General features: G+C 43.4%; 1 protein-coding gene across 1 annotated transcript; it reads right to left on the reverse strand.

Annotated features, from left to right (window-relative positions):
* Positions 1-2,850: 2,850 nt before the first annotated feature.
* Positions 2,851-19,710, reverse strand: LOC139833860 (uncharacterized). The gene is made up of 4 exons (XM_071824220.1): positions 19,303-19,710; positions 19,006-19,182; positions 18,805-18,942; positions 2,851-2,895 (listed from the first exon to the last, which is right to left on the reverse strand). The coding sequence occupies exons 1-4, from the start codon at positions 19,708-19,710 to the stop codon at positions 2,851-2,853; spliced, it is 768 nt and encodes a 255-aa protein (XP_071680321.1).
* Positions 19,711-53,086: the final 33,376 nt, after the last annotated feature.

Raw genomic sequence — 53,086 nt, forward strand, 5'->3', positions numbered from 1 at the left:
CTGAGCCTCTCTTGAGCAAAGAATCATGCAAATAAAGAAGCTCATGCCAAATCACTATGTATTCCTCGTATTCTTTATGCAACCTATTTGAAATATCAATGATCAACTCATCAAAGTTTGGTTGCACCAACTCAGAACTAATGAACTAATTAGTCTAGCTAGCAGTACCACATGACATTTGAACAAAAGCAAAAATGAACGAAAAGATAACCGTCATGAGAACTGCACGGATCACACCTGCATAAAAAATAAAGCCGTCCTAAATAAAATATATGTGAGGAGAGGAACATCACTTTCCTCAGCTTCACATAGGTACTAATTTTTTTTCGCGAAAAAGTTTTCGTTTCGATGCATTGATAGAAACGAAAGTTATATGTACAAGCCCCCGAAATGGCACACCCCGCCATACAACTCAACCCAAGAAAAGGAACTAATCTAGGGGAGGAGCTGGCGGACACCCCGTGTAACATCCCAAATTTTAAAACAAAGAGAAAATGAATTTTCCTATTTCCAAAATTAGGAACCAACAAAAACTTTTAATTAAGTTAGAGGTTGTGCATAGTACCCATGCTTCTATGTTGTGATATTGCCATGATGCTTATATGAAGTACTTTGAAATGTTCCTAAACCCTAAACCTTACTCTTCTTTTCCCCATCCAAGATAAAAAGAAATTAAATTAAAAAGAAAAGCCTATGTGAGCAAATAGCCATTTTTACCAATAATGAACTATGTCATGTTCTTCCCTGTTTAGATGGTATGAAAAACCTCAACAAACCCAACCTATCACCTACCAACTAATTCAAAGGTGAAACAAAAATAAAATAAAAATATACATAGAGGCATATGTGGCACATAGCCATAATGGCAAATCTTGACCTAAGCCCTCATACTTTACCCAAATGGTTTGAAACCATTACTAAATCCAATCTAACCCTAAATGGATACGAAGCCATGCCTAAGTACATCAAGTGAAACAAAATAGAAGAAAAAAAAGAAGAAATATCACCTCATATGAGGCTATGGCCATTTTTGCAAATCTTCAACCAATGCCATATTGAATTTTGCCAATGGTTGGGAAACATAAATAAACCAATAACAAACACTTTTGAATCAAATAAACTCAAATCAAATCAAAGGAAAATTCAAATTCAAGTGACATGTGATAATGGTCACTTGTGCCATTTTTAACATCTTACCCTCTTTGAGCCCTTGTATTAAGCAATTCTTAAACTAAACCCTCTCAACTCTTTGCACCTCATCCAAGACCTCATCAAGGTGAACAACTTTGGTGTTGACCACCTTGACTAATTAATTCTCAATTCTTTAATCTAAGGGTGCAAAGTGGTGACATTGAATCAGATTCTAGATTATATCACATTTGGTTTTTTTTCCAAATCAACTCAATTTTGCACACCACCACCACCCACTTGTGCCAAAAAATATTTGAATCAACTCCACCAAAAGGTTTGACAAAATTCAAAAACTTTTCTCTTTCGGCCATTACAACAAACACCTTATGTGCACAATCCTACCTACTCCACACACACTAAAACATGGTGGGTTTTAGCCTCAACCCTCATGCATAAGTCATCAACCGCTCCGCCTTGCACCCAGTAGATGTTCCCAAGTGCCAGAGACAAACCTTGTGCATGATATGAGCAAGGACATGACCATGCCGTGCATGTCATGCCCCTCTCCATGCCATCCTCTCCTCCTCTCACCTCAGCCATGCACCATAGTGTCCTGGAGACTCTCCTTGCTCCCCTGAACCCGTTGGACCAAGCCCTGAGCAGAGAGGAGCGCGACAACGCCCAGAACGCCACGCGCCCATACGCGCCCATGACACCCAGGTCATGCCAGAGCGCGCACGGGCACGGTACTGGACGCGTCAGTCCACGCACGCGCCCCGCTGACTCTGACCACCTCGCAACCTCTCCTCTCGCCCACAGCTCCGCCACGATGCTACCAACCTCCCAGACATCCTCATTGGCTCGCTCGAGCCCTATCACCTACGCCATCGTCACGCTCCTCCGCCACGGTACAGCACGGCCGCACGACAATGACGACCGCCTCCGTCCTCCATTTGCTGCGCCCTGACACGCGCTAGGACCGCCTCGACGTCGCATACAGGACGCAACCACTACCTTGCCCCTTCGCCCCCAGTATCGCCACCGCCACCATGACCTGCTTACGCTCGCCACGGCCACCCCCTCGCCCTATAAATAGAGGCATCCTTCGCTCGATCTAAGCACACCGTCCCACTCTCCTCACTGAGTAGAAGCTCCAGTAGCAAAGCCCGGTGCCAATTTAGCCCTTAGCTAGTCCAATTCAACGCAGGAGCCCCGCCGGAGCAGTAGCAAGGGGAGAAGGAGTTGCAGCGCACCTCCGTCCCTGCCGCCGGTACCAGTCGAGCCGCCGGAGCTTCCTCAACCTCTCAGCATCCTCGCCGACGACCAGCAGCCCCTAAGTGAGCCTCCGACCCCCTACCGTCGCCAGAGTTAGGGTTAGCTCTCGCCGGACCTCCGTCGATGATAGAGATAGATATGGACCGAACGATCCTCGTCTAATCCAACGGCTGCTGGCGCGTACCGTTTCGGTAGCGTTGAGTAGACGCTGACAGGTGGGGTAGCCCCTGTCAGGCGGCCCGCGTGTATCGTGAGCACAGCTGGGATGGCCTGTTGAACCCCTCCCTGGCCCAATTTCGTTTCCGCCTAAGCCCAATTGTTTGAATTCGAATAAAGTCATTTCAGTCAAATTGCATACTGGTACTTTACTAGAAATTGAATAAAACAAAATCCACCAATCCTAATTGTGTGAAACTAATTTTAGGTGAAAGATAATGAACAGGTCTATCCAACCCCACTGGTCTCAAACCCAAATTCATCATAGATCATCTGCAACAAAAATGGCAATGCAGTAACTTTTCAAAATTCTAACAATTTTTTAAAATCAACCATAAGTGATTTTGAGTTGATTCCAACACTCATAAATCACATTTCTTATTGCCGAATTTTTTATGCAAAAATATGACATGGTTGCTTCTTATGATCATGAGCTAGATTCAACAAAATGGCTATGTAGTCATTTCTAGCTCATTTAAATCATTTCAAATTTTTGAATTTCAAATCTATGAGATGTAGCATCTCATTTAAATCATCTTCCCAAGTAATGTGAAGTAAAGTGATGACCTTAGTTCCATGGTCTCATCATTGCTTACTTAAGGATATTAAATCAAAATAGGATTTAAATTGCATGAGGTATAGTACCTCACTTAAATCATTTTTCTCAAATGATAAGTGTGAAGTGTTGACCTTGGTCAACATGTGTTCATACCTTATTATATGAGGAAATTAGATCTTAACAAGATTCAATGAGAGTAAATTATTTCTCAAAGAACATAAACAACAACCCTAATAATTATTTCAATAAGAGGAAATTACTTTTCTTAAAAAGAAAACAAAACATGTGAATAATGTTGTGATGCTAGAATAGCTTGTGTGAACCATTTGTGTGCTTAGTTTAGCCCTTAAGATTTGTTTGTTAATTGTATACTTCGTATCCGTTTATAGACGCTAGTACCGAGGAATACCAGGAGGAGGAGGTCTACTACCAGGAAGAAGAAGAGACCTTTGATCACTGTACCAACCAAGGCAAACTAGACTAATGCAAGTTATATTATTGCAAGCTATTACCAAGCTACCCTAATGACAAGCTCTACTAGAGCAAGGCACCATTACACTTTTATTTTGTGTTTAAGGATCCAATCCCAAGTTTTATTCTTACAAGCTTTACTTTGGTTTATCAAAGTTTATTTTGTTCATGTTCACTTTGGTCTAGATATGAAGTATTACAAGAGTATCAAAGTTAGCTTAGAGAACTACAAGTTAGTTAGTACCCCTCATGGCTAGTTGCTAGTGTTAAACTAAAATTGACTACTCTAGATTGGAAACATGTGAATCAAATGACTTTGAAAACCTTGGAATGATGAGTCATTCTATTGAAAGATTTTGAAGGTGAATATGACTTGTGAATGACATGGTGAATTTTACAAAAACTGATGGTTGGGTTCGGATGCGATACCATTCCAATTTCAAAGTACCCCCACAATACCTGAATCTGGGTAGGGCTTAACTGGAAACTTATGTATTTTAGTATGGGTTCCCTCTAAACAAGTGTCATAGGGGTTATGCCGAGGCTGCCTCCGTTGTAAGTGAAATGACGTGAAATGAGGTGAATGTCCTACCCAAGCCCTGTGCAGTTCCCAGGTCGACGGTTTGTCTTCACTGGGGGGCCAAGCTCATGGGGAGAGGTACTTATACTAGGGTATGTAATTGAAAGGTTATGTTTGGTAATCCGCACACAGAGTGTGATAAATCAGGGCCAGTTACCCCTGGCGAATTATTGCAAATGTTCTGGGAAAAGTGTGCGTCCTCTGCAGAGTGTTAAACTATTCGAATAGCCGTGTCCACGGTTATGGACGATTGGAAAGGCCATACTGTTCCGTCATCAGAACATTTCCAAAATGTGACATATGACTGGTGACTTAAACTTGAAAGATGATTTTGACTTGATCACAACAGAGTTATGGGAATGACACTAATGTTCCCACTTGAGTTAATTAGGCAAAATAAGTCTTTTAATACTAAGTGTTTCTGAAATAAAATTGGCTTTATGCAAATGAACCTAGAGCTAGAACCCCATTACTATAGTTGATAGTGCTTACACTAGTATTGGTTTGCGAGTAGTTTAAAGTACGCATGGCTGTGTCCCTGGCTATTCAAATGGCCAGACTATGAAGAGGAGCCCCCGTACCAGGAAGATGGACAACAAGACGTCTACGATAACTAGGACTACTCCTGACGTCAATAGTTGCATGTGGAACAGATGGACCACTACTACGTTTCTTCTTCTGTTGTGTGTGTTTTGTAATTGACCAATAGATCAACCCTTGTTGTAAGACTGGATCATGTGATCCTTTGATGTAAGACTATTATGGGTTGTAATGAATGATGTTCTGTGATATCAATCTATTATGTCTCGCAAAAACAATATTCCTGGGATTGCGATGTATGACATAATAGGCATCTGGACTTAAAAATCCGGGTGTTGACAAGTTCGTATCAGAACTATTGTTTGACCTCAGGAGACCCTAGTTAGAATGGACGTCTGAAAAATTTAGTTTCAAAACAAATAAAGTGAATATTTATAAAAACTTATTCTCACTCTTATCCTTGAGATCTTTTCAAAAAGAGAAATACATGTTCTACTTTTCCTGGTAATCCTACTTAAAATTTTGACACGTCTAACTTACTCATCCGAATTACTCACAGATGGAGTACAACTATGAGTCCTATCAGCTTGGCCACGGAGGAAATCTAATGTTCGAGAAGGATTTGAAGCAACTGGTTGAACATCTAGGACGCCCGTACCCCGAGTTCTTGGGAGTACCACTCAATAATCAGTCGGGAGGACAACCTCAATGGGAAGTTACTGCAGATCTGAGAGGAAATCTAGAAGCCCCAATTTGGGAAACCATATGTTTTTCTATAAGGGGAAACACTTGGAAGGAAGGAATAGACCAAGCCATGCAAGAAGCAATTACCCGTGTGTGCGGACAGAATGTGAACAAGCTCAAGAACACTCGCTTCAGTTACTACCCAAGACATGACCCCAGGGGAAGACCAATAACCATGCCCCCGCACCCGTAGATGAACCACTATGTTGCCTACCTGGACTTCTCGCTATACAAGACCCACAAGGAGTTGGACAACGCTCGCGCCTTTCGCCAAGCACATTACCCCTAAAGACGAAGAACCCACCATGAAGAGTAGTATCACTAGAGCACTCTCGTAGGTGTGAGTTTGTATCAGGATCACTGGTATCGTAGAACGAATGAATGGTTCTTAAAACCAACGGTGTGTTAGCTTGCACTGTGTGATGCTTGGTATGAATGAAAAAGTGTTATTGGTTTTACCCCCTCGGCACTACTCAAGTTTTGAAACTTTTTTGAACTTTAAACCAAACAAACCATAGAAATTTCCCTCTTATCTTATCATCTACCTCAATGTTCAGATGGCCCCTCCAACCCGCAGCACCAACCAGGATGCAATGATGCAAATACTGCAGATAATGATGGCAGATAGAGAAGCTGAAAGAACTGAAAGACAAGCCAATATTGCAGCCCTGCAGCAAATAGCTCAGAACAATCAAGGCCGCGGAAACCACGACCACCCTGGATCCAAGTTGAAGAACTTTCAGAACACCAACCCTCCTATGTTCAGCAAGACTGAAGAGTCCCTAGATGCTGATGATTGGCTCCAAACGATGGAGAATAACTTAGAAGTTGCGGGAGTAGAAGCCGCAGAGAAAGTACTGTTCGCCACCCACTACCTGTCAGGACCTGCTAGAGTCTGGTGGACAAGTGCCCGTACAATGAATGCGGGACAGATGATGACTTGGGAAGACTTCAAACTCAAGTTCAGCAAGTACCATGTACACCAAGGACTGATCAAGAAGATGAGAGACGAGTTCCGGTAACTCAAACAAGGAAGGATGTCCGTGGTGTAATACCGCGACAGATTCCTCACTCTGTCAAGGTACGCCCCGGATGAGACCGACACCAACGAGAAGAGGAAGGAGAGATTTCTAAACGGACTGCACGATGAGATGCAGACTGTGTTAGTGAACATCCCGTTTGCTGACCTCGAAGCCCTCGTGGACTCCGCCATCCAGATGGAAGGGAAGCTTCACCAAGCCAACGAGAACCGCAAGCGCCGTATGATGAACCAAAATGGGCCCAGCAATGCCAGAAGTACCGCAACAATTCACCTAGAGGATTTACCCCAAGACACCACAAGCCAACTGCTCAGACGTACCGCCCAAACTACTCCAAAAATAACGGAGGAAACCCGAAACCCGGAGGCAGCAACAACAACAACAACAACAACCACAACAACAACAACAACAATGGTAACAACAACAACCTCAATACTACCCCAAGGACGGGAAGCAACGCTATCCCCGTCACCCCAAAGGATAAGTCAACGGTAACCTGCTATGAATGTGGAACTGTTGGGCATTATTCCAATGAGTGTCCCAAGAAACTGGCGAAGACATCCCTCAATACCACTGCACCTGCCCAACAACAACGCCGCTTCGCAGCTAGAAGGAACCCGAACAACTGCAACGGCCGTCTCTACTACATGAGTGCCACCGAAGCTCAGGAGGCACCTCAGACCATGCAGAGTATGTCTTCATGTTAACCCATTCGCCCAATATCTCTTAGGAACCTAACTTTTATTAAATCTCGGGACGAGATTTTGTTTAAGAGGGGAGGGTTTGTAACATCCCAAATTTTAAAACAAAGAGAAAATGAATTTCCCTATTTCCAAAATTAAGAACCAACAAAAACTTTAATTAAGTTAGAGGTTGTGCATAGTACACATGCTTATATGTTGTGATATTGCCATGTTGCTTATATGAAGTACTTTGAAATGTTCCTAAACCCTAAACCTTACTCTTCTTTTCCCCATCCAAGATAAAAAGAAATTAAATTAAAAACAAAAGCCTATGTGAGCAAATAGCCATTTTTACCAATAATGAACTATGCCATGTTCTACCCTGTTTAGATGGTATGAAAAACCTCAACAAACCCAACCTATCACCTACCAACTAATTCAAAGGTGAAACAAAAATAAAATAAAAATATACATAGAGGCATATGTGGCACATAGCCATAATGGCAAATCTTGACCTAAGCCCTCATACTTTACCCAAATGGTTTGAAACCATTACTAAACCCAATCTAAACCTAAATGGATCCAAAGGCATGCCTAAGTGCATCAAGTGAAACAAAAATAGAAGAAAAAGAAAAGAAGAAATATCACCTCATATGAGGCTATGGCCATTTTTGCAAATGTTCAACCAAGGCCATATTGAATTGTGCCAATGGTTGGGAAACATAAATAAACCAATAACAAACACTTTTGAACCAAAGAAACTCAAATCAAATCAAAGGAAAATTCAAATTCAAGTGACATGTGATAATGGTCACTTGTGCCATTTTTAACATCTTACCCTCTTTGAGCCCTTGTATTAAGCAATTCTTAAACTAAACCCTCTCAACTCTTTGCACCTCATCCAAGACCTCATCAAGGTGAACAACTTTGGTGTTTACCACCTTGACTAATTCATTCTCAATTCTTTATTCTAAGGGTGCAAAGTGGTGACATTGAATCAGATTCTAGATTATGTCACATTTGGTTTTTTCCAAATCAACTCAATTTTGCACACCACCACCACCCACTTGTGCCAAGTAATATTTGAATCACTCCACCAAAAGGTTTGAAAAAATTCAAAAACTTTTCTCTTTCAGCCATTACAACAAACACCTCATCTGCACAATCCTACCTACTCCACACACACTAAAACCTGGTGGGTTTTAGCCTCAACCATCATGCATAAGTCATCAACCGCTCCTCCTTGCACCCAGTAGATGTTGCCAAGTGCGAGAGACAAACCTTGTGCATGATATGCGCAAGCATATGACCATGTCGTGCATGTCATGCCCCTCTCCATGCCATCCTCTCCTCCTCTCACCTCAGCCATGCACCATAGTGTCCTGGAGACTCTCCTTGCTCCCCTGAACCCTTTGGACCAAGCCCTGAGCAGAAAGGAGCACGACAACGCCCAGAACGCCACGCGCCCGTACGCGCACACGACGCCCGGGTCATGCTAGAGCGCGCACGGGCACGATACTGGACGCGTCAGTCCACGCACGCGCCCCGCTGACTCTGACCACCTCGCGACCTCTCCTCTCGCCCACATCTCCGCCATGATGCTACCAACCTCCCAGACATCCTCATTGGCTCGCTCGAGCCCTATCACCTACGCCATCGTCACGCTCCTCCGCCACGGTACAGCACGGCCGCACGACAATGACGACCGTCTCCGTCCTCCATTTGTTGCACCCTGACACGCGCTAGGACCGCCTCGACGTCGCCTACAGGACGCAGCCACTCCCTTGCCCCTTTGCCGCCAGTAGCTCCATCGCCACCATGACCTGCTTACGCTCGCCACGGCCACCCCCTCGCCCTATAAATAGAGGCATTCTTCGCTCGATCTAAGCACACCGTCCCACTCTCCTCACTCAGTATAAGCTCTAGTAGCAAAGCCCGGTGCCAATTTAGCCCTTAGCTAGTCCAATTCGACGCCGGAGCCCCGCCGGAGCAGTAGCAAGGGGAGAAGGAGTTGCAGCGCACCTCCGTCCCTGCCGCCGGTACCAGTCGAGCCGCCGGAGCTTCCTCAACCTCTCAGCATCCTCGCCGATGACCAGCAGCCCCTATGTGAGCCTCTGACCCCCTACCGTCGCCAGAGTTAGGGTTAGCTCTCGCCGGACCTCCGCCGATGATATAGATGGATATGGACCGCACGATCCTCGTCTAATCCAACGGCTGCTGGCGCGTACCGTTTCGGTAGCGTTGAGTAGACGCTGACAGGTGAGGTAGCCCCTGTCAGGTGGCCCGCGTGCATCGTGAGCACGGCAGGGCTGGCCTGTTTAACCCCTCCCTGGCCCAATTTCGTTTCCTGCCTAAGCCCAATTGTTTGAATTCGAATAAAGTCATTTCAGTCAAATTGCATACTGGTACTTTACTAGAATTTGAATAAAACAAAATCCACAAATAAAAATTGAGTGAAACTAATATTAGGTGAATGCTAATGAATAGGTCTATCCAACCCCATTGGTCTCAAACACAAATTCATCATAGATCATCTGTAACAAAAATGGCAAGGAAGTAACGTTTCAAATTTCAAACAATTTTTAAAAATCAACCATAAGTGATTTTGAGTTGATTCCAACTCTCATAAATCAAATTTCTAATTGCCTAATTGTTTATGCAAAAATATGACATGGTTTCTTCTTATGATCATGAGCTAGATTCAAAAAAATGGCTATGTAGTCATTTCTAGCTCATTTAAATCATTTCAAATTTTTGAATTTCAAATCTATGAGATGTAGCATCTCATTTAAATCATCTTCCCAAGTAATGTGAAGTAAAGTGATGACCTTAGTTGCATGGTCTCATCATTGCTTACTTAAGGATATTAAATCAAAATAGGATTTAAATTGCATGAGGTATAGTACCTCACTTAAATCATTTTTCTCAAATGATAAGTGTGAAGTGTTGACCTTGGTCAACATGTGTTCATACCCTATTATATGAGTAAATTAAATCTTAACAAGATTCAATGAGAGGAAATTATTTCTCAAAGAACATAAACAACAACCCTAATAATTATTTCAATAAGAGGAAATTACTTTTCTTAAAAAGAAAACAAAACATGTGAATAATGTTGTGATGCTAGAATAGCTTGTGTGAACCATTTGTGTGCTTAGTCTAGCCCTTAAGATTTGTTTGTTAATTGTATACTTCGTATCCGTTTATAGACGCTAGTACCGAGGAATACCAGGAGGAGGAGGTCTACTACCAGGAAGAAGAAGAGACCTTTCATCATTGTACCAACCAAGGCAAGCTAGACTAATGCAAGTTATATTATTGCAAGCTATTACCAAGCTACCCTAATGCCAAGCTCTACTAGAGCAAGGCACCATTACACTTTTATTTTGTGTTTAAGGATCCAATCCCAAGTTTTATTCTTACAAGCTTTACTTTGGTTTATCAAAGTTTATTTTGTTCATAGTTCACTTTGGTCTAGATATGAAGTATTACAAGAGTATCAAAGTTAGCTTAGAGAACTACAAGTTAGTTAGCACCCATCATGGCTAGTTGCTAGTGCTAAACTAAAATTGACTACTCTAGATGGGAAACATGTGAATCAAATGACTTTGAAACCTTGGAATGATGAGTCATTCTATTGAAAGATTTTGAAGGTGAATATGACTTGTGAATGACATGGTAAATTTTACAAAAACTGATGGTTGGGTTCGGATGCGATACCATTCCAATTTCGAAGTACCCCCACAATACCTGAATCTGGGTAGGGCTTAACTAGAAACTTATGTATTTTAGTATGGGTTCCCTCTAAACAAGCGTCATAGGGGTTATGCCGAGGCTGCCTCCGTTGTAAGTGAAATGACGTGAAATGAGGTGAATGTCCTACCCAAGCCCTGTGCAGTTCCCAGGTTGACGGTTTGTCTTCACTGGGGGTCCAAGCTCATGGGGAGAGGTACCTATACTAGGGTATGTAATTGAAAGGTTATGTTTGGTAGTCCGCACACAGAGTGTGATAAATTAGGGCCAGTTACCTCTGACGGATTATTGCAAATGTTGTGGCAAAAGTGTGCGACCTCTGCAGAGTGTAAAACTATTCGAATAGACGTGTCCACGATTATGGACGATTGGAAAGGCCATACTGTGTCGTCATCAGACCATTTCCAAAATGTGACATATGACTGGTGACTTGTGACTTGAACTTGAAAGGTGAATTTGACTTGATCACAACAGAGTTGTGGGAATGACACTAAAGTTCCCACTTGAGTTAATTAGGCAAAATAAGAGTCTTTTAGTACTAAGTGTTTCTGAAATAAAATTTGCTTTATGCAAATGAACCTAGAGCTAGAACCCCATTACTATAGTTGATAGTGCTTACACTAGTATTAGTTTGCGAGTACTTTAAAGTACTCATGGCTGTGTCCCTGGCTATTCAAATGGCCAGACTATGAAGAGGAGCCCTAGTACCAGGAAGATGGACAACAAGACGTCTACGATAACTAGGACTACTCCTGACGTCAACAGTTGCCTGTGGAACAGATGGACCGCTACTACGTTTCTTCTGTTGTGTGTGTTTTGTAATTGATCAATAGATCAACCCTTGTTGTAAGACTGGATCATGTGATCATTTGATGTAAGACTATTATGAGTTGTAATGAATGATGTTCTGTGATATCAATCTATTATGTCTCGCAAAAACAATATTCCTGGGATTCGATGTATGGCATAATAGGCATTTGGACTTAAAAATCCGGGTGTTGACACCCCGGCCCCCCGCATCCGCCCAAAGCGCGCGTGGGACCTAATATCGTTGAATAGGGACGTCACCGAAGGCCGTGTGTTGTCGAAGACCACTGCATTCCGGTGTTTCCATATCCACCATGCTGTAAGCATGATAATCGACGAAGTTCCTTTGCGCAGCTAGCGAGGGGCGGTCCGCACAGCAAGCCACCACCACTCCGCGAAGACACTCTCCACCGTGGGAGGATGTGAGGTGGATCGGATCCACGAGAGTACCTCAAACCACACCGTCCTGGAGTAAGAGCACCCAGTGAGCACGTGCGCCATGGTCTCCACAGCCTGGTCACACAGCGGGCATCTAGGCGCATGCGGTAGGCCCCACAGCGCCAACCTCTCACCCGTCCAGCATCTATCCATGCAGGCCAGCCAGATGAAGAACTTCACCCTTGGCGGCGCCCAGGATTTCCAGGTCAGCCTCTACGATCCTGAAGTGATGGCCTGATACGTCTCCGACGTATCAATAATTTCTTATGTTCCATGCCACATTATTGATGATATCTACATGTTTTATGCACACTTTATATCGTTTTTATGCGTTTTCCGGAACTAACCTATTGACGAGATGCCGAAGGGCCAGTTGTTGTTTTCTGCTATTTTTGGTTTCAGAAATCCTAGTAAGGAAATATTCTCGGAATCAGACGAAATCAACACCGAAGATCTTAGAATTCCCGGAAGCTTCCAGAGCACCGAAGAAGGGCCAGAGGGGAGCCAGGGGGCCCCACCCCACAGGGCGGCGCGGCCAAGGGGGGGCACGCCCCCCTAGTGTGTGGGCCCCCTGTGGCCCCTCCGACTCCGCCTCTTCGCCTATTTAGTCGTCCCTGACCTAAATCCTCGACCCCGTTCGACGGAAAAGCCACGGTACGAGAAACCTTCCAGAGCCGCCGCCATCGCGAAGCCAAGATCTGGGGGACAGGAGTCTCTGTTCCGGCACGCCGCCGGGACGGGGAAGTGCCCTCGGAAGGCTTCTCCATCGACACCGCTGCCATCTCCACCGCCATCTTCATCACCGTTGCTGTCTCCCATGAGGAGGGAGTAGTTCTCCATCGAGGCTAAGGGGCTGTACCGGTAGCTATGTGGTTAATCTCTCTCCTATGTACTTCAATACAATAATCTCATGAGCTGCCTTACATGATTGAGATTCATATGATGATGCTTGTAATCTAGATGTCATTATGCTAGTCAAGTGAATTTTACTTATGTGATCTCCGGAGACTCCTTGTCCCACGTGTGTAAAGGTGACAGTGTGTGCACCGTGTGGGTCTCTTAGGCTATATTTCACAGAATACTTATTCACTGTTATGAATGGCATAGTGAAGTGCTTATTTATATCTCTTTATGATTGCAATGTGTTTTGTATCACAATTTATCTGTGTGCTACTCTAGTGATGTTATTAAAGTAGTCTATTCCTCCTGCACGGTGTAATGGTGACAGTGTGTGCATCGTGTAGTACTTGGCGTAGGTTATGATTGTAATCTCTTGTAGATTATGAAGTTAACTATTGCTATTGTAGTATTGATGTGATCTATTCCTCCTTTCGTAGCGTGAAGGTGACAGTGTGCATCCTATGTTAGTACTTGGTTTAGTTGCGTTGATCTGTCATGCACTCTAAGGTTATTTAAATATGAACATCGAATATTGTGGAGCTTGTTAACTCCGGCATTGAGGGTTCGTGTAATCCTACACAGTTAGTGGTGTTCACCATCCAACAACAGAGTGTAGAGTCTAGCATCTATTTATTTATTCTGTTATGTGATCGATGTTGAGAGTGTCCACTAGTGAAAGTATGATCCCTAGGCCTTGTTTCCAATACTGCTATCGCTGCTTGTTTACTGTTCTACTGCATCTGTACTGTCTGCAATATTACCACCATCAACCACACGCCAGTCCTGGGCAGCAAAGCACTTTTCTGGCACCGTTACTACTGCTCATACTTATTCATACCACCTGTATTTCACTATCTCTTCGCCGAACTAGTGCACCTATTAGGTGTGTTGGGGACACAAGAGACTTCTTGCTTTGTGGTTGCAGGGTTGCATGAGAGGGATATCTTTGACCTCTTCCTCCCTGAGTTCGATAAACCTTGGGTGATCCACTTAAGGGAAACTTGCTGCTGTTCTACAAACCTCTGCTCTTGGAGGCCCAACATTGTCTACAAGAATAGAAGCACCCGTAGACATCAAGCACTTTTCTGGCGCCGTTGCCGGGGAGGAAAGGTAAAAGGTACTCACACTCCGGATCTCGGCTACTAAGCTATTTTCCGGCGCCGTTGTAAGTACTCGAAGCTATTTCCTTTAGATCCTGCAATTGCATCTTTTTGTTTCTTGTTTACACTAGTTAGGCATAATGGAAAACAACAAAAATATGAGAGATCTTTATGAACTTTATCTTGAATTAGGACATGATGTGTTTGAAGAGAGAATTAAAAAACCCATGGAACTTTATATGCATGCTAATGGGAATGTTATTAATATGAATGCTTTGAACACTATTGTTGCTAATGCTATGGAAAATTCTAAGCTTGGGGAAGCTGATTTTGATGAGCATGATCTTTTTAGTCCCCCAAGCATTGAGGAGAAAATTTACTTTGATGATACTTTGCCTCCTATTTATGATGATTATAATGATAGTAGTCTTTTGGTGCCGCCTGTTATGGAGGATAAATTTGATTATGATTACAATATGCCTCCTATATTTGATGATGAGAATAATAATGATAGCTACTTTGTTGAATTTGCTCCCACTATTACTAATAAAATTGATTATGCTTATGTTGGGAGTAGTAATAGTTTTATGCATGAGACTCATGATAAGAATGCTTTATGTGATAGTTATATTGTTGAGTTTGCTCATGATGCTACTGAAAATCTTTATGAGGGAGGAAAAAATGGTTGTAGAAATTTTCATGTTACTAAAACACCTATCCATATGCTTAAAATCTTGAAGTTGAGCTTGTCTAGTTTTCCTATGCTTGTTGCATTATGCTTCTTGAACTTGTTTATTTACAAGATTCCTATGCATAGGAAACATGTTAGGCTTAAATGTGTTTTGAATTTGCTTCTTGATGCTCTCTTTTGCTTCAACTACTATTTCTTGCGAGTGCATCATTAAAACTGCTGAGCCCATCTTAATGGCTATAAAGAAAGAACTTCATGGGAGATAACCCATGTGTTTATTTTACTACAGCAATTTTGTTTTATGTTTGTGTCTTGGAAGTTTTTACTACTGTAGCAACCTCTACTTATCTTAGTTTTGTTGCATTGTTGTGCCAAGTAAAGTCTTGGATAGTAAGGTTCATACTAGATTTGGATTACTGCGCAGAAACAGATTTCTTGCTGTCACGAATCTGAGCCTAATTATCTGTACTTAACTCAGAAAATTATGCCAATTTACGTGAGTGATCCTCAGATATGTACGCAACTTTAATTCAATTTGAGCATTTTCATTTGAGCAAGTCTGGTGCCTCTTTAAAATTCGTCTTTACGGACTGTTCTGTTTTGACAGATTCTGCCTTTTATTTCGCATTGCCTCTTTTGCTATGTTGGATGGATTTCTTTGTTCCATTAACTTTCAGAAGCTTTGAGCAATGTCCAGAAGTGTTAAGAATGAATGTGTCACCTCTGAACATGTAAATTTTGATTGTGCACTAACCCTCTAATGAGTTGTTTTGAGTTTGGTGTGGAGGAAGTTTTTAAGGATCAAGAGAGGGAGATGATACAATATGATCAAGGAGAGTGAAAGCTCTAAGATTGGGGATGCCCCGGTGGTTCACCCCTGCATATTTCAAGAAGACTCAAGCGTCTAAGCTTGGGGATGCCCAAGGCATCCCCTTCTTCATCGACAAATTATCAGGTTCCTCCCTTGAAACTATATTTTTATTCAGTCACATCTTATGTACTTTACTTGGAGCGTCTGTTTGCTTTCGTTCTTGTTTTTTTTTTGAATAAATGCTTGTCTGGGAGAGAGACACGCTCCGCTGGTTCATATGAACACATGTGTTCTTAGCTTTTAATGTTCATGGCGAAGGTTGAAATTGCTTCGTTAATTGTTATATGGTTGGAAACGGGAAATGCTACATGTAGTAATTGGTATGATGTCTTGAATAACTTGATACTTGGCAACTGTTGTGCTCATGTTTAAGCTCTTGCATCATATACTTTGCACCTATTAGTGTAGAAATACATAGAGCTTGCTAAAATTTGGTTTGCATGATTGGTCTCTCTAAGGTCTAGATATTTTCTAGTAAGGTGTTTGAGCAACAAGGAAGACAGTGTAGAGTCTTATAATGCTTACAATATGTTCTTATGTAAGTTTTGTTGTACTAGTTCATACTTGTGTTTGCTTCAAATAACCTTGCTTGCCTAAGCCTTGTATTGAGAGGGAATACTTCTCATGCATCCAAAATCCTTGAGCCAATAACTATGCCATTTGCGTCCACCATACCTACCTACTACATGGTATTTCTCCGCCATTTCAAAGTAAATTGCTTGAGTGCTACCTTTAAAATTTCTATTCTCTATCTTTGCAATATATAGCTCATGGGACAAATAGCCTAAAAACTATTGTGGTATTGAATATGTACTTATGCATTTTATCTCTTATAAGTTGCTTGTTGAGCGATAGCCATGTTCCTGGGGACGCCATCAACTACTCTTTGTTGAATATCATGTGAGTTTCTATGCTTTTCCGTCTTGTTTGAAGTAAGGGCGATTTACCATGAGTTGAATGGTTTGAGCATGCATACTGTTAGAGAAGAACATTGGGCCGCTAACTAAAGCCATGATCCATGGTGGAAGTTTCAGTTTTGGACAAATATCCTCAATCTCATATGAGAAAATTAATTGTTGTTGAATGCTTAAGCATTAAAGAGGTGTCCATTATCTGTTGTCTATGTTGTCCCGGTATGGATGTCTAAGTTGAGAATAATCAAAAGCGAGAAATCCAATGCGAGCTTTCTCCTTAGACCTTTGTACAGGCGGCATAGAGGTACCCCTTTGTGACACTTGGTTAAAACATATGTATTGCGGTGATAATCCAGGTAATCCGAGCTAATTAGGACAAGGTGTGGGCACTATTAGTATACTATGCATGAGGCTTGCAACTTGTAGGATATAATTTACATGACACATAAGCTTTATTACTACCGTTGACAAAATTGTTTCTTGTTTTCAAAACCAAAGCTCTAGCACAAATATAGCAATCAATGCTTCCCTCTGCGAAGGGCCTTTCTTCTACTTTTATGTTGAGTCAGTTCACCTATTTCTCTCCATCCCAAGAAGCAAACACTTGTGTGAACTGTGCATTGATTCCTACATACTTGCATATTGCACTTGTTATATTACTTTGCATTGACAACTATCCATGAGATATACATGTTACAAGTTAAAAGCAACCGCTGAAACTTAATCTTCCTTTGTGTACCGGTAGCTATGTGGTTAATATCTCTCCTATGTACTTCAATACAATAATCTCATGAGCTGCCTTACATGATTGAGATTCATATGATGATGCTTGTAATCTAGATGTCATTATGCTAATCAAGTGAATTTTACTTATGTGATCTCCGGAGACTCCTTGTCCCACGTGTGTAAAGGTGACAGTGTGTGCACCGTGTGGGTCTCTTAGGCTATATTTCACAGAATACTTATTCACTGTTATGAATGGCATAGTGAAGTGCTTATTTATATCTCTTTATGATTGCAATGTGTTTTGTATCACAATTTATCTGTGTGCTACTCTAGTGATTTTATTAAAGTAGTCTATTCCTCCTGCACGGTGTAATGGTGACAGTGTATGCATCGTGTAGTACTTGGCGTAGGTTATGATTGTAATCTCTTGTAGATTATGAAGTTAACTATTGCTATGATAGTATTGATGTGATCTATTCCTCCTTTCGTAGCGTGAAGGTGACAGTGTGCATGCTATGTTAGTACTTGGTTTAGTTGCGTTGATCTGTCATGCACTCTAAGGTTATTTAAATATGAACATCGAATATTGTAGAGCTTGTTAACTCCGGCATTGAGGGTTCGTGTAATCCTACACAGTTAGTGGTGTTCATCATCCAACAACAGAGTGTAGAGTCTAGCATCTATTTATTTATTCTGTTATGTGATCGATGTTGAGAGTGTCCACTAGTGAAAGTATGATCCCTAGGCCTTGTTTCCAATACTGCTATCGCTGCTTGTTTACTGTTCTACTGCATCTGTATTGTCCGCAATATTAGCACCATCAACCACACGCCAGTCCTGGGAAGCAAAGTACTTTTCTGGCACCGTTACTACTGCTCATACTTATTCATACCACCTGTATTTCACTATCTCTTCGCCGAACTAGTGCACCTATTAGGTGTGTTGGGGACACAAGAGACTTCTTGCTTTGTGGTTGCAGGGTTGCATGAGAGGGATATCTTTGACCTCTTCCTCCCTGAGTTCGATAAACCTTGGGTGATCCACTTAAGGGAAACCTGCTGCTGTTCTACAAACCTCTGCTCTTGGAGGCCCAACACTGTCTACAAGAATAGAAGCACCCGTAGACATCATGGCCCCCCGGAAGAGGGTGTCATAGCAGGAGCGAGCACTGCATCGGCCATCCATCGTCCAGCGCCACACCATCCTATCATGCTCTGCTGAGAGTTGCGCATCACGTAGCCTACCCCATAGTTGTACGTACTGCCAGAGTGCGAGCGCACTTGGTGCGCCAGCTATGTCGGGGATCCATGCTCGATCGATCAGCGCTCTCCTGACCGTACGCGCTTTATCGTGATGTTTAGGTACCAGCGCGTAAACCTCCGGCGCCATCTCTTTGATGGACCTTCCATCCAACCATTTGTCCTCCCAAAAGAGGGCGGACTCTCCATCGCCAACCTCCATCGTGGTGGAGGCCGTGAAGACGTCGAGCTCCATCTTTGAGAACTGCATATCAAGCCCGCGCTAAGGTCGCGTGAAGTTTGAGCGCATCTTCCAGATCCAGCGCACCCTTAGACTGGTCACGGTGCGCGCCAAGTCGGGGATCCCCAGACCCCCCAGCCGCAGCGGCCGACATACCCTGTACCAGTTGACATGACAGTGCCCTCCATATGCCACTGCCCTGCCAACCCAGAGGAAGCCGCGCAAACTCTTGTTCACCTGTTTCAACGTCTTCTTGTCTAGCCCCTAAACCATCAGTTGATGCAAAGGGATCGCCGCGAGGACCACGCGAATCAACGCCAAACGCTCTGCCCTGGGCATCATGGAAGCCCGCCAGGTAGGGAGTTTGTCGACCAACCGGTCTACCAGGGGTTGAAAGGATGCAGCCGACAACCTCCTGATAGAGAGCGGGATGCCGAGGTATTTCACTAGGAACTGCGCCAGCTGGCACTCCATGAGTCCAGCGGCGCCAGCGGCCTCATCCTCCGAGCATCCAATGGGGGAGACCGAGCACTTGGCGAAGTTGGTGCGCAATCCCAGAACCTCCCCAAAGTGCTCCAGAATGCCGCAGACAGCGCACAGTTCTGACTCATCCGGGTGGCAGAAGATCACCACATCATAAGTGTATAGCGATACCGATTTCAACAGGTCACACCGAACCAACCGTCTGAGAACACCCAACTCGATGGCCTCGGCCAGCAACCTATTAAGCGAGTTCATCATCAAGACGAACAGCGATGACGACAGAGGGTCACCCTGTCTCAGGTCCGTCATATGCCAGATGAGGGGCCTAGCTCGCCATTGAGCAACACCCTGGTACTTGCCGTGGATAGCAGAATGGAGACCAGCTCACGGAACCCGGGGCCAAACCCTATGTTGTGAAGGACCTCCATGAGGAACCCCCACGAGACAGAGTCAAACGCCCGAGCTATGTCCAACTTGAGCATCACCTGCGGCTCCTTCCTCCCGTGCAAGAACTTAGCTATCTGCTAGACCAACATAAAGTTGTCATGGATGCACCCCTTGCGAATGAACGTGCATTGGTTGCGATCAACCAGCGACTCCATCCTAGGGGCTAGCCGAGTAGCCAAAGTCTTAGCCACTGGCTTGGCGAAGATGTGGATGAGACTAATCGGTCTATAATCACCCAGCGCTGCCGCATCCGGGCGCTTAGGCAGCAGGATCATCAGTGCCTGATTTAGGCCTTGAAACCCGCGCCCACACATCGTAAACAGCTTGTCGAAGGCAGACATGAAATCACCCTTGACCACGTCCCAGCATTTCTGCAGGAACTCAGCCGTGAAGCCGTCGGGTCCTGGCGCTTTGCCCGGAAGCAGACGCCTAATCTCCTCCCAGATCTCGTCCTTAGTGAATGCAGCCTCTAGCTCGGAAAGATCCTCTGAGTGGGTACTCAGAAAATCCAAGTCCAGCGAGTGCACCCGGTCCACCGAGGTTCCTAGCAGACCCTCAAAGTGTGTGAAGGTCACTTCAGACATGGCTGCATGGTCCGATATGACCGTGCCATCCATCTGCATGTTGTGGATCATGTTCTTCTGCCTCCTATAGGCCGCATGTTGGTGGAAGAGTGATGTGCTGGCGTCGCCCTACCGCAACCACGCAATCTTAGCCCTATGGCGAGCCATAGTGCATTCGAGGGAGGCTAGACCCAAGTAGGCGTGCTTGAGATGGGCTCGGAGTCGACGTTCATCCTGAGACAGTTGTCAGGATTCCATGGCGATATCCAGCCTCAGCACCATCTCCCGCGCTATCATCAGCTGCTGCTTGACACACCCCACCTTCTTATCGCTCCAGCTCATGAGGCTGCGCGCCGTACGCTTCAGCTTGGCGGTGAGCTGCCGGAAAGGGTCCGGGTCTCCATCCACCACACCCTAGTTGTTTTGCACCACCTCACTGAACCCATCCAACCTCAGCCAGAAATGCTCGAACTGGAACCTTTTCCGCCCTGCTGATTTTGTGGTACAATCCAGCATGAGGGGGCAATGATCCGCCACCACCGTCGCCAAGCACCGCAACATGCAGCTACCGAACATCTCCTCCCAGGTGACCGTGGTGAACACCCGATCCAGCCGAACAAGAGTGGGTGTGTCCCTCTCGTTTGACCAGGTGTAACGGCCCCCATGGAGATAGATTTCTTTGAGCTCACGGTCATTTAGGAAGCGGCGAAATCTACCCATCATCCAGCAGTTCAGGTTCCCATTGTTCTTGTCCTCGTCGCGGTAGATCATGTTAAAGTCCCCCCAGAGAGCCCAGGGGCCCTGGTGTATCCCGCGTATGTCGCGGAGCTCTGCGAGGAAGGCGATCTTGTCAGCCTCAGCCTGTGGGCCGTAGACGCAAGTCAACCACCACCAGGGGCCACCCCCAATAGGGGATACCCTGGCCGTGACACTATGGTCTTTGTAGTGGGCGCTATCTAGCTGCACCAACCTGCTGACCCACGCAACAATCACCCCACCCCTCGTACCAATTGCCGGCAAGCAGAAGTAAGCATCAAAGTCCGCGCCTAGCATTTCCATAACAATGGCAAGAGTTACAACCGACAGCTTTGTCTCCTGGAGACATACAATGGACGCACCCGTAGTACTGACTACACTCCTAACACCCGAACGTCGTGCGCGATCATTGAGGCCTCACACCCCACCATAATCTTTGGTTCCTACAACATTGGAACTATTTTGTAACACCAGTAGAACACCGTCAGGGTCAGGCCTCAATGAGGCGACCACCCGACATCCCCGGCAAGGGTGGGGAGCATCCTCTGATCGTGTCCAGTGACCAACCGTAGAACTCCACTATGGCCTCAATCGTGTCATCCGTCAAGGGCAGCTCGTACATCTTGTGGTAAGCTTCCAGGGCTGCCGGAGACGGCGCCTCATCCCCCTTGGGAAGAGCGAGCTTTCATATCAGGTTCCGGACCGCCTTCATCTCTGAGCTTAGCCCTCCTGGCTCTCCTACGATCCTCGAGCTACGGCGAGGTTGGAAGTTAAAACAATCTAAGCCTCACAGCCGGCGTCTGTAAGAGTGCATCCGAGCACGACTTTGCAGCTGCCAGGAACTCGCCTAGCATCCTAGGCCTAGCCGGGTTCTCTCGGGGTCCGGGCGCAGCTCGAGGGCACGACCTGTTGAACACCAATGGCGGCGACGCGAAGCGTCGCATCGTCGGGGCCACAACAGGCGGTGAAGTTACCCCACCCTCGTTGCGGATACCACATGCTGAGGGCAAGACCACCACAGTCTCCTCATCAACCTGCTCCTCGTCCAAGTCAGGACACGCTGCTTCCCCATGCACAATTGGCGTAGTGGTGGCGACCAGCGCCAGCTCCAGGACCGGTGTGACTGCTGGGTCACTAGCACCCTGTAGCACCGACTCCGGCTCACCCGTAGCCTCCGGTGAGCCAGGGTCTCGCGACACACGCCCCGGGAGATGTCCACTACACAAACACCTCATTGATATCGTCCTCATCAGCGTCCACCGTGCCACTCGTAGCCGCAGCCTCCGGCGAGCTAGATATAACCGCCAGCTCCAGCACCTGGGAAGCGCCACCAGTGTCATTCCCCTCATCTGTCTGGCCCACCAAAACTTGCACCTCCGCAGCGTGGTCTGCGAAGGCATCCAGACCCAGTGCCGACCTAGCCAGCAACAGGCCCATCAGCACATCCAGGGCCCGCCAACAGTTGGGGCCGCAGCATGCCCTGCAACCTAGACAGAAGGGAGTGAGCGAGATTCCACCACACTGGTAGCAGCAGGTAGGACCACCATGGATCCCACCCTCACCTTTGCGCCAGCATGAGCGACACTGGCCATCCCACCCTATGTCTCGTCCTCAATCACGGTGACAGCCACGTCAAACAGCTCAACACTCTCCATGTCGGGTTGGGCATCCGCGTTAGCGGAGCTACACAGCGCCCGAGCCTCACCCGCTGCAGCAGCCTGGTTGCCGGCACCAAGGACACCTGCCTAGCTGGCCGCTCTCCTCTCCCTCACCTTGCGTCCACCACGCTTCCTCCCTTTCCGCTACCCAGCGCTTCATGATGTGGACTGAACCAGGGGACCAACGACCACGCTCGACGCCAACGTCCTCGAGGCGGCCCATCGCGGCCTCCTCCAGCCTCCCTCGCTGGTGTAATATCGCTGCCAGCACTAGCCCCAGGCAACACGTCGGGTGCACCAGGGGTGTAAGGGTATTGGCATCTCGCCGTCCAACCCGTAGTGCGCTCACCGTCGAAGCCACCAGCGCGGCCACCAGCATAGTTGCCATCACGTAGAGCAGGATGCTGGAAGTCAACCGTGCTAGTCACGTGGACGAGCAGCGGATATGCCAAGGTGTTGATGTGTGGAGGCACCACCGCCTCCGCTGGCGCCGCCATGTCCGCCGCTAATGGCGGTTCGTCGGGCTCGATGACGTGGAGATCCACCTCCCGCGGAATCGTGGCCGGGTCCAAACACCAAGCCGTGAGCTTGAAGGTGCCCATGTCGGCGGGTGAGTGGGTGGAGGCGTTTCACCCAGGCAGATGGCGCAAGCACCGTCTCCGCCGTGGTGAGGCTCCAAGAATTGGCCGGAATGCCCTCAATCTCCACCTTCGTGTGCACGTACAGACCACCGGAGGCGGCGTGCATCCTTCTCGGCCATGGGAGGAGCAGCAGAGGGAAGTAAGGCGACGCCAACACCTCATCCCTCAGCACTCGATCATGATCCTCCCGCGATGCAAAGTACAGCAAGAAGTCCTCTGGCTTATGGTAGTGCACGGAGAAGGTACCCGCCTCCAGGACGTGCACCGTCTCAAGCGCCATGGCCACCTCCTTCGTGGTCACCGACCGGCGCACTCCAACGATCACCGCCAGAAGCGCCTTGGACAGCGCCACCTCAACCTCATCCATTTTAGGCGTGCGCGGCAAAACGCACACCCCACGAGCAGGGCGCATTGCGAGCTCGCCACCGATCGCCGTAGGGCGTTGTTCAGACCGCAGCCCTAGCGTTACCACCTGCTCATCAGCGCCCCGGCGAGGGCGCGACACCTCCACCGTGCGCCGCACCTCCGACGGGACAGGAGCCACCATGTGATCCCCGCCGACGGGCACTGGAGCCACCGCGCGGGCAGCAACAGGGCCCTGCCCATTGATACGTCTCAAACGTATCTATAATTTCTTATGTTCCATGCTAGTTTTATGACAATACTCACATGTTTTATATACACTTTATATCATTATTATGCATTTTCCGGCACTAACCTATTAACAAGATGCCGAAGCGCCAGTTCCTGTTTTCTGCTGTTTTTGGTTTCAGAAATCTTACACAGGAAATATTCTCGGAATTGGATGAAACAAAAGCCCAGGGTCTTATTTTCCACGGATTGTTCCAGAACACCGAAGGAGAAAGGGAGAGGAGCCAAGGGGGCCCCACACCACCTGGCGGCGCGGCCAAGAGGGGGGGCGCGCCGCCCTATGGGGTTGGCCCCTCGAGCGTCCCCCGACTCTGCCCCTTCGCCTATATATTCTCTCTGTCGCGAAAACCCTTTGACCGAGAGCCACGATACGAGAAAAGTTCCAGAGATGCCGCCGCCGCCAATCCCATCTCGGGGGATTCAGGAGATCGCCTCCGGCACCCTACCGGAGAGGGGAATCATCACCCGGAGGACTCTACATCACCATGCCCGCCTCCGGACTGATACGTGAGTAGTTCATCCTTGGACTATGGGTCCATAGCAGTAGCTAGATGGTTGTCTTATCCTCTTGTGCTATCATGCTTAGATCTTGTGAGCTGCCTATCATGATCAAGATCATCTATTTGTAATGCTACATGTTGTGTTTGTTGGGATCCGATGAATATGGAATACTATGTCAAGTTGATTATTGATCTATCATATATGTGTTTTTTATGATCTTGCATGCTCTCCGTTGCTAGTAGAGGCTCTGGCCAAGTTGATACTTGTAACTCCAAGAGGGAGTATTTATGCTCGATAGTGGGTTCATGCCTCCATTGAATCTGGGACAGTGACAGAAAGTTCTAAGGTTATGGATGTGTTGTTGCCACTAGGGATAAAACAAGAATGTTTTGTCTAAGGATATTTGTATTGTTTACATTACGCGCAGTACTTAATGCAATTGTCTGTTGTTTGCAACTTAATACTGGAAGGGGTGCGGATGCTAACCCGAAGGTGGAATTTTTAGGCATATATGCATGCTGGATAGCGGTCTATGTTCTTTGTCGTAATGCCCTAAGTAAATCTCATATTAGTCATCATGATATGTATGTGCATTGTTATGCTCTCTCTATTTGTCAATTGCCCAACTGTAATTTGTTCACCCAACATGCTATTTATCTTATTGGAGAGACACCACTAGTGAACTGTGGACCCCGGTCCATTCGTTTACATCTGAAATACAATCTACTGCAATCATTGTTCTCTGATGTTCTTTGCAAACAAAAATCATTCTCCACACCATACGTTAAATCCTTTGTTTACAGCAAGCCGGTGAGATTGAAAACCTCACTGTTAAGTTGGGGCAAAGTATTTTGATTGTGTTGTGCAGGTTCCACGTTGGCGCTGGAATCCCTGGTATTGCGCCGCACTACACTCCTTCACCAACAACCTTCACGTGGCCTTCATCTCCTACTGGTTTGATAACCTTGGTTTCTTACTGAGGGAAAACTTGCTGCTATACGCATCACACCTTCCTCTTGGGGTTCCCAACGGACGTGTGCTTCACGCGTTATCAAGCTCTTTTTCTGGCGCCGTTGCCGGGGAGATCAAGACACGCTGCAAGGGGAGTCTCTCACATCCAATCTCTTTACTTTGTTTATTGTCTTGCTTTACTTTATTTTATTTTATGTCTTGTCTGCTTTCTTTATATCAAAAACACAAAAAAAATTAGTTACTTGTTTTACTTTATTTAATTTAGTTTGCTTTACTTATTTTTATTATTGTTAAAATGAATACTCCTGAGAACACTAAGTTGTGTGATTTCACTAGCACAAATAATAATGATTTCATATGCACACCTATTGCTCCACCTGCTGCTACAGCAGAATTTGATGAAATTAAACCTGCTTTACTAAATCTTGTTATGAGAGAGCAATTTTCTGGAGTTAGTACTGATGATGTTGTTGCCCATCTTAATAGTTTTGTTGAACTTTGTGAAATGCAAAAGTATAAGGATGTAGATGGGGACATTATAAAACTGAAATTGTTTCATTTCTCCTTAAGAGGAAGAGCTAAAGATTGGTTGCTATCTTTGCCTAAGAATAGTATTGATTCATGGACTAAATGTAAAGATGCTTTCATTGGTAGATATTATCCTCCTGCTAAAATTATATCTTTGAGAAGTAGCATAATGAATTTTAAGCAATTGGATAATGAACATGTTGCCCAAGCATGGGAAAGAATGAAATCTTTGGTAAAGAATTGCCCTACCCATGGACTGACTACTTGGATGATCATCCAAACCTTTTATGCAGGATTGAATTTTTCTTAAAGGAACCTATTAGATTCAGCTGCTGGAGGTACTTTTATGTCCATCACTTTGGGTGCCGCGACAAAGCTTCTGGATGATATGATGATCAACTACTCTGAATGGCACACTGAAAGGACTCCACAAGGTAAGAAGGTAAATTATGTTGAAGAAACCTCCTCCTTGAGTGATAAGATTGATGTTATTATGTCTATGCTTGTTAATGGTAGATCTAATGTTGATCCTAATAATGTTCCTTTAGCTTCATTGGTTCCTCAAGAAGAGCATGTTGATGTGAACTTCATTAAAAATAATAATTTCAACAACAATGCTTATAGGAATAATTTTGGTAACAACTATAGGCCATATCCTTATAATAATAGTAATGGTTATGGTAATTCTTATGGTAATTCTTACAACAATAGTAGGAGTGGACCCTCTGGTCTTGAAGTCATGCTTAAATAATTTATTAGTACACAAACTGCTTTTAACAAATCTGTTGAAGAAAAGCTTGGTAAAATTGATGTTCTTGCTTCTAAGGTTGATAGTCTTGCTGCTGATGTTGATCTTTTAAAATTGAAAGTTATGCCTAATGAAACTAAAGATATTAAGTCATTTGCTACAGCAAACTCTATCCAAGTTCAAATTAATGAAAATATTAGATTGATGGCTGAATTGCATGCTAGGTGGAAAAGAGAAGAAAAACTTGCTAAAGAGAATAATGTAGCTAAAGTTTGGACTATCACCACCACTAGTAATGTTGATGCTTCACATGTTGCTAAACCTCCTACTATCAATGGTAAAATAATCTGTGTTGGCAATGTTTCTACTCCTAATACTGCTGAAACTGTTTGTGATAAAAGTGCTGAAATTTTTCAGAATATTGGGGACAATGATCCCATTGCTTTAGATCATAATGGTTTAGATTTTGATAATTGGCATATCTCTGAAGTTATTAAGTTCTTGCAAAAAACTTGCTAGAAGTCCTAATGCTAGTGCTATAAACTTGGCCTTTACAAAACATATTACAGATACTCTCATTAAAGCTAGAGAAGATAAATTAAAACTTGAAACTTCTATTCCTAGGAAGTTGGAAGATGGTTGGGATCCCATCATTAAAATGAAGGTCAATGATTTTGATTGTAATGCTTTATGTGATCTTGGTGCAAGTATTTCTGTTATGCCTAAGAAACTCTATGATATGCTTGACTTGCCAGCATTGAAATATTGTTATTTGGATGTTAATCTGCTGATAATTCTATAAAGAAATCTTTGGGGAGGATTGATAATTTTCAAATTACGGTTAACAATAACCTTGTCCCCGTTGATTTTGTTGTCTTGGATATTGAATGCAATGCATCTTGTCCTATTATTTTGGGAAGACCCTTTCTTCGAACTGTTGGTGCTATTATTGATATGAAGGAAGGAAATATTAAGTATCAATTCCCTCTTAAGAAAGGTATGGAACACTTCCCTAGAAAGAGAATGAAGTTGCCTTTTGATTCTAATATTAGAACAAATTATGATGTTGATGCTTCATCTCTTGATAATACTTGATTTACACTTTCTGCGCCTAGCTGAAAGGCGTTAAAGAAAAGCGCTTATGGGAGACAACCCATTATTTTATTTCTGCAATTTTTTTTTTATATTTTGTGTCTTGAAAGTTGTTACTATTGTAGCAACCTCTCCTTATCTTTACTTTATTGCATTGTTGTGCCAAGTAAAGTCTTTGATAGTAAGGTTGATACTAGATTTGGATTCCTGCGCAGAAATAGATTTCTAGCTGTCACGAATTTGAGTAGATCTCTCTGTAGGAAACTCAGAAAAATCTGCGAAAAATCATGAGTAATCCTCAGATATGTACGCAACTTTCATTCAATTTGAGCTTCTTCATCTGAGCATGTTAAGTGCCTCTAAAAAATTCGTCTTTACGAACTGTTCTGTTTTGACAGATTATGCCTTTTATTTCACATTGCCTCCTTTACTGTGTTTGAATGGATTTCTTTGCTCCATTAAATTTCAGTAGCCTTGGGTAATGTCCAGAAGTGTTAAGAATTATTGTGTCCTCTCTGAACATGTGAATTTTTGATTATGCACTAACCCTCTAATGAGATTGTTTTGAGTTTGGTGTGGAGGAAGTTTTCAAGGGTCAAGAGAGGAGGATGATATAATATGATCAAGAAGAGTGAAAAGTCTAAGCTTGGGGATGCCCCCGTGGTTCATCCCTGCATATTTCAAGAATACTCAAGCATCTAAGCTTGGGGATGCCCAAGGCATCCCCTTCTTCATCGACAACTTATCAGGTCACCTCTAGTGAAACTATATTTTTATTCCGCCACATCTTATGTGCTTTACTTGGAGCGTCTGTATGTTTTTATTTTTGTTTTTGTTTGAATAAATTCGGATCCTAGCATTCCTTGTGTGGGAGAAAGACACGCTCCGCTTGTTCATATGAACAATGGTGTTCTTAGCTTTACTTTTAATGTTCATGGCGAAGGTTGAAAACCGCTTCGTTCATCGCTATTTGGTTGGAAACAGAAAATGCTTCATGTGGTAATTGGTATATGGTCTTGAATAATTTGATACTTGGCAATTGTTTTTAGCTCTCAAATAGATCATGTTTAAGCTCTTGCATCATGTAGTTTGAACCTATTAGTGGAGAATTACCGTAGAGCTTGTTGAAATTTGGTTTGCATGATTGGTCTCTCTAAAGTCTAGATATTTTCTGGTAAAAGTGTTTGAACAACAAGGAAGACAGTGTAGAGTCTTATAATGCTTGAAATATGTTCTTATGTAAATTTTGCTGTACCGGTTCATACTTGTGTTTGCTTCAAACAACCTTGCTAGCCAAAGCCTTGTACTGAGAGGGAATGCTTCTCGTGCATCCAAAACCTTGAGCCAAAACCTATGCCATTTGTGTCCACCATAACTACCTACTATGTGGTATTTCTCTGCCATTCCAAAGTAAATTGCTTGCGTGCTACCTTTAAAATTTCATTCCTTGTCTTTGCAATATATAGCTCATGGGAAAGTAGCTTAAAAACTATTGTGGTAAAGAATATGTACCTTATGTATCTTATTTCTTATAAGTTGCTTGTTGAGCGGTAACCATGTTTCTAGGGACGCCATCAACTGTTACACTTTTGTTGAATATCATGTGAGTTACTATGCATATTCGTCTTGTCTGAAGTAAGGGTGATTTTTCATGATTAAATGGTTTGAGTATGCATATTGTTAGAGAAGAACATTGGGCCGCCAACCAAAGCCATGTATCATGGTGGAAGTTTCAGTTTTGACATTAATCCTCAATCTCTTATGAGAATATTATCTGTTGTTGAATGCTTAAGCATTAAAGAAGAGTCCATTATATGTTTTCTATGTTGTCCCGGTATGGATGTCCTCGAGTTGAGATCTATCAAAAACGAGAAATCAAATGCGATCTATCTCCTTGGACCTTTGTACATGTGGCATAGAGGTACCCCTTTGTGATACTTGGTTGAAACATATGTAATGCAATGATAATCCATGGAAATCCAAGCTAATTAGGACAAGGTGCGAGCACTATTGGTATTCGATGCATGAGGCTTGCAACTTATAGGATGTTTTATGCATAACACATATGAATTATTACTACCGTTGACAAAATTGTTTCCATGTTTTCAAAATAAAAAGCTCTAGCACATAAGTAATCCATGCTTCCCTCTGCGAAGGGCCTTTCTTTTACTTTATGTTGAGTCAGTTTACCTACTTCTTTCTATCTTAGAAGCAAACACTTGTGTCAACTATGTGCATTGATTCCTACATACATGCTTATTTGCACTCATCATATTACTTTGTGTTGACAATTATCCATGAGATATACATGTTGAAGTTGAAAGCAACTGCTGAAACTTATATCTTCCTTTGTATTGCTTCAAAACCTTCTATTAAGAATCTATTGCTTTATGAGTTAAATCTTATGCAAGACTTATTGAGGCTTGTCTTGAAAGTACTATTCATGAAAAGTCTTAGCTATATGATTCAGTTGTTTAGTCATTGTCTTTACCATTGCTTTGAATCACTTCATTCATCTCATATGCTTTATAATAGTATTGATCAAGATTATGATAGTAGCATGTCACTTCAAAAATTATCCTTGTTATCGTTTACCTACTCGAGAGCGAGTAGGAACTAAGCTTGGGGATGCTTGATACGTCTCAAACGTATCTATAATTTCTTATGTTCCGTGCTAGTTTTATGACAATACTCACATGTTTTATATACACTTTATATCATTATTATGCATTTTCCGGCACTAACCTACTAACAAGATGCCGAAGCGCCAGTTCATGTTTTCTGTTGTTTTTGGTTTCAGAAATCTTACACAGGAAATATTCTCGGAATTGGACGAAACAAAATCCCAGGGTCTTATTTTCCACGGATTGTTCCAGAACACCGAAGGAGAGACGGAGAGGAGCCGAGGGGGCCCACACCACCTGGCGGCGTGGCCAAGAGGGGGGGCGCTGCCCTATGGGGTGGGCCCCTCGAGCGTCCCCCGACTCTGTCCCTTCGCCTATATATTCTCTCCGTCGCGAAAACCCTATGACCGAGAGCCACGATACGAGAAAAGTTCCAGAGACGCCGCTGCCGCCAATCCCATCTCGGGGGATTCAGGAGATCGCCTCCGGCACCCTGCAGGAGAGGGGAATCATCACCCGGAGGACTCTACATCACCATGCCCGCCTCCGGACTGATGCGTGAGTAGTTCATCCTTGGACTATGGGTCCATAGCTGTAGCTAGATGGTTGTCTTCTCCTCTTGTGCTATCATGTTTAGATCTTGTGAGCTGCCTATCATGATCAAGATCATCTATTTGTAATGCTACATGTTGTGTTTGTTGGGATCCGATGAATATGGAATACTATGTCAAGTTGATTATTGATCTATCATATATGTGTTGTTTATGATCTTGCATGCTCTCCGTTGCTAGTAGAGGCTCTGGCCAAGTTGATACTTGTAACTCCAAGAGGGAGTATTTATGCTCGATAGTGGGTTCATGCCTCTATTGAATCTGGGACAGTGACAGAAAGTTCTAAGGTTATGGATGTGCTGTTGCCACTAGGGATAAAACAATAATGCTTTGTCTAAGGATATTTGTATTGTTTACATTACGCACAGTACTTAATGCAATTGTCTGTTGTTTGCAACTTAATACTGGAAGGGGTGCGGATGCTAACCCGAAGGTGGACTTTTTAGGCATAGATGCATGCTGGATAGCGGTCTATGTTCTTTGTCGTAATGCCCTAAGTATATCTCATATTAGTCATCATGATATGTATGTGCATTGTTATGCTCTCTCTATTTGTCAATTGCCCAACTGTAATTTGTTCACCCAACATGCTATTTATCTTATTGGAGAGACACCACTAGTGAACTGTGGACCCCGGTCCATTCTTTTACATCTGAAATACAATCTACTGCAATCATTGTTTTCTGTTGTTCTTTGCAAACAAACATCATTCTCCACACCATACGTTAAATCCTTTGTTTACAGCAAGCCGGTGAGATTGAAGACCTCACTATTAAGTTGGGGCAAAGTATTTTGATTGTGTTGTGCAGGTTCCACGTTGGCGCCGGAATCCCTGGTGTTGCGCCGCACTACACTCCTTCACCAACAACCTTCACGTGGCCTTCATCTCCTACTGGTTCGATAACCTTGGTTTCTTACTGAGGGAAAACTTGCTGTTGTACGCATCACACCTTCCTCTTGGGGTTCCCAACGGACGTGTGCTTCACGCGTTATCACCCATCCCTGCGCAACACCAGCACCGCCTGGCTCCCAGCGGCAGCCCTTGGCGGCGCATCGTCGCGTCGTGGCGCAACAACAACAGCCCTGGGTGGAGCTTCGTTGCGGCGCGTCATCGCAGCCATCCTCCTCTCACCCATGGTCACCGACGCCGGCGCCCCGGCACGCGGTCCAACGGTAGCCTGGTGATACGTTGCAAACGTATCTATAATTTTTTATGCTCCATGCCTGTTTTACACCAATTCCGTTATGTTTTATGTGCACTTTGCATCATTTTATGACATTTATTGGACTAACCTATTAACAAGTGCCACAGTGCCACTTTCTGTTTATTATATCTGTTTATTGCAGAAAATGTCCAAAATTGAAAGTGCTCGGGAAATTCTGGAAAAATCATAGAAATTCTAATATACCAGAAGACTCCGGGAGCCAGAAGGGGAGACGGAGATGTGCCACGGGGCAGCCATACCAGGCCCAGGCGCGGGCCTAGGCCTGGCCGCGCCTGGGGGTGGTATGGGCACCCCGTGCACCCCCTGACGTCGCCTCTTCGCCTATAAGACCCATCTGGCCCTAAAACTCCGCTACGAACCACCCTCCATCCACGAAAAGTTTCGTAGCCGCCGTCATCGCCGAAACCAAGTTTCGGGGGACAGAAGTCTCTGTTCCGGCACCCTGCTGGGACGGGGAAGTGCCCCCGGAGCCATCGCTATCGACTGCACCGCCTCCACTTCGACTCCATGATGGTTTGTGATTAGTTCCCACAGGGACTATGGGTTCTTGCTTTAGCTAGATGGTACTCTCTCCCATGTGCTTCAATGCAATGATCTCATGAGCTACCTTACATGATTGAGATCCATATGATGTAATCGGTGTTGTGTTTGTTGGGATCCGATGGATTGATCATTATGTTCAGTATATCTTATAAGTTTGTGAAATATTTGCTGCTGCAATATTCTTATGTTTAATGCTTGTCACTAGTGCACGAGTGGTATGATCTTAGATCTAGGCTCTATAATTGTTGCTTAGATTGTATCTACAAATTGTATGCACATGTCTTTGTCCGGAACCCGAGGCCCCAAAGTGATCTCGAATTGGGATAACCGGAGGGGATGACTTTGATATGAGGATCACATATTTTCACCAATTGTTAATGCTTTGCTCCGGTGCTCTATTAAAAGAAGTACCTTAATTACCAGTAGTTTCCCTTGAGGCCCCGCTGCAAATGGGCTGGTAGGACAAAAGATGTTATGCAAGTTTCTCATTGCGAGCATGTATGACTATATATGGAAAACACGCCTACGATAGTAATAGACTGGATATTTTGTCTTAATGCTAAACTCAATTATGTCAATTGCACAGCTGTAATTTGTACACCGAACACTTGTTATCTGGAGAGTTACCACTAGTGTAGATCGCCGGGAACCCCGGTCCTTTATTTCATCATCATTGCTTTTCAATCAACTGCGCCCTGGGATATTTTCCAGTGCCATCGCCTCTGTGTTACTGCTACTGTTGTGTTACTATTGCTCTCATATTACTGCCGCATCACATTTCCCTATCAACACGTCATCAAAGTAGTACCAACTATTTTCTGGCGCTGCATCATATTACCACTGTTTTCACATCACCCTGTTGCTAGTGCTTTTCCAGGTGCAGCTGAATTGACAACTCCGTTGTCAAGGCTTATAAGTATTCTTTGGCTCCCCTTGTGTCGAATCAACAAATTTGGGTTTTACTTCCCTCCAAGACTGTTGCGATCCCCTATACTTGTGGGTCATCAAGACTATTTTCTGGCGCCATTGCTTGGGAGCATAGCTCTACTTATAAGTTCACCAGGGGAGTACACTCCACCTCTCTCGCTGTTTTTATTTCATTTTGTTTTGTTTTGTATTTTTTTGTCTTGTTTTATTTTTCCTATATATCTCAAAATCCATAAAAATTTGAAAAATCGAAAAACTAAAAACTGTTGTTATGGAAGGACCTGCTTTATACTCTATGGAACTTGTAGAATTATTTATGAAGTATAGAGAATCATATAAGGGAAAAATAATGAGTTTGAAAGAACATGGAGCCCCCATGTGTTGTTTTGGTAATTGATGACAGTCCCTATGGACTAACGGTTGCATTGAGAATCTATCTTAGGTCGTGTCCATAGCCATGTGTTGGTCTCAAGGTTACAAGATGGAGAAGAGAGAGTACAATGATGAAGATAGTGTCGAAGAGAGACGAAGACGGTGTTGAAGATGAAGAGGGATGAAGACGACGTTGAGGTGGATGAAGATGGTGGCATGTATGTTGGAAGAAGACGGTGGCATGTACAAGGTTGAAGAGAGATGAAGACGGAGTTGCCGACTCGAGTGGAACGCGCAAGGACAAGGTTGGTGCTCGATAGGATAGTGGGTCACATCATCGGAGAGAGCTCAAACCTTGCATGCATTGCATCGTGTTTCTTGGTTGTTCTTGGTTATTATCCATGAGATGGGTTAGAGCTTGTGTTCATTCTCATGACAAGCTCTAGCTCATCGGAAACGGATTCTGGATGCATCGCATGATGCATGTGCGAGGGTGATGATTTTCCCGATATACCATATTGAGAGGTTACACCTCTAGGACCATGAGAAAATCATCATCCACTCTTTTCCATGTTTTTTGTCGTCCTCTTTCCGTAAAAATTGGTTTCACGTCATTTGGAGTTTCCTAGCTGGAGATATTGCATTTTCCGTGTTGCTGAGAAAAAGAAAACAAAAATAAACATTATTGGGCCGGGCGGTGCTACCGTGAGCGGTACCGGCCCAAGTAGCGCACGCGCAGTTTTGTATACTGGATCGCAAGCGGTACCAGGCCGGTATCAGCCCGGTAGTACCGTAGCCCATTTACGGTACCGGCCCGGTACTAGGCCGGTACTACCGCTCGGCCCGTTTTCTTTTTTTCCGCACTGTCAGTCGCACCCACAGCATGCCGCTCCGTTCTTGGGCCGCGGCCAGCCATCCGTACCAGCTCCACCCGCACGCTGCCTCCACCTCGCCTTGGGCTGCCGCTGATGGCCATCCGGCCCAAAGCCTCGCGCTGCCACAGCCCAGCTTGCCAGCCGCCCGCCGATGCTGCTCGATCCCGTGCGGGATCGCTAGCTCGCTGCTGCCGCTCGACTCTCCCGCGCGGGAGAGACACTCAAGCGTTGACCATCCACGTGCTGGCCCCATGCTGCCTGCTGCACACGCGCGCGCCCTGCCACGCTGCGTTGCATGCTGTTGCTGCTCTTACCGCATGCTGCTCTGCTCCTCTGCTCTGCCTTTTGCTGTGCCACCGCTGCTGTCTCTTCTCTCTCCGATTTCAGATCTGGTTTTTGGGAAAAGCGGTAGTACTGCTCTGTATAGCTGTAGTACCGCTTTGGGGTATTTTCTGCACAGTTTTGTGCGCGAGTTGTAGTACCGCTTTGACAAGCGGTAGTACTGCTCGGGCGCGAATCTGACCGTTTTTCAGCCCCAACAGTCATATTTTTGGACCCCCTATTTATACCTCTCTTCCACCTCCAACCCAACCACTTCTTCTCCTCCATTCTCTCTCCTCCATTGTTGACCTTGAAGAGTTTGATCCTCTTCTTGATCCCCCCACTATTTCTTGCATATTTTTTGGGGAAAGGAGAGAGGAGATCTAGATCTAGAGCTTCACCAATTGAATCCCTCTCTAAGTGAGGGGATCTTGCTAGATCTAGATCTTGGAGTAATTTGGTGTTCCTCCTCCTATTTTGTTCTTCCTCCCTTATTCCCCCAATAGCTTTTGTAGCTTTGTTGGAATTTGGGAGAGAAGAACTTGGGCATCTTAGTGGTGTTCTTAGCCATTGCATTAGGTGCATCGGTTTGGGTTCTCTCCGGGGTTTTGGTCTCGTAGAGGGTGTGTTGACCTTAGTGGTGGTGTTGCCTTCGTGGCCTTGTTACCTTTGTGGTGTTGTAGCCTTTGTGGCCTTGTAGCCTTTGTGGCCTTGTCGTCTTTGTGGCGTGGTAGCCTTTGTGGCGTTGTTTCCTTTGTGGAGTGTGGTAGCCTTTGTGGTTTTGGAGGCGGTTGTGGCGCGTTGGATTCTTTGTGGCTTTGTTGCCGGTGTGGCGTGTTGTAGCCTCTTGTGGCCTTGTACTTGAGAGCCTCCGTGTTGTGGAGTTGCCTCAAGCTTGATACTTGGGTTTTCCCCAAGCTTGTACAGGTTCGGTGACCACCCTCAAGGGTCCCTTAGTGGATCGAGGCTTTCCCCTTGGTGGAAAGGCTCGAGGAGAATACGGTGGCGCTAGCGGCTCATTGGAGTGCCTCGTGCCTCCACACCGCTCCAACGGAGACGTAACACCCTTGGGTGTGAACTTCGGGATACATCGTCGTCTCCTCGTGCACCGGTTACTTCTCAACCCGAGCTCCTTACCTATGCGCTTTACATTGTGATAATCCTTATGCTTGTTGTTCCATATCTACCTTGTTATCACCTTATTGCTCATCATGCTTAGCATAGGTTGTTGGTGCACTTAGGCAAACCTTAGTTGATAGGCTTTGAGCTAAACTAGTAAACACTAAGTAGTTTTATTCTGCCTAGTTTAGCTCTCAAGTAGAAGTTTTTATAACCCGCCTATTCACCCCCCCCCCCCCCTCTAGGCGACATGCTAGTACATTCAATTGGTATCAGAGTTAGGGCTCTCTTATCTTGTTGGGCTTCACCGCCTAGAGAGTAATGACGTCGGCTAGAGGATTAGTGCACAATACCACTTTTACATTTGATGGCACTAATTATGATGCTTGGAAATTCTACGTGCTTGATTATTTTAGGGGCATGCACCCACATGTGGAGCAAATTCTTGATATGGGTTTTTCTCCTCCTAAGGATCCACAAAATCCAACTTTTGAGGAGAAGAAAAAATCTTACCTAGATGCTCAAGCTACTAAAGTGTTTTGCCATGTTGTGAGTCATGTAGTGGTTTCCTTCATCGCGCCTTTCCGGAGTGCTCATGAGTTTTGGACAAAGCTTCGAGATACATATGGTGGGTCCAAGACCATTGAGGATGATCGCACTCCTTCCACTTCACAATGTGGGGTAAGACACAAGGTAATGGTATGGTGAGTGGTGATGAACATTGTATTGTTGATAGTGAGCTTTCTCTTGATGATTCTACATCCCTATCACATTGCAATGTTTCATCTTTGGACTTGAACACTTATAGCACTAGAAATATATTACATGGTAGTGTTGATAGTCCTTGCATGTCTTCATCTCATGTTGATATGCTTGCCTTGTCTTGTTGCCATAATGAAAATACTTTGCTTTCCTATAGTATTTGTGTGACTAACAATATAGAGGAAACCGAAGATACTATGGGCCAAGACAAGATCTTGGATGGAGCTTCAAGTAGTTCATCTTCTTCATCATCACACGGTTCTTACACATGCCTTATGGCTATGGCTTCAAAGGTATCTCCTCCTTTGGAACCCTCTCTATCTAGTGATGATGAGGATGATGATATGGAAGGACTTAATGTTGCTTCCTTAAATATGATGGGTGAGTTGGTATTCCATGCTCTCCATGATAAGAAATTTTCTTGCTCTAACTTTATGAAAATCTTGGCTTTTGTCATTGAGAGCACAAAACTTATTGAGAAAATGGAAGAGCATGAGCGCGAGTATGCAAACGAGATTGCAACTCTTGGTGAAGCTCTTGAAGAACAACAAACCACCAATGAATCTCTTGAGGAGACCTTTACTCTAGAGCTATCTAAAGTAAAGGAATCTCGTGATAGAGCTTTAGAGGTGGCACATGATTTTTGAATTAAAAATGTTGAGCTAGTAAGTGCTCATGCTAAACTCCTTGAGGATTTTGAGCTTCTCAAAAATGGCTCTAGGGCCATTTAGAGTGAGCTCATCAAACTCACCGAGTCACACGAGCAATTTAACGCTCTCAACCTAATAGAGCTTGCTAAGTTGCCTTCTCCTTGTGCTATAATTCATAATGCTTGTGCTACTAACTCTAACTCTTGTGAAGCATCCATCTTGAAGGAGAATGTTGAGCTAAGGGCTCAACTTGCTTTGATAACAAGCAATTATTATAAATTGGAAGAAAGTCATGGAAAGTTTTCTAGCTCCCATGATGATCTTCTAGTCTCTCATGATTTGCTAAAGTTAGCTCATGAGGCTATCATGTCAAAGGTAACATCTTGTGAGCCTCATGTGAGTACTAGCACTACCTCTCAAAATGCTATTTTGCCATGTGCTAGTGCTTTTAGTTCACCCACTCATGCTATTGATATATATTGTTGTGAACTACCTTCTATGCCTTGTTGCTCTACAAATCCATGTGCTAGTGCTAGTAATTCACCCACCCATGCTATTTGATGTATCTTGTGGTGAATTACAAACCTTGCATTGTTGCTCTAACAATGAAGCTTCCACTTCCTCTAGTACTTGTGTTGTTACTAACCATGTAGAGGAAATCGAAGAGCTCGAGGCCCAAGTCACTTCTTTGAAGAAGGACTTGGTAAAGGGTCATGAAGGGAAGCAATCCCCCGATGACAAGAGTGGACTTGGATTCAACTCCAACAACAAGAACAAGTCCACCACGCACAAGCGGAAGAAGGGCCAAGGGCATGTGAAGGACCCCGCCAAGATTGTGTGCTTCAAGTGCAAGATTGAAGGGCATCACGTTATATCGTGCCCCTTGAAGAAGAAGCCACTTGGCGAGAAGAAACAAGGGAAGCGGCCTCAAGATGGAGCTCATGGTCTACCTCAAGGTCAATCTCATGGTCTACCTCGACTTGAAGAAAGGCTGCTACCCAAGAAGGATCAAGCCAAGGCTACCGTTGTGGAGAAATCAAGTGAGAAGAAGGAGAAGAGAAGAACATGCTACATATGCTGTGAGAAGGGCCACATCTCCTCCTTTTGCACTATTGGTAACTCATCCAACCCTATCTTGATCGGTGGTGCTTATTCTCTTTGCAAGGATAAGGTTGGAAATGTGTTTGCCAAATATATGGGCACTCAATGTGGTTTCTCAAAAAGAACCATTTGGGTTGCGAAGCCTATTGTGACTAACTTCTTAGGACCCAACTTGGTTGGGGACCATCAAGCCAAAATTTCATCAATAGGTACAATTGGAGGGCATGGAGACTTGACTAGTTCATGAAGACTTAGGGGATCTTCATCATTCTTATTTTCTCAAGTCAAGTATTATTCCGTTCATCCTTTACCCATGCTCCTCCTTGCGGTAACGAGTCCTCAACTCCTTTACATTGAAAGTTACTCGCCCCCTTTTGCATGTGTTGGTTTTGTACCTTGCATGTGGTTGTGTATGTGGTGCCTCCTACTTGCTTGCATGCTTATATATGTTGGGTGGCACATCATGTACAGTTGTTCCTATGTTGAGCCTATTGCATCTTGTTGATATCTTAGTTGTTGGCTCTTGTAGAGAATTAATGGACTATCCCATTTTGGGGGAGTGATATGCTTTGTGCATTTCACAATCTTAAAATGTGCGACGTGATGAATTAAAATTCTATAATGGCCATTAATTAGATCTAGTGGTTCTTATTTGCCTCTTGCACGAAAAATGTCTTTATCACATTATGGGGGAGTATTATGCTTTGTGCATCTTACAAGCCTAGAAAATGTGAACACTTAAGGTTGTGTCACATAGAATTGATATTTTAGATTATCTTGCTCCTATGTGACAAGTTGCTCAAACAAACCCCCATTTGTCTAAAATGCCTTTATTGCTATTCTTTTGGGTTTTGTTTGTGGGAGTTTGTATTGACATGGTTTTCCACATTGTGTTGCTAGCTCTATATACTCTTTGGAAAATCATGTGCTTCATGTTATGCTATTTATTGCCTTGCATGTTGGTGTAACTAATTGAAGCTCTCAAGAATCTCCATTTGCATTATGGTTAACTCTTATTCTTTACCATATGCTTTCTTTGTTGTGAAGATGATCTTGGATCATCCTCACACTTGGCTCATGTGCTCAATTGCTTTATTTCTTGCCAAGAATTTGTCTTTGTGGGTTTGACTCACATGTGTCTTCCTTGCTTCTTATGGACACCCTTATCTTACTTGACCCTTTTAGTGTCTTTATAAATATCGGTAGAGCGATGATCCCGCATTTGTGCATTTTGTATTCAAATGCAAAATCCTAAATAGTGCACTAATCTTGGGGGAGCTCTCCTATGTTTGTTAGAACACTCTCTTGTTTCAAAATTTTGACTTTGGAAGACAAATCTTTTCTTTTCGGTACTTTTGTTCCATCATGAAAAGTGTTGAGGGTTTGGTTTATTTGGAACCTTGCTTTCTTTGGGAATTGGTTATCTCATTACTTGATATTTGGTTTTAGCTGCTTAAATGAGATAAGCCTTTGAGCATATGCTTTTTGGATATCTTACTCTATTTCTTTGTACCAATCTTATGTGTGCATGTTTCTTTGTGGATTAATATCTTCGTGATGTTGTCCACTTAGAGAAACTTATACACATGAGAGATGGTACATATCTTTTTGATATCCCCCTTTGTTGGTGTCCATCCTTTTATCCTTGTTTATCTCTTTGGTGGCTCCACAAAGGATTTGATATGAGTGCTCATTTTATCCTATTTGCATCTTCAAGCACTCATATTTGATTTTGGCACAAGCTTTGAGTGATCTTGTGGGAGTGATGATGCCATGTTTGTGCACCTTATTCTTCAATGAAATTCTTTATCTTGTGCATAAATCTTGGGGAGCTTCCACATATTTCTTAAAGCATCCTTCTTTATCTTAGCATAATATCTTTCATTTGGTTCGTTGGGTCATTGCATTGCTTCCTTCATTTGTCGAAGCTTTCTCACCTTCTTATCCTCTTGCAATCTTTGATCCTCGATATAGTTTGATTTCCTCCGAGTATTCGTCATTGAATATGTGCATTTGATTTCACTCACAATTATGAAAAATGCAAAACTTATGGAGGAACTCTCACTATATTTGCCTTCTAAACCTTCTGTCCATTTTGGCAATCGATGCCAATGGGGGAGAAGTTTGGAGGGTTTTAGGGAATTGCTTTTGTTTGGTTCTTAAGCATTTGCCTCTCATGCTTGCATTTGTTGCTTTGCATGCTTGAATATTTAGAGGATGCTCCGTTAGGCTTTAATTGCCGATATATGCAATGAAATTCAAGTTCATTCACACATGCATATATTATGGGGGAGTTTGTTCTAAATATTCAACTTGGGTTGTTCGCAAAATTCCTTATCTAAACCCTCTCAAAGAGATTGTCATCAATTACAAAAATGGGGGAGATTGAAAGAACATGGAGCCCCCATGTGTGGTTTTGGTAATTGATGACAATCCCTATGGACTAACGGTTGCATTGAGAATCTATCTTAGGTCGTGTCCATAGCCATGTGTTGGTCTCAAGGTTGCAAGATGGAGAAGAGGGAGTACAATGATGAAGACGGTGTCGAAGAGAGACGAAGACGGTGTTGAAGATGAAGAGGGATGAAGACGACATTGAGGTGGATGAAGATGGTGTGGTGTATGTTGGAGGAAGACGGTGGCATGTAAAGGGTTGAAGAGAGATGAATATGGAGTTGCCGACTCGAGTGGAACGCGCAAGGACAAGGTTTGTGCTCGATAGGATAGTGGGTCGCATCATCGGAGAGAGCTCAAACCTTGCATGCATTGCATCGTGTTTCTTGGTTGTTCTTGGTTCTTATCTATGAGATGGGTTAGAGCTTGTGTTCATTCTCATGACAAGCTCTAGCTCATCGGAAACGGATTCCGGATGCATCGCATGTTGCATGTGCGAGGGTGATGATTTTCCCCATATACCATATTGAGAGGTTACACCTCTATGACCATGAGAAAATCATCATCCACTCTTTTCCATGTTTTCACCTTGTGTAGAGGTATCTTTTGTCGTCCTCTTTCCGGAAAAATTGGTTTCACGTCATTTGGAGTTTCCTAGCTGGAGATATTGCGTTTTCCGTGTTGCTGAGAAAAAGAAAACGAAAATAAATATTATTGGGTCGGGCGGTACTACCGTGAGGGGTACCGGCCCAAGTACCGCACGCGCAGTTTTGTATACTGGATCGCAAGCGGTGCCAGACCGGTACCGGACCGGTAGTACCGTAGCCCATTTACGGTACCGGCCCGGTACCAGGCCGGTACTACCGCTCGGCCCGTTTTCTTTTTTTTCCGCACTGTCAGCCACACCCGCAGCATGCCGCTCCGTTCTTGGGCCGCGGCCAGCCATCCGGACCAGCTCCACCCGCACGCTGCCTCCACCTCGCCTTGGGCTGCCGCTGATGGCCATCCGGCCCAAAGCCCCGCGCCGCCACAACCCAGCTTGGCAGCCGCCCGCCGATGCTACTCGATCCCGTGCGGGGTTGCTAGCTCGCTGCTGCCGCTCAACTCTCCCGCGCGGGAGAGACACTCAAGCGTTGACCAGCCACGCGCTGGCCCCACGCTGCCTGCTGCACGCGCGTGCGCCCTGCCACGCCGTGTTGCATGATGTTGCTGCTCTTACCGCATGCTGCTCTGCTCCTCTGCTCTGCCTTTTGCTGTGCCGCCGCTGCTGTCTCTTCTCTCTCCGATTTCAGATCTGGTTTTTGGGAAAGGCGGTAGTACCGCTCTGTATAGCTGTAGTACCGCTTTGAGGTATTTTCTGCACAGTTTTGTGCGTGAGCAGTAGTACCGCTTTGACAAGCGGTAGTACCGCTCGGGCGCGAATCTGACCGTTTTTCAGCCCCAACAGTCGTATTTTAGGGCCCCCTATTTATACCTCTCTTCCACCTCCAGCCCAACCACTTATTCCCCTCCATTCTCTCTCCTCCATTGTTGACCTTGAAGAGTTTGATCCTCCTCTTGATCCCCCCACTATTTCTTGCATATTTTTGGGGGAAAGGAGAGAGGAGATCTAGATCTAGAGCTTCACCAATTGAATCCCTCTCCAAGTGAGGGGATCTTGCTAGATCTATATCTTGGAGTAATTTGGTGTTCCTCCTCCTATTTTGTTCTTCCTCCCTTATTCCCCCAATAGCTTTTGTACCTTTGTTGGAATTTGGGAGAGAAGAACTTGGGCATCTTAGTGGTGTTCTTAGCCATTGCATTAGGTGCATCGGTTTGGGTTCTCTCCGGGGTTTCGGTCTCGTAGAGGGCATGTTGACCTTAGTGGTGTTGTTGCCTTCGTGTCCTTGTTACCTTTGTGGTGTTGTAGCCTTTGTGGCCTTGTCGTCTTTGTGGCATGGTAGCCTTTGTGGCATTGTTGCCTTTGTGAAGTGTGGTAGCCTTTGTGGTTTTGGAACCGATTGTGGCACGTTGGATTCTTTGTGGATTTGTTGCCGGTGTGGCGTGTTGTAGCCTCTTGTGGCCTTGTACTTGAGAGCCTCCGTGTTGTGGAGTTGCCTCAAGCTTGATACTTGGGTTTTCCCCAAGCTTGTACGGGTTCGGTGACCACCCTCAAGGGTCCCTTAGTGGATCGAGGCTTTTCCCTTGGTGGAAAGGCTCGAGGAGAATACGGTGGCCCTAGAGGCTCATTGGAGTGCCTCGTGCCTCCACACTGCTCCAACAGAGACGTAGCACCCTTGGATGTGAACTTCGGGATACATCATCGTCTCCTCGTGCACCGGTTACTTCTCAACCCGAGCTCCTTACCTATGCGCTTTACATTGTGATAATCCATATGCTTGTTGTTCCATATCTAGCTTGTTATCACCTTATTGCTCATCATGCTTAGCATAGGTTGTTGGTGCACTTAGGCAAACCTTAGTTGATAGGCTTTGAGCTAAACTAGTAAACACTAAGTAGTTTTATTCCGCCTAGTTTAGTTCTCAAGTAGAAGTTTTTATAACCCGCCTATTCACCCCCCCCCCCCCCTCTAGGCGACGTCCTAGTACATTCAGAGTGGCATGTTGAAAAAGTTGGATACAATTGCTAAAAATTTGCTTAAACGACATGATACAAATTGTTGCTCTCAACAGGATACTAAACATCTTAAATTCAAATGTGGCTTTAGTGAAGAAGCTTTAATTTCGAACTATCATTGGAATAACTATATTCATCTTGGATTTGAAGAAGTAGAACAATTTGTCTTATTTATGGGAGCCTCTGAAATAGAATCCTTCATGTCAAAAAATAATGAAACTTGTGTTGCTTGTCATGACCTTAAATATTATGTCTCTTCTATCCTTGATTATTGCACATATTTCAGCAATAATTATTATATCATTGATTATAAAGAGAGACTCATTTATGCACAAGAATGTATCCACAATTTGCAGGAACCCATGGAAGAATAAGTTGCTGAACCTGAAAGCTCATTAGATGAAAAAGAGGAGGAGAGCGATGAACAAAAGGAGGAAGAATGGATTAGCTACCCATGCCTACCTTCTAATGAGAGTAACTCTTTATCTCTTACATTATTTGATTGCCCTCCATGCTCACCAAAGGAGAACGAATGTTATGTTCATGAGGATTCTCTTGAAATATTTCCTGTGAGTAAAACTTGTGAGAATAATTATGCTACTGTTATTTATGATAATCCATGCTATTTTGATAAATCTCATGATAATCCTTTATTTGTGCCTAATTTCGAAATGCATGGAACTAAAGAATTTTGCTTGGAGAGTGTTTATGATAAAGCTCTAGATGATGGTCCTATGTTACTTGATGTTATAAATTATAATGCTACTGAAAATAGGATTGCTACTAGTAGTCTCATACCTCTTGAGGATGATCAATCATCTTGTTATAAAATTGCTAAAAGTGGGTTTTATTGTTTTAATCCTACTATTTTTGAGCTTGATAAAAATTATGTGTTCGAAGATCATGAAAAGCATGCTTTATGCGATAGTTATATTGTTGAGTTTATTCATGATTCTACTGAAAATTATTATGAGAGAGGAAAATATGGTTGTAGGAATTTACATGGTACTAAAACACCTCTCTGCATGATGAAAATTTTAAAGTTATCTTGTTTTACCTTCACATGCTTGTCACTTTGTTCTTTGTAAATTTATTTCTATACAAGATTTCCATGCACAAGAAGTGGATAAGACTTAAATGTGTTTCATATTTGCTTCTTGATGCTCTCTTTTGCTTCAATTCATATTACATATGTGAGCATCTTCTCAAATTACTGAGTCTATCTTAATGGCTTTAAAGAAAGAGCTTTTTGGGAGACAAACCATTATGTTTTTATTTCTGTTATTTTACTGTTTTGTTGAGTCTTGGAAGTCATTTCTACTGTAATGAGCTCTTCTTATCGTTTTTTATTTTCTTTTCTGTGCCAAGAGTAGCCTCTAATGGTAAGAAAGTAGTATTTGGGGAATTTGCAATTCTGTTTCTGTTTCTGGACTGTCGCGAGAAAAATTCGCATAAATCACCAGAATGTCACCTTGAGTTGAAAATTTACGAGCATATTCCCCAGGTTATTATCTAACTTTCATTAGTTCAACATTTTTCAATCTGAGCGACGGAGAAGTCCCGGGAAAATCGATCTTTAGCTGATGTTCTGTTTTGACAGATTTCTGCCATTAGTGCATTTGCCTCTTAATCTTTTTCTTTTTAACTTCTTTTGAAAGAAGGAGCTTTACGAGAAGTTTATGCAGTAGCTAATGTTTTAATATAATATTTACATATGTCATACCAGAACCAAATAGATTGCTTATTTTGATTACACTAATATTGCTAATGAATTATATTGAGTTTTGGGTGAAGGAAGTTTTCAAGTGTAGGAAGAGAAGAATGTTGCCATAGGATGAAGAATGGAAAAAAGCTCAAGCTTGGGGATGTCCCCTGGACACCCCAAGAAATATCCAAGAGATTAAGCGTCAAAGCTTGGGGATTCCCGGGGCACCCCCTCTTCATCAATAAAAAGCACTAGGTCATTTTTCAGTGCGCTATATTTTTATTGCTTCATGCATTATGTGTTATTCTTGGAGCGTCTTTTTTTTGTGTGTGTTTTGTTTTGTTTGCTGTTCAATAAAGTTGGACCCATCATATTTGTTTTGGAGAGAGACACGATCCGCTTTAATTGCATGAACGCTCTAGTTTTCACTCATATGTTCAACGAGCGTTCTATTTTTGCGAGTACTGCGTTTAAGCTCTAGTTTTTCATTCATATTATGTTCAGAGATTGTTGGTTTTCTATATGCAAGTGAATTTATCTCTCTGATATCTACTGAGTATTATCTACGGGAGTTGTTTCAAATAAGTTAATTGGTGTTGGATACGAGCAAGAAGTCTCATATTAATAGTGATGCAAATGAAAGATCTCCTTTGATGTTTCAATTGAGTTGACTTGATGATCATTTAGTTTTTGACTTTTAATATCACCATATGCTTTTATTAATAAGTTTTGTCGCTATGCATGATTATGGTCAATATTGCTCCCGTAGTCGGACGCCCCCTTTCTTTTGCTAGCCTTCATTTGTACTGAGTATGAGCTCTACTCGTGCATCCAACTCCCAAAAACCAAAATGCCAATCGTGTCCACCATATATATATATGTGGTATTTTATCGCCATTCCAAAGTAAATTGCCTATGTGCTACCTTTAAAACCTTTCAAAAATTTATTCCTTGTTTTTGCAATATACAGCTCATGGGAAAGTAGCCTAAAAAACTATTGTGATAAGGAATATGTCACTTATGTATCTTAGTTCTTATAAGTTGCTTGTTGAGCGGTAACCATTCACTTACTGGGGACGCCATCAACATGTCACCCCTTCGTTGAATATCATGAGTTTCTATGCATGTTCGTCTTGTCTGAAGTAAGGGAGATTCGCCATGAGCTGAAATGGTTTGAGTATGCATATTGTTAGAGAAGAACATTGGGTCGCCAACCAAAGCCATGTATCATGGTGGAAGTTTCAGCTTGGACACTCAAATCCTCAAAATCTCTTATGATATTGTTGTTGTTGAATGCTTAAAGCATCAAAAAGAGGAGTTCATTATCTATTTTCTATGTTGTCCCGGTATGGATGTCCTCAAGTTGAAATCTATCAAAATCGAGAAATCAAATGCGATTTATCTCCTTGGACCTTTGTACAGGTGGCATAGAGGTACCCCTTTGCGACACTTGGTTGAAACATATGTAATGCGATGATAATCCATGGAAATTCGAGCTAATTAGGATAAGGTGTGATACGTCTCCGACGTATCGATAATTTCTTATGTTCCATGCCACATTATTGATGATATCTACATGTTTTATGCATACTTTATGTCATATTTATGCATTTTCCGGCACTAACCTATTAACGAGATGCCGAAGAGCCAGTTGTTGTTTTCTGCTGTTTTTGGTTTCAGAAATCCTAGTAAGGAAATATTCTCGGAATTGGACGAAATCAACGCCCAGGGGCCTATTTTCACACGAAGCTTCCAGAAGACCGAAGGGAAGACGAAGTGGGGCCACGAGGTGGCCAGACGCTAGGGCAGCGCGGCCCAAGCCCTGGCCGCGCCGGCCTAGTGTGTGGGCCCCTCGTGTGGCCCCCTGACCTGCCCTTCCGCCTACATATAGCCTTCGTCGCGAAACCCCCAGTACCGAGAGCCACGATACGGAAAACCTTCCAGAGACGCCGCCGCCAATCCCATCTCGGGGGATTCAGGAGATCGCCTCCGGCACCCTGCCGGAGAGGGGAATCATCTCCCGGAGGACTCTTCACCGCCATGGTCGCCTCCGGAGTGATGAGTGAGTAGTTCACCCCTGGACTATGGGTCCATAGCAGTAGCTAGATGGTTGTCTTCTCCTTATGTGCTTCATTGTCGGATCTTGTGAGCTGCCTAACATGATCAAGATCATCTATCTGTAATGCTATATGTTTTGTTTGTTGGGATCCGATGGATAGAGAATACTATGTTATGTTGATTATCAATCTATCTATGTGTTGTTTATGATCTTGCATGCTCTCCGTTATTAGTAGAGGCTCTGGCCAAGTTTTTACTCTTAACTCCAAGAGGGAGTATTTATGCTCGATAGTGGGTTCATGCCTCCATTAAATGCAGGACGGTGACAGAAAGTTCTAAGGTTGTGGATGTGCTGTTGCCACTAGGGATAAAACATCGATGCTATGTCCGAGGATGTAGTTATTGATTACATTACGCACCATACTTAATGCAATTGTCTGTTGTTTGCAACTTAATACTGGAAGGGGTTCGGATGATAACCTGAAGGTGGACTTTTTAGGCATAGATGCATGCTGGATAGCGGTCTATGTACTTTGTCGTAATGCCCAATTAAATCTCACAATACTCATCATATCATGTATGTGCATTGTCATGCCCTCTCTATTTGTCAATTGCCCAACTGTAATTTGTTCACCCAACATGCTATTTATCTTATGGGAGAGACACCTCTAGTGAACTGTGGACCCCGGTCCATTCTTTTAATCGAATACAATCTACTGCAATACTTGTTCTACTGTTTTCTGCAAACAATCATCATCCACACTATACATCTAATCCTTTGTTACAGCAAGCCGGTGAGATTGACAACCTCACTGTTTCGTTGGGGCAAAGTACTTTGGTTGTGTTGTGCAGGTTCCACGTTGGCGCCGGAATCCCTGGTGTTGCGCCGCACTACATCTCGCCGCCATCAACCTTCAACGTGCTTCTTGGCTCCTACTGGTTCGATAAACCTTGGTTTCTTACTGTGGGAAAACTTGCCGCTGTACGCATCACACCTTCCTCTTGGGGTTCCCAACGGACGCGTGATGTACGCGTATCAAGCTCTTTTTCTGGCGCCGTTGCCGGGGATCTGAAGAAAAGTTACATCACAAAGATCTCTAACTCCCACGTCAACTACACGCCAGCAATCTTTTTCTGGCGCCGTTGCCGGGGAGATCAAGACACGCTGCAAGGGGAGTCTCCACATCCCAATCTCTTTGCTTTGTTTTGTCTTGCTTTGTTTTATTTACTACTTTGTTTGCTGCACTAAATCAAAATACAAAAAAATTAGTTGCTAGTTTTACTTTATTTGTTATCTTGTTTGCCATATTAAAAACACACAAAAATTAGTTACTTGCATTTACTTTATCTAGTTTGCTTTATTTACTGTTGCTAAAATGGGTACTCCTGAAAATACTAAGTTGTGTGACTTCACAACCACAAATAATAATGATTTCTTATGCACACCTATTGCTCCACCTGCTACTACAGCAGAATTCTTTGAAATTAAACCTGCTTTACTGAATCTTGTTATGCGAGAGCAATTTTCTGGTGTTAGTTCTGATGATGCTGCTGCCCATCTTAATAATTTTGTTGAACTTTGTGAAATGCAAAAGTATAAAGATGTAGATGGTGACATAATAAAATTAAAATTGTTCCCTTTCTCATTAAGAGGAAGAGCTAAAGATTGGTTGCTATCTCTGCCTAAGAATAGTATTGATTCATGGACTAAATGCAAGGATGCTTTTATTGGTAGTATTATCCCCCTGCTAAAATTATATCTTTGAGGAGTAGCATAATGAATTTTAAACAATTAGATACTTAGCATGTTGCACAAGCATGGGAAAGAATGAAATCTTTGGTTAAAAATTGCCCAACCCATGGACTGACTACTTGGATGATCATCCAAACCTTTTATGCAGGACTGAATTTTTCTTCGCGGAACCTATTGGATTCAGCTGCTGGAGGTACCTTTATGTCCATCACTCTTGGTGAAGCAACAAAGCTTCTTGATAATATGATGATTAATTACTCTGAATGGCACACGGAAAGAGCTCCACAAGGTAAGAAGGTAAATTCTGTCGAAGAAACCTCTTCCTTGAGTGATAAGATTGATGCTATTATGTCTATGCTTGTGAATGGTAGGACAAATGTTGATCCTAATAATGTTCCGTTAGCTTCATTGGTTGCTCAAGAAGAACATGTTGATGTAAACTTCATTAAAAATAATAATTTCAACAACAATGCTTACCGGAACAATTCTAGTAACAACTATAGGCCATATCCTTATAATAATGGCAACGGCTATGGTAATTCTTATGGGAATTCTTACAACAATAATAGGAACACACCCCCTGGACTTGAAGCTATGCTTAAAGAATTTATTAGTACACAAACTGCTTTTAACAAATCTGTTGAAGAAAAGCTTGGAAAAATTGATATACTTGCTTCTAAAGTCGATAGTCTTGCTGCCGATGTTGATCTTTTGAAATCGAAAGTTATGCCTAATGAAAATCATAATAATAAGATTGTTACTACAGCAAATTCCATCCAAGTTAGAATTAATGAGAATATAAGATTGATGGCCGAATTGCGTGCTAGGTGGGAAAGAGAAGAAAATGAAAAAGAAGATAATATAGCTAAAGTTTGGACTATTACCACCACTAGTAATGCTAATGCTTCACATGTTGCTGCACCTCCTACTATTAATGGTAAAATAATTGGTGTTGGCAATGTTTCCACTTCTAATGCAAAGCGCGAAAAAGCACTGCTAAAGCTAAAGCTCATTAAACTTTGTGATAAAACTGCTGAAATTTTTTCCAACATTGGGGATAATGATCCCATTGCTTTAGATCATAATGGTTTGGATTTTGATGATTTCCATATCTCTGAAGTTATAAAGTTCTTACAAAAACTTGCTAAGAGTCCTAATGCTAGTGCTATAAATTTGGCTTTCACGAAACATATTACAAATGCTCTCATAAAAGCTAGAGAAGAGAAACTAGAACGCGAAACTTCTATTCCTAGGAAGTTAGTGGATGGTTGGGAGCCCATCATTAAGAGGAAGGTCAATGATTTTGATTGTAATGCTTTATGTGATCTTGGTGCAAGTATTTCCGTTATGCCTAAGAAAATCTATAATATGCTTGACTTGCCACCATTGAAAAATTGTTATTTGGATGTTAATCTTGCTGATAACTCTACAAAGAAACCGTTGGGGAGAGTTGATAATGTTCGCATTACCGTTAACAATAACCTTGTCCCCGTTGATTTTGTTGTCTTGGATATTGAATGCAATGCATCTTGTCCCATTATATTGGGAAGACCTTTTCTTCGAACTGTTGGTGCTATCATTGATATGAAGGAAGGTAATATTAAATATCAATTTCCTCTCAAGAAAGGTATGGAACACTTCCCTAGAAAGAGAATGAAGTTAATTTTTTATTCTATTATTAGAACAAATTATGATGTTGATGCTTCGTCTCTTGATAATACTTGATATACACTTTCTGCGCCTAGCTGAAAGGCGTTAAAGAAAAGCGCTTATGGGAGACAACCCATGTTTTTACTACAGTACTTTTATTTTATATTTGAGTCTTGGAAGTTGTTACTACTGTAGCAACCTCTCCTTATCTTAGTTTTATGCATTGTTGTGCCAAGTAAAGTCGTTGATAGTAAGGTTCATACTAGATTTGGATTACTGCGCAGAAACAGATTTCTTTGCTGTCACGAATCTGGGCCTAATTCTCTGTAGGTAACTCAGAAAATTATGCCAATTTACGTGAGTGATCCTCAGATATGTACGCAACTTTCATTCAATTTGAGCATTTTCATTTGAGCAAGTATGGTGCCTCAATAAAATTCGTCTTTACGAACTGTTCTGTTTTGACAGATTCTGCCTTTTATTTCGCATTGCCTGTTTTGCTATGCTTGATGGATTTTTCGATTCCATTGACTTTCAGTAGCTTTGTGCAATGTCCAGAAGTGTCAAGAATGATTGTGTCACCTCTGAATATGTAAATTTTAATTGTGCACTAACCCTCTAATGAGTTGTTTTGAGTTTGGTGTGGAGAAAGTTTTCAAGGATCAAGAGAGGGAGATGATACAATATGATCAAGGAGAGTGAAAGCTCTAAGCTTGGGGATGCCCCGGTGGTTCACCCCTGCATATATCAAGAAGACTCAAGCGTCTAAGCTTGGGGATGCCCAAGGCATCCCCTTCTTCATCGACAACATTATCAGGTTCCTCTAGTGAAACTATATTTTTATTACGTCACATCTTATGGGCTTTGCTTGGAGCGTCTGTTTGTTTTTGTTTTTGTTTTGTTTGAATAAAATGGATCCTAGCATTCATTGTGTGGGAGAGAGACACGCTCCGCTGTTGCATATGGACAAGTATGTCCTTAGGCTTTACTCATAATATTCATGGCGAAAGTTTCTTCTTTGTTAAATTGTTATATGGTTGGAATTGGAAAATGATACATGTAGTAATTGCTATAATGTCTTGGATAATGTGATACTTGGCAATTGTTGTGCTCATGTTTAAGCTCTTGTATCATATACTTTGCACCTATTAATGAAGAAATACATAGAGCTTGCTAAAATTTGGTTTGCATAATTGGTCTCTCTAAGGTCTAGATAATTTCTAGTATTGAGTTTGAACAACAAGGAAGACGGTGTAGAGTCTTATAATATTTACAATATGTCTTTTATGTGAGTTTTGCTGCACCGGCTCATCCTTGTGTTTGTTTCAAATAACCTTGCTAGCCTAAGCCTTGTATCGAGAGGGAATACTTCTCATGCATCCAAAATCCTTGAGCCAACCACTGTGCCATTTGTGTCCACCATACCTACCTACTACATGGTATTTCTCCGCCATTCCAAAGTAAATTGCTTGAGTGCTACCTTTAAAATTTCCATTCTTCACCTTTACAATATATAGCTCATGGGACAAATAGCCTAAAAACTATTGTGGTATTGAATATGTACTTATGCACTTTATCTCTTATTAAGTTGCTTGTTGTGCGATAACCATGTTCCTGGGGACGCCATCAACTACTCTTTGTTGAATATCATGTGAGTTGCTATGCATGTTCGTCTTGTCTGAAGTAAGGGAGATTTACCACTAAATTGGTTAGAGCATGCATAATGTTAGAGAAGAACATTGGGCCGCTAACTAAAGCCATGATCCATGGTGGAAGTTTCAGTTTTGGACAAATATCCTCAATCTCATATGAGAAAATTAA

This window comes from Lolium perenne, chromosome 7, assembly GCF_019359855.2.
Source record: "Lolium perenne isolate Kyuss_39 chromosome 7, Kyuss_2.0, whole genome shotgun sequence".
NCBI classification, from domain to species: Eukaryota; Viridiplantae; Streptophyta; class Magnoliopsida; order Poales; family Poaceae; genus Lolium; species Lolium perenne.

Excerpts from the sequence above, each read along its gene's own strand:
- LOC139833860 (XM_071824220.1), bottom strand. The coding sequence starts at position 19,710 with ATGACGGACCTGAGACAGGGTGACCCTCTGTCGTCATCGCTGTTCGTC. Across the intron at positions 19,183-19,302 it reads CTGCATCCTTTCAACCCCTG|GGGCTAGACAAGAAGACGTT; the intron begins GTAGACCGGTTG and ends CTGATGGTTTAG. Across the intron at positions 2,896-18,804 it reads CGCCGGAGGTTTACGCGCTG|ATGATCTATGATGAATTTGG; the intron begins GTACCTAAACAT and ends TTTTTGTTGCAG.